General features: G+C 41.6%; 4 protein-coding genes across 6 annotated transcripts in view; 2 read left to right on the top strand and 2 right to left on the bottom strand.

Moving 5' to 3' along the window:
• Window positions 1–770, top strand: part of LOC124291718 (U4/U6 small nuclear ribonucleoprotein Prp31-like) — a 22,261-nt gene extending 21,491 nt beyond the window's left edge. For all 3 annotated transcript variants that reach the window (XM_046728789.1, XM_046728788.1, XM_046728787.1), the window contains exon 13: window positions 116–770. In XM_046728789.1, coding sequence (XP_046584745.1) covers window positions 116–226 — 111 coding nt within the window. In that variant the 3' untranslated portion in view covers window positions 227–770. The remainder of the gene's footprint in view (window positions 1–115) is intronic.
• Window positions 771–7,306: 6,536 nt separating this feature from the next.
• LOC124291742 lies at window positions 7,307–10,623 on the top strand. Its single transcript, XM_046728816.1, has 2 exons — window positions 7,307–7,442; window positions 8,343–10,623. The coding sequence occupies exons 1-2, from the start codon at window positions 7,440–7,442 to the stop codon at window positions 10,104–10,106; spliced, it is 1,767 nt and encodes a 588-aa protein (XP_046584772.1). The 5' UTR covers window positions 7,307–7,439; the 3' UTR covers window positions 10,107–10,623.
• A 1,250-nt stretch (window positions 10,624–11,873) lies between these two features.
• LOC124291758 (transmembrane protease serine 9-like) lies at window positions 11,874–47,872 on the bottom strand. The gene is made up of 20 exons (XM_046728831.1): window positions 47,813–47,872; window positions 47,566–47,660; window positions 46,405–46,697; window positions 45,360–45,514; window positions 44,137–44,191; window positions 43,491–43,591; window positions 35,744–35,882; window positions 34,532–34,641; window positions 34,003–34,091; window positions 32,837–33,108; window positions 31,634–31,782; window positions 31,089–31,143; window positions 30,150–30,271; window positions 20,781–20,919; window positions 19,164–19,273; window positions 18,086–18,174; window positions 16,733–17,004; window positions 14,302–14,450; window positions 13,738–13,792; window positions 11,874–12,006 (listed from the first exon to the last, which is right to left on the bottom strand). Exons 1-20 carry the CDS (start codon window positions 47,870–47,872, stop codon window positions 11,882–11,884), a joined length of 2,634 nt encoding a protein of 877 aa, XP_046584787.1. The 3' UTR covers window positions 11,874–11,881.
• An 11,626-nt stretch (window positions 47,873–59,498) lies between these two features.
• On the bottom strand, window positions 59,499–67,120 carry LOC124291760 (trypsin alpha-3-like). The gene is made up of 7 exons (XM_046728832.1): window positions 67,081–67,120; window positions 64,990–65,117; window positions 64,343–64,440; window positions 63,664–63,929; window positions 63,230–63,375; window positions 60,046–60,100; window positions 59,499–59,646 (listed from the first exon to the last, which is right to left on the bottom strand). Exons 1-7 carry the CDS (start codon window positions 67,118–67,120, stop codon window positions 59,543–59,545), a joined length of 837 nt encoding a protein of 278 aa, XP_046584788.1. The 3' UTR covers window positions 59,499–59,542.
• Window positions 67,121–72,089: the final 4,969 nt, after the last annotated feature.

Consider the following 72,089-nt stretch of genomic DNA (forward strand, 5'->3'; position numbering starts at 1 on the left):
CTGGAATATTGCTAAGTGGAGACGATGACTGTATTGACTTATTGTTTGTCTGCAAGGCTGAGAGACTGTTCACTCACAGGTTTAACTCTGTTAACGTTTTGCTTCTCTTCTGCAGGGCTTGGAGATTGTTAACCCACAGGCAGCGGAGAAGAAGGTCCAGGAGGCCAACCAGAAGTATTTCTCAACGACTGGATCATTCTTTAAAGTTAAAACTGAGGGGACATGATTCTGCTAGAAATCTTCAGCTCTGTACAAACCAGGGCACCGTAACAACAGGCATTTGTTGACTGTTGTAAACCTATGTTATCACTAGCATTAAACGCTACAGTCTGGAAAAGGTCTTCATCGGGAAGTTAGCTTCAACATGAAAGTGAAAGGACATATCATGTGACTCAAATCTGAAAAGAATAATGTAAGAAGATTATTCATATTTGAGGACTGAATCTTCAGTTTGTAAATATAAATCTTAGCAGCTTTAGAAACTTTTGTAGAGTTACCATTGTTACTGGTCAGTTTGATCCAAAGACAGACAATGTCAGGAAGTATTGAGGCAGTGATGTCTCATAGCTTAAATACGCCTTTGTTGATATATTTAGGGGCCATGATGACTCAGTAACGTGGTATTTTGTCTGGGAAGTATGGATATGTGCCAGTGGTTCACAGGCCATCAACATGACAAGGTTTTGTTGTTCTTGCTGTATCATGCCTTCTAAGGTGTACATACCTGACTTGTGTCACAGATGAACAGGAATAAATGTAGACTTGTCAAATGGTTTGTTTATTGTTTATTGAATTTACATTCAAAGGTTCCACGATGATGCTTTCTTTTAGGGTGGTGGAGCCAAGTAGTTCGAGTGTTTGATTGTCATTCCAAAGTCATGGGTTCAGTTCCCAAATTGGTTTAACGCCTGAATATGTGTGACGCCATACAACTGTTACAAAAAGTAGGGGATATACAATAAAAACCTGTCGCAACTATGGATATATCTGTAATGAGATAGTGGCTCATAGGGGTTGAGGATGGGAATGTGACCCCCTCTGCTTGTGACACTTTCTGCTGACGACCTTCAATGTCTTCTGGCAGCCTTGTTGACAGGACAGAAAGGTCTTGCAATTTGTGTTCCGAATTGCTAACGGCTGTTTTGGGTTGGAAGGATAACATCCTCATTGGCTTAATTCCTAGACCAGAAGTGCCAGCCGAGAAGACAACTTTATAAATTAATGGTATCCCACAATACAAATATCACCTTGCATTGAATCAAACACACAAACAGGAATGAAAGTGACGAAGTATTCTCTGTTGATGAAAACTGTCATCAAATATGCCCAACTAAAAGGACAAAGTCCAGTCACCATTCATACGGACAAGGTGTCAGTTCAAGAGAATGATGCTTTGTTTATCATGGCGTTCAAAAGGGGTGGAAGATCTTGAACTGCCACAACAAAGAAAGTATTGCATTTCAAGTATCCGGATATTGCTGTTCCTTTCTGTTGACTGCATTACGGCCAATCGGAACCAACTCGTTTTTCTCGGGACAAACCGAATAGCGATACTCTTAAAGCATTCGGCACCGTAACCTCCAAGGAGACTCGCCCCACTATCGATGACATTCGTGACAAACTCGTGTTATTCCGAGACAAGCCGAATAGCGACTCGTGCCCCTCTGGAAGGATTTCATATTGGCGCATGAACATCTGGACTACTTCAAACAAGAAGACGACTCTATTTTTGTTTTAATTCCAAAAGTATAAAATATTATTGGAGCTTTTAAGAGATGTTAACCTGTTTTAAACATAGATAATGCTAATGATGTATTGAAAATATTAATACCAGCTGTTCACCTTAAATATCCAAATGTATATTTCTAAATACCTTTTAAGAATCGCAGTTGGGAGTTTTTAGTCATAAATAGGAAATCTGAATATTATTTCAGCTATAAAAAGTCCCAAAATAGATGCACAAAAATGAAAGCATCTGAAGGTGAAGAATTGGTGCATGGAGAGTCCTATCATGATTTTGTGTATGGGCTGTCTACCAGTTGTAGAATGAACTTGCTTGTAACCTTGCTGATATCCCCCCTGTGGAATTTAAAAATCTCACTAATTTGTGAACATATTTCACTTTGCAATTAGTGTCATGACCTGAGATATGTTAACTAAATTGATGAATATGAAACTAATTTAATGAGAGAATTAGTATTATTTAATTGTTCAACTGGTGATTAGTTATCATATGATACTATATACAGAGTTGAATGATAACATGCTACATGACAAAATGGTAAATGCACAGGTTGACATCGAGTTCATTCCAAACAGCCGTGGTGGCAGAAGCCTTGTGTATCAGTGTTTCAAGTACAAAGTGAAGAGAACTAAAGGCACCAGCATACACTGGAAATGCTGTTTAGCTACTTGTCCAGCCACGATCAACACTGCCAACGACCTCATAACAACAGTCAACAACATCCACAGTCATGAACCTAACCCCACCAAGATTGCTATCGATACATAATGCATATAAATTGATATTTATGTGATTCAGTTTGATGTTGTAGATATTTGACTTCTATTGTTATGCCAATCATCAAGCTTGACTGCATTACACATTGCTGGTGGCAAAGTGAGGCGATCCCCTCGTGTTATTCCGGTACAAGCCGAATACCGAATCTCATTGGTTACGGAAAGGGCGTCCCGGAATGAGACGAGTGAGTCAACATGTGTCCCGTGTTACAGCAGGGAGACTATATGTTGTAGAGTATCCCTGGCTACAGCGAGAACCTGTGAACTGCTGCACTGTGTTGGCACAATTTCCGCGTGTTCACCAAGTGGCATCGTGTAGACCCTGATACGGTGAGACATATGTAGATGTATATATCACAAGAAATTGCGGGTACATACATGTATGTCACAATGCATATTCGGATTTCTAGTACTATTGATAACTTTCCGTTGCAGTGCAACTATGGAAGAAGCTTTTAGACCGACCGGGCGAATATTTAGAAAGATTTTGATTCGAACAACTACCTCGACCGTTACAGAGGATAAAGGTCATGTTAACAAACAATTCTTGTTGGGTATAAACACGGGCGAGGTGACAGAAAAGTGGGATTTTTTAATGACAAACCGAAAGTAGCAAAGGGACACAACTCGCGTTTGCTGTTCGCTGACGATTATAGGGCCTCAGACCACAATTATTTTCCTTCTTTGCTATCTACAGTGTGTGTGTTTTAAAAATATTAGTTTTCAAATTAGGGGAATGGGAAGGGTAGGGTGAGTGGGGTGGGGATGTTAATTGGTTTTGAAATGACATGCATACACACACACCTCCCTCCCAAGACTGACTGAGTTCGGGTTTTACGCCGCTTTTAGCAATATTCCAGCAACATCACGGCGGGGGACACCAGAAATGGGCTTCACACATTGTGCCCATGTGGGGATTCGAATCCGGGTCTTCGGCGTGACGAGCAAACGCTTTAACCATTAGGCTACCCCACCGCCCTCCCTCCCAAGATACACTGAGTGGCAAGGGAAAGTATGTCCTGTTAATGTTTAATGTAATTGAGGGTTTTCTCCCAATTGACAGTCACTGAACTAGAAGGTTAATTAGGGTAATACCTACGGGTATAATGGAACAGTCCACTGTCTAGTGAGTTGAGTAAGGTGAGCCTGAAACAGGTTCCTTAGTGTGGAGTTTGATTGTGTGTAAGTAGAACTTTGTTGTGATTAAATAAGAATCTGTTTTCTCTCATCAAAATTGTTTTTATTATCAACTACTATCGAATATAAAAATAGGTTTGTCACTGAGAGGTTGATTGTGTTTATTGATTGAAACATATTTTATTCATTCAAGAAAAGGCTTGGGCACAAGTTATCCAACTTAAAAAAGCCCTCATCTCACAACAATTTACACAGGTGACAAACATTGGCAAGGATATGTACAACAAAAGTGAACTGAAAAAACGTTTTGTTTGAGAGATATAGATATGTACATACATGTATTTGAAAACATTCTGATTTTCAGTAATTGAAAGACCTGCGTTGCCATGTAAGATAAGATAATGCCAATCAGTGTTCTATTTTTAACAATATTTTCTAAAGCTATTAACAGTTTATTTCTTTGAATAGGATACAATGGACATTCAAGGAAGTAATGAAAAACATTCTCACATCCATGGCCACATTGACATGATGCGTCATGTCTTACATTTATTCTAAATAAATCATACTTAGGTGTGCTCGTCATATATCTTATTCTTGTGTGCCAAACATTTAATTTCCTTATTCCATATGAATAATATTTACTTGTACATTTTTCTTTCACTTTTAAATGATGCAACAGAGTCACAATCTCTAATAGCTAAGGGAATATTACTCCACATTTTAACTGCTGATGGAACTAAAGATGATGTTGAGTACCTCAGTACTGTACATAGTTGGCTAAAATTATAGCCATAATATATAGCCATATATACTCATAACCTGTCCGGTTGCCTACTGCAGGAGAACTGAGAGAACTGCTGTTAAATCTCTGTCTCTCATTTAACCAAGGGATTTTGAAAAGTAACATGTGGCTGTGTAATTATGTTATAAAATACATTTTTGTTCAAGGAGTACTGGGGTAAGGAAAGCATATGCTTCTACATGACCCATGTAAATTTGTGCCAAGAAATGACGATTTATTGATTTTTTAATGTAAGATATTGCATCATTGAAGTATGCATGCATGCACGCACGCACGCACGCACACACACCCCAACAAAACAATGATTTTCTATTTTTTAGACTGGAAAGGTATGTTATCTCCTGATTACGCCTTTTTGGGTACAATAACTTGAAGTTTTTTTCAAATGAAAATAATACGCAATTCATCATAAAGGACTAGTTGCTTTTGCCCCTTAGTTTATATACTCAGCAGCAAAAAAACCCGTTAGTACGAATTCAAAATTAGATAGGCACTGTAAACAAATCATTACAGAAATGGACATAATAAGCGGATCAAAAACAGTTTTTTGTGTACAATATCTTGACACATCAATGAATAACTCCAAGACATTATGTAAATAATTCCAAGACATTATGTGAATAATTCCAAGACATTATGTGAATAATTCCAAGACATTATGTGAACGTTTGCAGTCCATTCAGACACTGATTTGTCTCCAGTGTGTTCCCACTGTCTGGCGTGCTGTTTCGGATGCCTGCATGAATGGATTCTGTTCATGCTGTCGCACAACATGGCGGTCTTGTTGTCTTGTGGTCACCCTCGGTCTGCCAGTACGGGGCGATCATTTGTGGTGTTGGTGGCCCAGAAACGTTGCTGCAGCCTGTAGATGGTCCGAACGTTGACCTGGAAGTGATTGACAACGGCCTGTGCAGTGTGGCCAGCTTCAAGTCTTCCTAGCGCCTGGTTCCTCTGAGCTGTCTCCTCTGAGCTGTCGTGAGAAGGGGCATCCTGCTGACGTTGTAATGTGAATGTTTCAACCAGGTTTGGGGGTGCATTTTATAGGGCTGGTCCTTGTGAACAGCATGTGCAGCATGAGTTGCATGAAAAACATGGAGAACACCGTACCATCTCCGAGATCAGGTTGCGTTTTTGAGACCATTTCCTGGGTTCCTTTCTGAGTTTGGGAAGGAATGTCTTTTCTCAGGTAAAGTTGGAGATATTGTCAAAAATATACAATCAAAACATTAAATGAGTTTACAGTTTCTGCGAAGGTAAATTCCAAACTGACGTTTATTTTGCTGCTTAGTATAGTATAAATAACATTGTTGAAGATTTGGTCATAGTTGATGTGTTTTCTTTTGATTACTATAAGTTGACATGAAGCTTATGTAGGTAGTGACAATAAACTATTATGTTTTTGTTTTACAGTTTTCCCAGACATTATTGGGAAATCTTTGCTTCCTAATACTGATAATTGAATATTAAAGTAGGTGTTACATATGTAATAAGGTACTCAATATGGGAGGCAACTCTTGTAGCCTTAAGAATGAACCTTAGTACATCAAGAGTTATCTCCCCTGGCAGCTTCCTTTGTTGCCATGACAGATTTGACAGCAGAAGAGAAAATATAGCTGGTTGTAGATGATTTTGAAAGAGGTGTGACTAATGCAAAAGAGGTAGCTGGTAGTGACACGGTTGTGTATATTCACTGGAAATTTGACGAAGGAACGACATGTTGACATCTTAAATGATCACTTCCTTCCAACGGCCAACACTGTATATGAAGATAACTGGATTTTCCAGCATGAAAACGACCCAAAACACACTGCGGGCTACACAAAACAGTGTTTGTCGGACGATAGTGTTTTAGACTGGCCCAGCTACAGCCCAGATCTTAACCCTGCTGAGAATGTGTGGGGACTAATGAAGGACAGAATAAACCAAAAAGGACTTAGAAATATTGAGGATATGAAGAAAGAAGTGGTCCAATATTGGTATATAAGCTGTCACACGATTTCCTACAATTTTAATCGGTAGTGTACCTTGGCGCATTCAGTCATGTATTGCAGGGCAAGGTGGTCTCACTAAGTACTGAAAAGACACTTAGACTGTATGAGAATCATATCTCAACATATTCATTTAAGTAAAACTTCTATATACATGTATTAGATATTTGCCGAAACAACTTTCTCAGTAATTTCTAGGAATACTATATGTTACGGAAAGCGCGTACCAAATCACTTATAATTGAGCTACGCCCGCCTCGGTGGTGTAGTGGTTAGAGCGTCTGCTTGGAGAGCAGAAGGTCGCGGGTTCGATCCCAGGCCGCTTCATACCAAAAGACATTGAAATATGGTACTTGTTGGTCACTGCCTGGCGCTCGGCATTAATAGGTACAATAAGGACTGGTCGGTTCGGAGTCAGTATAATGTGTTTGAGTGGTATTCCTGCTTAACTACGGCATGGTCCTTCGGTGGGCTAGCACTATAAAGCCAGCTTAAGTCTGGTCTAGTACAAGCAGCCACACATACATAAATCACATTTCACCTCACCTATAATTGAGATACCAGGAATGGTATCTGACGTCCGGAGCCGTGGTTCCCCATGCAGACTGCGTTTACTCCAAACAATCACACAATGCATGCTACAATTTGCCCCATCCCTCACCTTGTTATAGTGCTACAAACGTTTGTGCCTCCACAGACCATGGCTACAGCCGAGGACTTCCAGGAACAATTTCTTACCTGTGCCATCTGCTCCGACGTCTATACAGACCCGGCCACCTTAGCCTGCCAACATACCTTCTGTCGTGGGTGCCTGACTCAGTTCACGCAGACGAAGCCAGACGCCATTAGGGACAAGTCCATTCCATGTCCATTTTGTCGCCGCCATACCAAAGTTCCTCAGCCGAACAAGCCAGTGCAACAATGGGCAAAACAGATAGAGGCCGGATTTCTGGTGCAGAGCCTCATGGACACTTTCGGTCCTGGAGCTGATGGTTCGTCTTTTGTTCAAATTACATCTAATGGTGATCACACATGACTTTATGGCAGCTAAATTTTATACTGGATATATATCTTGTTTGCAGTTATACCGCCATAAACACAAAACATATTAGTCAGTTCTTATACGTTAATGGGCAGAGATATACTACCCATCTAAAGTTTACACTCACTTAAAGCACTCACTATATGCAGAGACCATATAATATTATGAAGATGAATTGCTGATAAGCATGTGCAAATATCGTGCATGTGAACAGCTGAGTTTTGGTGTAATTATTTTTTAAGAATTCGCCAATTTTCACTGAGTTTCATCATTTATTGAACTAATGACAATAATCTTTTCAACGTTACGAATTTGTTTTACAATACATCAGTTCATGTCTAAACAGTACCTTTCAACAGTATGGAATATATTGCAAAATCTAGTTTTAGAACAGTTCACTGAGGTAAGTGGCTACATTTACACGAGTGAGTCTAAACTTTTGATGGGTAGTATAGTTTGGCATTAGCATGAAGGAGATGGGATCCATTAGGATTGATTGTACAGTTGGTGTGAGAAATCTCATATATTGTTACTTTGTCATAAACTTATGAAGGACTCTTCGTGTTTTGCACACAGTATGATCGAAAATAATTTTCGCTGTAAAAATGAAATACATAAATGTTTAAAATAGATTTGTGTTCGATAAGCTTCATCATAAAGATTGAAGATACTAGTTTTGAAGTGCAACATTTGCAATCCAATGTTAAATACCTGTATTTTACTGGTTCGTGTTAGAGGACAAGTAAAGTAAATGTAGTTAATGGTCTCTTGATATGTTAGTGTAGTGAAGGGGATGTTATTCTTGAACCACTCGAAGCTCAGTTCCCATATTGATTTGATGCATTTACAGAAACCATTCTATGCGACGTGTGTAGGAAGAGGGGGGAAGGATGTACCAGCTAAATCCTGGTGTTCTGAATGTTCGGCCGCCTACTGTGACGACTGTGTGATATCCCATGACTTCATGCGTATGTCAGCCGATCATCACATAGAGACGATATCAAACAGATGTGACGTCATTCGTAAGAAGCAGAACATATTTTGCCAAAGTCACAAAGAGGTAGTGAAAATATTCTGCAAGGACTGTGACAGGGCCATTTGTAATACCTGCAACAGCATTGACCACAGAACGTGCAAGAACGTGGTCACGGTTCAGTCCATGACTGAGTGCATGAAGTCTGTGCTGAGGGAGACGAAGCGGAGAATACAGGAAAGAGTTGAGAAAGAGGAGGACAGATTGAGAATACCGCTTACTCAGATGGATGCCCTTTCCGGCAGTGCTGATGAAGCTAAAGAGGAAATCAAGAAGGCGTGTAAGAAAGCTGTAGACTTCATTCACCAGAAAGAAACAGAACTGCTTGAAGAGGTGGATGAAATTGCCTCGAAGTCTCTGGAGGAGCTGGCAGAGGAATCCAAATCAAATCAAATGTCAGTTAAGATATCAAATCAGAATCTTGTCTTCATTGATCAAGCTTTAAAGTCCGACTCTGACAGTCATCTGTATGAGATGTACCAATCTTGCAAGTCAGACCTTGCTGGTGACCCCTGTCCTGCCACAAGGAGTTCTAGAGGAAACGTAGTGAAGGTATCCCTAAAGAACAAAGTCGATGGAAACCATCTGCGTAATGCATTGTCCTCTATGCTCACTGTTAACGGAATATACAGTGGCCCGACAGACCACGTATCTGTGCCTTACTTGCTGCAAGGTATTGACATTGAAGACTCTGATCACGGCACACCAAATCCTACAGACATCGTGGTATTCCCGGCAGATAACGGATGTAAAACATTGGTGATTGCAGATAATAGCAACAAATGCCTATTAATGGTCAGCTCAGAGCTCGGTGGAATACGTAGCCGCTTGCATACGGGTGAAGCTCCGTGGAATCTGTGTAAGATGAATCTGCACCGAGTAGTTGCTACGATTCTGGAGAAGAAGAAGTTGATTGTGGCCAATGTTCAGTTTCCGAACCTTACCCTCCATTCGGAAGTACCAACACAAAAGGTTTATTCGGGCATTGCTTCATTGGACTCTGAATCGCTTGCGGTAGGAGCGTTGTCTCCTCCAAGTATTGATGTCATAGATTTGGAAGGGAACGTTCTTAAAACCATAGCAAACCAAACTATGATCCGGGCTCCACATTTCCTGTCGGTAACTCCAAATAGAGAAATCGTTGTATCAGACAGTGGATCAAAAGCAGTCGTATGTATAACAGAGGGTGGCGATATCGTATTCTGTTACCGCCCTGAAGGAAGATGTGCACTTCGGGCACCCCGGGGTATCGTCACAGACGCTGCCGGAGGGATCGTTTTCGTGGACAGAGATTCCAACAAGGTCACCCATTTGACTGCTAATGGGGAGTTTGTCAGACACATTCTGACATCGAAAGACTGCGTGACAAAGCCCTGTGGCGTGTGTATTGACGAACAGTCGTATCTTTTTTGTCACAGAGAGGGGAAAGGGAGTGAAGGAATACGGTTTCTGAAGAAACCACATGACAACTATATACAGATGTGGGTAGTTTATATTTTTATAATTTTAGAAAAATTGTTAGGGTGTATTATGTGTGTGAAAAATATGACATATCGCCGATCTGTTCTGATCCGCCATTGATGCCTGTGATGCTTGAGTGTTACAGTTCTAAAACTTCTTCCTTTCGTGTTGATCTTAGTATTTGACAAAACGGGAAAGGTGATAGTTTTGTGATAGTTTTAAACTTTCTGTATTTGAGGTGTGTGTGACAGTGTCAATTAACATTCTGCAGGAAGATATCTGAAGGCTAAATAACTAATGTAAAAAACGTCTCAAAGTAGATTTAATTTTTTTTTTGACAGCTGATGTTAACGCATGTGTTCTAGCGATAGTTTTGTGTGCTTTAAAATGTTTGGGGAGGGGTGGCCGGGGTGTATCATGTATTCTTTCATTCATTTACATATGTATTTCTTTCTCTTGTTTTTTTTCTTTATTTCTTTCATTCATTCACATATAATTATTGCTCTTAATTCTTGCTATAATTCATTCATTCATTCGTTCATTTATTTTAAAATTTGGAAGATGAGGGGGATCTACTTATAAGAAAACTTTGTGCTGAAGTATGCCTATATGAATAAAAACCTATTTATTCACTGAAGAGAGGTGTTTGACTCTTCGTTACACCAAGACTGGCAAGGTTTATTAGAAGTTCGTTTCCCGGCCGCCACAGTATCTCAACGTTTGTATTGCTTGAAATAAACACATACTGATGATATAGTCGAAATTTTACAGTGGGTTTGTTTAATTTTACGCCGCACTCAGCAATATTCCAGCTATATGACGGCGGTCTGTGTTTGGACCAGACAATCCAGTGATCAGCAGCATGAGCATCGATCGACGCAATTGGGATACGATGACATGTACCAAGTCATCGAGCCTGACCAGCCGAACCCGTTAGTCGCCTCTTAAGACAAATATAGGTTACTGAAGATCCATTCTAACCCGGATCTTCACGGGTGCGAAATTTTACAATCGACTTTGCTTATAGCAGCGATTTCTTATGGATGTGTGAAAGGTTTTGTAGTTTCTATTTGACTCAGGTTTAGAACCGCATTATTTATGTTACTAAATTTACTTTTGCGTGCTTTTTTGGAAGGCTTTGAGGATAAGTTCAGATTGTATAATGTAGAGCAGTACAAGCGCCTTTAAACTCATTATTCGACTCTGTCCAACTCGTTGTAGATGATATACGACGTGTGTGTAAGTGTGATGAGTTAAGCACCGCCAATATTTCATGTTACGTCACGACGTAAAGTGAACATCATGCATGACCGAAACCTTAAAAACTGAGTAACCGGATAGACCGACGGAATATTAGAAAACTACAGGTTAATGAATGCCATTTTGTGCAAACTGTTAACCTGTAAACACCTGAAAACTCCGAACGCTAATCAACAATCCACAAAAAGAATTTCTGAGGTGTATTTCTCAATACAGGACTGGGGTATTGTCGAAAACGGTATTGTCGAAAGCTACATTCAGTCACTCACAAACAGCTGTCCCAATCAGAACCATAACATTAGTTTCTTGTAAGCCCATGAGGAAAACCAATACAATTACCAACCTCCTGTCAGAAAACTGAAAACTGATAAAATACATTGGAAACGGAAACAGTCTCGACGAATGAGTGAGCTTTTACGGCGCCTTTAGAAATGGGCTTCACACATTGTATCCATGTGGGACGGCCTCGACGAAATGTATTAGGTAGACAAATGATCATCTATGTATGGAACTCATTGCTATGTACAGCGTGAGTAACGTAAATTGTGCGTGGAAGATTTGAAATCAGAAACCAGTAAGTATGTGTTATGGTTAAGTTTGCTTCATTATGTAATGAAAGAAAGATAATTTTTGACTTATAATTTTATTGGGTAGCCCAGCTCCGTAGCCTTGGCTTGTATCCAGTGTACATACTTGGACACCTCCGTGTAGAGCCCCGGCAAGTTTTGTTCTGCGCAGCCCCAGCCCCAGCTGGCTATACCTGCAACACCAAACGGGTGGTACTTCCGGTAGTCGAAGTACTGGTCTGATGGAGCAAGGCTAAACAGGGTGTGATACCTCCGGTAACCGTTATACTGGTCTGATGGTTGGTTGGTTGGTGTTTAACGCCGCACTCAGCAATATTCCAGCTGCATGGCGGCGGTCTGCAAATAATCGAGTCTGGACCAGACAATCCAGTGACCAACAGCATGAGCATCGACCTACGCAGTTGGGATACGATGACACGTGTCCGTGAAATCAGCGAGCCTGACCACCCGATCGCCTCTTACGACAAGCATTTTGAAACACCGGTATCCGTAACACTGGTGTCATGGAGCAGTACTAAACAGGAGGTGATGCTTCCGGTAGCCGAAATACTGATCTGATGGAGCAGCACTAAACTGGGACTGATACTTCCGGTAGCCGTAATACTGGTCTGATGGAACAACACTAAACATAGAGTGATACTTGCGGTAGCCGTAATACCGGCCTGATGGAACAACACTAAACGGAGGGTGATACTTCAGGTAGCCGAAATGCTGATCTGATGGAGCAGCACTTAACAGGGGGTGATACTTCCGGTAGCCGTAATACTGGCCTTTGGAGCAACACTAAGCAGGGGCTGATACCTCCGGTAGCCATAATTTTGGCCTTTGGGATAGCACTAAACAGAGGGTGATATACTTCCGGTAGCCGTAATACTGGCCTTTGGAGCAACACTAAACAGGGGCTGATACCTCCGGTAGCTATAATTTTGGCCTTTGGGGCAACACTAAACAGAGAGTGATACTTCCAGTCGCTGGTCTGATGGTGAGTGAGTAAATATTTATCGTCACAGCAATATTTCAGCCATATCGTGACGAGAACAATTAATTATCAGAAAAGATCAATAATATTTGAAGCTATAAAACTGTTTACGATGAACAGTAAAACTACAAGTGTATCACAGATAGAGATATGAAACTAGCATGTAACTAAAAACTTCTACTATAATGCAAGACAGTACAATATAAAACGGGATATAGATCACCAGCAACTGAAGGTAGCTCATCATACTAGATACCATGGGGACTTACAGTACTTTGGCTACCTGCATGGACCTTCGACGGATCTATATCAGCCCCTCAGCCGCTGGTGACTGTAGTTAGATTTAACCATAACTTAAAAACACACAAATACCTTGCTTTACAAATTCGGTACGTTTAATTTACCTTGAATGTTTTGGGACTTGCGTATCCCCACAGGAGGACAATACTTTTACAATACTTCAACCCCCTGCGGGGATACAGCCAGTCTCAGCTGTGAGGATACAGCCAATCTCAGCTGCTAATCAAACTCGTCTGATGGAACAACACAAAACAGGGGGTGATACTTCTGGCAGCCGAAATACTGGCGGGGAGGTGGGGTATCCTAGTGGTTAAAGAGTTTGCTCGTAACGCCGAATTCGACTCCCCACATGGGTACACTGTGTGAGTCCATTTGTGGTGTCCCCCGCCGTGATATTGCTGAAATGTTGCTAAAAGCGGCGTAAAACCATACTCATTCACTCACGTAATACTGGCCTTTGGATCAACACTAAACATGGGGTGATACACATTATTATTGGTTATTACGCCTCTTTCACAAGTGTTTACGATTGGTTTGAGGGTAGGAAAGCAAAACGGACTGCTTCAAGTGCTTGACTGGTCAAACCTGGAAAATTTGAACAAGAGGGAAAATAACAGCATCTTACCCTCGGCGTACCATGCATCCCCGTGCTTGCAGACCAGAGGTGAACCACTGTCTCCCTGTGAATGAATATTGTTTTGAATAAACAGTTGGATAGAGCAGTTTCCATTTTTTCTATAGATGACATGTAAATTTGTCCTCACACAAACAAACGGCAATTCAAAACATTTGAAACTCCGCATGTTTTCCATGTTATGTACTGACCACATCAGGGAAGAACTAAATACAATTCGGATGATTCATATTTACCTGGTACCGTCAGGTAACAACCTGAATGCAAATGATGTAATTCCTTCACCATGACATGTTCGATGTTTGGAAATAGTTTAATTACACCGTAGAAACATTCTATGGCGTCATCTAGTCGCTTCATCAAGAAGACCTGGGCGATTCTATGTAAAGATATTTTATCTGCTGTTATTGTTTACTCTCGCTTTGCATTATCTCGATATTACAACAGGAATTAAGGTAAAGGGCTACGACAGGTTCCAAACAACCTGAGTATTATTCAGAGCGGCGTACAATTCTGCTGACCAACTGTGTTGTTGGATGAGGATGAAATACTTACACTGCATGCATCCCTCCCTCCCGCCGCGTAACCGGCACACAGCATTGTACTGGGCGTGAACTCGGAACCGTACCAGTCAGGCCTGCTGCACACGTTGTCGCTGATCAGGGGAAGTAGCACCTGGTTCAGGACGTTGTCGTTGCCGGTCCCTAGGGCATAACAGGTTAGATATTCGTAATCAATACCTGTTGTGCTATATATGTGTTTATGATAAACATACATGTAATATACTCGGGTTACACTATGTTCCCGGCGGCCAGGGCAGCCCCGTTTCACCGAAAAGGGATGGACAACGTGGGGCACTGAATGAGCAAACGTGACAGTCCGTGATTGCCGTGCCAGATTTTTAAACTGTTCAAAAGTTTGCCACGGCAGTCACGGTACTAATGAGAAACCTCGTAGGCCGTAGTAAAACGGGGGGAACGCAAAAAAAACGTGACAGCACGTAATAGGCCAAAACAAAACTTGTAGACGGTCCGTAGTGGGACAGGAGACGTGTATTCCCCGGCATCTCACGGCCCTTTCAAGTTTTGTCACGTTCGGCCACGTTTGTTTGGCGTTTTGTCACGGTTGTTTCACCCTTGCTGTCCGTTTTGTCCCGGTTCTCACGGCAAGCCAGGCTGTATGGTGGCCGACTCGTCCCATTCTATCACGACGCATCCAGGTGTGTGACGGTTTACAGGGCCGGCGAGATACGGCAGATTGCGTTCTCTGGTATTCCCTCTCTGCATCTGATACTGGCCTTCTTGCTGACGCAAGGACTCAATGTATGCCCCCAACAAACATAAAAACACAAAATCTTCTTCATCTTGGGGATTCATGCTGCTCTTGTGTCTCAGGATACAATGGCTGCTATTGCTTGGGAGGCCTTAATTTTATACCGTGGGCACAAACGTGGTTCAAAGCTGGCCGGCGTCCACGTTTCATCCATAGAAAGCCTTCGCAGAACGCACAAAATGTGTCAAAACCTCGATCAAAACGTGAGAAACGTGAGGGAACCCATCATAACGCGACAGGCCGAGAGGAAACGTATTTGGCATCCGTAGTGGACTGCGGGTCGAACTTCCGGGACTCAGCAGCCCGTTTTCCCTACAGCCCATCACGGATACCGTGATAGACCGTGAGAAAACTTATCAGGACCTTACAAAATTTGACTTTGGAGGAAAAAAATGGCCAAAATACCAGGGCGCACTACGTTTTGGGGAAACGGGGCTGCCGAACATAGTGTAATCCTAGCATTACATTTTATTTCTCGTGGTACTCATCTTTCAAGGACAAAACCGGGGATAATATATCATAATGTATTGGAAACAATAAAAAAACGCGAACAAAAAAACCCCGATTTCTCAACAGGACAATATATTGGTGTCGATGAAACATAATTCATCAACACAGCGGCATCACATGTCCATTGTGAACGTCATCTCAGGATGAATGTAGCTGTCAAGACACATCTCAGAATCGTGTGCTTGATAGTTTGGACATCGATGTAAACGCCGTTTCCTTTCATCTGACATGGCAAAACTTGAATTTTTTTTGTTCTGTGTAGTCACGTACTGTTCGAGGGCGAGCGCTGTTCGCTAGTAAAGTGATGTGACGTCCGTAGGTCTGAAGTTGGACGTGCAGACGAATAGCATCGTCACAGTACTGAAACCGGCCAAACTGTAGTGGATGATCATCGATATACGATATTTCCTCATTATTACGTTCCCACTATCGAAGGTAGAAGAACATTTGCGTCCGTGCGACACCGACATTTCACAGCTGTGTAGAAGATGACCTCATTTTTTTAAGAGGACCAATCTCCGACCGGTAACCAAGTTGCCTTGACCTTGCCAGTTGGGGAGTACGTTGAGGTGACATCAAGACTGCTTGTATAGCTGGAAGTCGCAGTCGGATGTTATGCTCCGGTATCGATACCTCACAATACTTTCGCTTTTCGGATGCAGTCAGAAACCGATTTGTAAACTGAACGATTCATGATTGTCAAGAATGTGGTGTTCCAGTCAGTAGTTACAGACCTCAGCGTGACTGTAAGGTGTTACCGTGAAAGCCCAAACACCGTTTTGTGAAATTCCGATTCAATCATTCTAATCCCACGGATCCGCTCAGTTTCAGATAGGCAAGCATTGCCTTTGGTTTGGATGTCAACAAAATTGTTTTTCAGAGCCATATCACTTGAGTAATTGAACGGCAGGAAGGGAGTCATGCTGCATTTACGTTGCAGAAAGGAGCGCGATGCAGATCTGCATCAATTAACAAATAGTATATTGGGAGCAACACAGAAGTTCAGTTACCCATCTATACCTTAAGCCGTCTCTTTTTACAGTAAATGACGCTGAAGACCGGGATCTTCACGGTCATTCCCTCACATAGTTCGCATGTCGTGATATAACTACACCATTGTAAACTCACTTACACCTGTACCTACCTAGTGTGTCTCCCCATCCCGCTAAGTAGCAGTGCTGGCCAACGTAGAGACGCTCGGAGGAAGATGGCAGGCACACAGGCCGGATGTAGTCGGTGTAGTCGATCGTCTCATGAAGCACGAGAAGAGCTATGTCGTTTAGGACGGTGTGGCTGTCGTAATTTTCGTGAATCACGAGCTCTTTCAAGTGGTAAGTGCGTTGCGTGACGTCATACCGGTCAGCGTTGTGCTTGCCACCAACTACCTGCCACCGCGCAACGTTTTTACTTATGGCTCTGTAAAGATGTAGAACTAGTGTTAATAGTTTCATGATATACCTCCTATATCTCAGTTGAGAACATTCATCTTTCGCGAGCAGAACTACTAAATTATGCATGTCAAATTAGTAAAATTTCATTTCTTCAGTTATACTTCCCTGATACAAAGAATCTCCAAACAACCATCACATAACATGACATTGCCCTTGTTTTAAAAGTCCATTCTACTTCGAGGGTGGGGTACAATGTGTGAAGTCCATTTCTGGTGTCCCCGGCCGTGATATTGCTGAAATATTTCTAAAAGACCGCATAAAACCATATTCACTTACTACATCCGAAGGGATGCCGGGTTAGGATGGACCCTAAGCACATAGTAAGAAGCGACCAAATGGATCGAACAGGGTAGCTTTGTTGATAGCGTGACTACGGCGAACAGCATTCACTCGTTTTTCTGGTTTAGATTTGGTTATTGACAGCCCACCGTCTTTTAGCATATACTGCTGAGTGCAGCGTGAATAAACTCACATAATACTTTCAGTATATTTCTTAATCTCTGCACCGCCTCTCTCAGTCGGAAAAGGTCAATATACCTGATTATTGATTGGAAACCTAAACCGAACAGCATTTGAGCAAAGCGATCCTTTGCGACCAAGTCATTTAAGTACTAGACAAAATATTATGGATGTCAAGTCCTTCTTTATTTCATCCACAACGTTACTTGGCTGAAACGTTGTGTATAGAATAAAGAAGAACATGACATCCATAATATTTTGTCCTATACTTGAATACCAACTTCTATATGGCTCTCATGAACCTAACTCATTTACATCAACACACACATACTGTATTCGTGGCGTATGCCAGGAAAACGGAAGGTCGGTGGTTGAATTCCGGCTTCCTCATGACGTTATTATATTGAACTTGTTGTCACCCTGAATGGCGTTCGACTGCTCGAAGTCATCATGCTGTGTCTGAGAGGGGTGTCCATTTTAAACTGTGGCATGGTCTCGTTTCACCTCGTGGCGTTGACATTGACGGAAGGTGTTGGCCATACCTTGATACCTTCAGTGTAAACTGACACAGGAGCACAGATACTTACTCGTCAAAGCAGTGCGCTGCCGTCAGTATTAGACGGTTGTTCAAAATGGCGCCGCCACATACAGGTACTGTCATTTCCTGGAGTAGGACCTGGAAGTCAGGAATGTGAGTAACGTGACTATTGACACTCCTCTAGATTGCTTAGGTCATGCCATCTGTCTTGAAATAATATCTTTGAGCAACGTGTCCATAGATCGATCACATTTTGCATACATTCCCTGGATAGTGGACATGTTTACAAAACATACATGTAGTTTTGATATGAGAGTTTACTCTTTTGTAAAATATGAGTATCGAAATCATGAAAACAGCCTGTTGAGTTATATAAGTACCCTTGGCTGAGACCAGCCACATCTGTTTTGGTCAAATAGGTTTCCAGAAGTAATAGGATCTGCTCATTGTACAACTTGATAGGCGCTACTTGAGTCATCCAGATGGATTATTGCAACAGTCTGCTCGGAAATGTCTCCCAAGAACAGTTTGCCAGACTTCAGCGTGTGCAAAATACTGCTGCACGTATAGTCACCAGGACTAGGAAATCTTCACACATTACACCACCCATATCACTGCATTCAATTTGGCTTCCTGTACAAGCAAGAACTCAATTTAAACGTTTGACTCATGTCTAAAAATGTTATCATCAGTCAGCTCCTCCATATTTGAATGATCTCATTCACAATTTATGTACCACTGAGATCACTTCGATCTGCCGACCATCGTCTACTTGAAGTACCAAAGTACAATCTTAAAAAGTTTAGATATATTCCTTTGTCTACTGGACTGCCACTTTATGGAACCCGTTACCTCTTCAAATCAAGTAGGCAGAATTTAAGAGCGACCTCAAAACCTATCTCTTTCAGACTTTCTATAACTTGTTAGCACCCATGGAAAAACCCGCCTATGACTTTTTGCAGTGACTTCGTATTGTTTGTCGCGCCATGAGCAAGCACTCTGCGCCTGACGTTTGGCGCAGTATAAGTGCACTTATTATAGCTATACGATTTCAATAGTTTGCATGTGATAAATATATTATCAAGCGTATTAGGTAGTGAATATATACAGAAAAACTATCTTTATACCATCCATGGCCATGCCCCATGCCTGGCTTCCTGACCATTCACGACACGCGACGTTGCAGGAACCACCTTCGGAACACCGCAAGTGACGTTGGATTCCGCCGACGTTGTCACTGTTGAAAGAAGTGATAATAAGACTTTCAGTCAATACCATAACAATTATAAGACAAGTTGGAGTGAATCAGTACAGTTTTGTACCGCCCTTGGCAGTATTCAAGCAATATCTAGTGCGGGGGACACTCGAGAAAAGGGCTTTACACGTTTTGCCAATGTAGAGAATTGACCCCGGTTCTTCGTTGTGACAAGCGAACGCTTAAATCACTCAGCTACCCAACCGCCTGATTATTTGGAAGTATAGTAAGGTTACAATCTTTTACATACCTGAAGAATGAAATATTAAGTACTATTTACTCCAGATTTAACAATATTTGAGCATGACCTTTCCACACCAATGGCAATTCTGAAAATAAGGATTCTCTCTAAGGAATTTGTCTAACACATTATTTGAAACATTGGTTTATTCCCTGTCTTTGGCGTTTTGAATTTGCTTGCTAAAGGTATACACATCTGTGTAAGCGAAAGAATATAGTAGTCTTTCCAATGGTTGCCACGGATACAGAGACATGACACATCTCTGGTCTCTGTGAGAATAAATATTCAGTGTTTGGTATTGGTGTTTAATTATATTAATAAAAACAAATTAGTTTGGCATCTCATCGGCAGTGTGCCGTTCTACAAAACAACCTTAGCGCTTCGACTATCGTAAGTCTGTGTTAAGTATGATCTTCTTCGCACTAAATCAATGTGTACAACGGCACACATGTCTGTTGCGCTCTACCGGTTTCTAGGTATATGACGCCCGCTTATAGATATAGAAATCTTGTCGAGACTAGATAGTGATTGATATTATGAACACCGATGTTGCCACCAGGATACGATGATGTACAATCAGCCAATCACCGATTTGACCACCTCGCCCCGATTTCTCGAAACAAACTTAAGTCTGAGTTTTGACCTAAATTTGACTTTTCACTCAAATTTGAGAAACCACAGGAAATTGCATTTCCCAGAACGAACTGAAATCGATATCAAACTCAAACATGGTATACAATTTGAGTTTGGTGGATACATTACTTAAGTTGTTTGGGCTTTTATATTTTAAAAATGCAGTTGAGTTAAAACTTTAGCTGTTTCAAATTGTCACACTCCGTTTGAAATTTGAGTAAAAACTTAAGTTTATTTCGAGAGGCCTGAACATGTAGAATCCCCACTGGGTTGTGAATCTGACGAACTTAGAAACAATCTGCACCATATCTTAGACAATCTAAGGCAGTTAATAAAACCCCCTAAAAGTTACTTTAAGATGTCAGGGTCAGGGGTTAGTGTCAGGGTAAGGGTTAGTGTTAGTGTCGGGGTTAGTGTCAGGGTTAGGGGTTAGTGTCAGGGTTAGGGTTATTTCTTATCTGAAATGTTACCTCTGATGATAAATCAGAGGTACGTGATAGTAAACGTCAGAGGTGTCCTTTAACTTTTACATTTGATAAACAAATTCATATTAAGAAGCACCTCAGTATATCTGGATACTGCCAGGTGTCTGGTAATAAAGACACTTATACCTACCTAATGTTACCAAGGTAATGAGGAACGGGGCGCGCCACATCGTTCCTGTGTGTGAAAATCCACGTGATCTACGACTCACGTTCACATGGTAGCAAGGGCTTATTTCCTTCCATAGTGATACGGCGATTAACAATATTTTCTTTCAGTAGTGACGACACAACAGTGTGGTTCAGGATCTTCAGGACCTTTCGGTGTCAAGGATATCCAACTTGTTCACATTGCTCCAGACTTGAGGTATGTCAGAAACTAGGCATATGTGGATTGAGTTTATCAAAGTGTGTAGGTGGGATTGTGAAAGTTCGGCAATTGTTTCAACGGGTCATAGTTTAGTGTCAGGTTATCTTGATATAATGACGGACCACATCCGTAATAAAGGCGTTGTGTATGATAGGGAGAGCTTTGTGATAGATGAGCATGGTTATTGCATGTTTAGGAAGGCATAATTCGGTTTTATCTGGTACGATGAATTCGCAGGGAAGCAGTGAGCGAAATAGTTTCCTATTATTGCTAGCCATCGGGCTAGCTATGCATGAAAGTAAGTAGCCCACAAAATAATTCACTAGCCCGAAATTTGAATGTAGAATCTAAGCAAAAGATTGCAAAAATAGATGAGAATAAGATACTGTCGGCATGACACGGGTTTCATCATTTAGCTGCTAATATTATGAACATTTCCATCAGGCCATAATCTTGCTTGATTTAAAAGTGTGTTATAACTAAACAAGTCGAAGAGAGTGATATATTTACTAAATGACCCCATGAAAATTCACCAGCCAGTCGGGCCAGTGACTGTGGAGATTTACTGGCCCGACTGGATTTTATTAGCCACGGGCTAGCGGGCCAGTGGCTATTTCGCACACTGCAGGGAAGAGTGATATCTACTGAGAGCTGTCAACTTGAATTGGTTAATCTTGCTCATTTGTTGATAAGTGGGTTTATTCACGAAAGGCTCAGTCGTCTGAAGTGCACAAATTTGCTATGCAGATTTGCCTCCCTTAGGCATACCAGGAACCCATAACTGTAGGTTCGAATCACAGATTTGCCATGAATACGCCGTCAGCAGCACGCCTCGTGCCGTGTTGCTAGCTTTTACGTGACAAAAATATGTAGGTCCAAAGATTTTTAACAAAATATTTCGTTATCAGTTGTAACTGATAAAAATAGCTATTCTTCATAACAAATACCAGGTAACGATTAAGTGTGTGGCCTCAGATTACAGGACATGTCTATGGAAGATTGGGTCAGATGAACTTTTAAGTTAGCCAATCATCATCTTGGCGTGTACATTCTCGGTGCGAGTGATAGACACATTCATATATTCTGTTTTCTGTACCTTGGGAACGAATATGATCAGGGATTTAACATGTGTTATATTTTGGATTACACTTTCTTAGTAAAGTACAAATTCTAGTACTTTTTGAGTTGAGCCCCAGCCGGGATTCGAACTCACACCCTCAGAGTCAGGCACCCAATCGCCAGCACACAAAGTCAGCCGCCTAACCCACTCAGCTGCCGCGACTTCCACAAAAATGGAAGTCGGACAACTGGTAGTCTAGACTGCGGGCTTTGTGGAAGTCGCGGCAGCTGAGTGGGTTAAGCAGCTGACTTTGTGTGCTGGCGATTGGGTGCCTGACTCTGAGGGTGTGAGTTCGAATCCCGGATGGAGCTCAACTCAAAAAGTACTAGAATTTGTATTTTACTAAGAAAGTGTAATCCCAAATATAACACATGTTACATTTGACCACTTTCTAAATGGCATTGTGTAATCATGATCAGGGATTGTTGAATGGAAATTAAAAAACCCCAATTGTTCCATGGTATATAACCGAAGTATATATATTCAGTTTTCCTGAGCTCAGATAAAAAATATCAGAATTGAGATGGTAAATCTTCAACCCCAGCCCAAATCGGTCTCGATTATCCGCTAAAACAGAACAAAATAATATGTATGGATTATTGAAAACAACAGATTGCATCTGGTGTTTTGGAAAGTGAATCGATACGAATGTTAGAAAGCTGGCATCTCATTGGCGAGGGAACCCAAGAATCTTTCATTTAGATTGGTCAAAATATGCACATGGCTCATCTGTTTTGCATTTTTTGTATTTCTGAAGAGGTGAGGTGAAATTGGGTTTAACGTTGTGCTTGAGAATATTTCGCTCATATGACGACGTGCATGCGTGTGTATGTGTATGTGCGAACCTGCTTAATCTAGCCCAGATTTAAGCTGGTTTTATAGTGCTAGCCCACTGAGGTACCATGCCGCAGTGAAGCATGAATACCCCACTCAGACACATTATACTCCGAGCCGACCAATCCTTGTTGTACCCATTAATGCCGAGCGCCAGACAGGGACCAACAAGTACCATATTTTAACGTCTTTTGGTATGACGCGGTCGGGATCGAACCCGCGACCTTCCGCTCTCCGGGCGGACGCTCTAACCACTACACCACGGAGGCGGTCGTATTTCTGAAGAGAGGGAATATAGATACGTGTGCACACTCACATAAATGCTACACTTGTCAACAATTATATGTTGAAGCTAAAAGGATCAAACAAGTAAACATTACGACAATAAAAATCTAGAAAACTTTGACGCGAAAGCGTCTCTTAGTTCATCAGATCAGCAATATTTTCATTGAACATATTTGATCAACATAGGCATGTTTGAAGCAACATGGCTTCAGTTCTTTTCCCAGTTTATATCTTATGCCATTATTTTGATTTTTGAGCAGTCACCTCCCTAATGTCTTTCCACCGCAAACGAGCTCAGTAGTGTAACTGGACGGAAGTAGGTAAAGTCGTACTCCGCTTGTGATGAACTGGCACGTTTGTACTGTTTCCCTTACATTAAAGTGTTAAAGTACTTCGTATGAATATGCATTTCAGGGTTTAAATATAACAAAACCCGAACATCTTGCAACGTATTTTAATTCTTGTTTAAAACAGAAATGCTTTACTTTCCAATCAATTTCCATAGACCTCAGAAAGTGCCCACTTTTTATCAACTTTCAAACAAACGTCATTCATTTCAGGGTTAAGTTTACCTGAAACTGAACAACTAACTATTGGGAATTACCTGAACGTGTCGGTCAAATATGACATGTTATACGTAATCGTTTTGACAAAAACAGAAATGCATTTTCAATTCAGTTACATGTTCGTCCCATACACGTTTCTGATTTACCCGCAAGTCCAATAGATTTTTCAGATTTACCTGTAAGTCCCACAGACTTTTCAGATTTACCCTCAAGTCCCATACACTTTTCACAAACTAGTTTTCATTCCCTTTGTCTAATCTCAGTACAAATAAGAACACCCTTATGTATAGTGAACGGAAAATAAATCCACGGTTAAATTACTTTTGAAATCGGCTATGTATTTCCCGATGGTTTCTAGTTTGCGATCCGCGAGGATTCGGTTTACAATCATTGCTCTTCAGCACCAGCTTGTCGAAAGAGGCGAATATCGAGATCAGGGTCCCGATCCACAAAGCGTTCGTAACGTTACAACCTATGGTAACTCTGTACTCTATCACAGGCTTACAAATGGCATAGTGCTGCGAACGTTTTGTGAATAGGGTCCCAGTAGGTCAGGTTGCTGTGGTAAAGGCGACAAGCTACAAAGTGACAATATCCTCCCTGGGTTTCCATAACACACAGATATATCCTGGTGACACGTGTTTTCGCTCGGATAGGACATAAATGCATATAAAATTAAAACAACAAAGCCCATTACAAAAATATTATGCCTGCCTGTTTAGATAATCATTTCTTTTAATTAGCAGTCGCAATCAGCAAGTTCACGCTCCCAAAGTTTTTATCGTTCGCCTCGGAATTCCACTGTCGGCCATACTGCTTTAGGGTGACGTCATATGTTTCCGCTCGCCTCATTGGTTGACTATTTTTGTCGCCTCTTATATGGAGCTCTCTTGCTCTCACTGACACAAAGGGGAAACCCGTTTCACAAGGCAGTAATAATGAAAGTCAATGATGATCAAATATTGGAAAATTGAATAAACGTAAAATGTCTAGAAATTCACAACATATTATATACATTTGATATTTGAACATGACGTCTACTCCTCCGGTTCGTCATGGCAAGGACACGAAAACTCTGAATGCCTCCGCTTAGATCTTACATGTCTGCAATACTTTAAGTGGGTCTGACATGTCGGGTGTGTACACTGCGCCCAGGTTACAAACACCAAAGATACACAATGCTTGACTTCTTCTGGTTGCCACTTCTTGCATTTACAGCAGAGGTCACTGGGGTCATCGAATTGTGATTCTTCACTGCTCATGGAGTCATGATCTGAAACTCTGTTATTTGTCACGATGCCAGAGGTGCAAAGAATTGGGGACTGTGAAATGGTTTTCCGTCGAGTGGTTGAAGTCGATTTATTCTTTGGTGTGACTTTTCTGGGCCTGTATTCGTCTGCTGCATTCCTTGATGTTCGACGATCTTTGCCATAACCTTATCTTCAGTGATAGCTTTCCCCTACTACAGAGCTTAGAACTTTCCGTTTCTTGGTTGCTGTAGCATTCCTTGTCAAAACTTGTTCCGCATTTCGGAAGAAATCGACACTTCTACTGCTGCTGTCGTCAATATTATCGTCAGAGATAACTGGAGAAGGACTAACTGATGATGATTCAACATCCAGCATGGAGCTGAAAACAGTTGATCGAAGAAATACGCTGCGCTTTACTGCGTTCCTGTCAAAGGGATATATTCCACTTTTCCTGAATGACGACTGTAAATTCGCCGGTGTAAGTGCTGCACAATAAGCCTTACGTGCAATCTCACAAACAGAATATCGGTTGATCCCAGATGTGGAATGTTCACGCAAGAACTTGTGTCGCATGCCGTTGTAAATTTTCTCAAACGGACCAAAACATCCAATGTCTATAGGTTGCAAGACATGTGATGTGTGAGCAGGCAATACAAAAATAATTATGTGTCTCTCCCGTGCCCACTTGATCAATGACAGTGATACATGAGACTTGTGACCATCGTACAAAACTAGGACTGGATTGTCCGGCGTTGGTGGTAGAGCATATTTGATGAAATGAGCTTCAAGGTTCTTCTGGAAAATTTCTGTGTTCGACCATCCAGATTCACTAACACTTCCTTCAGTACCGACAGAACTGCCAGTCAGCAATCCTTCACGCATTCTCTGTCCTTTAAAGACAAAACAGGGCGGTAATACCATGCCGAGGGCGTTTCCACTGCCTATAACAGTAGTTGTATTTGATCTGGGTGTTGTCACAGCCACGGGGATATCGGTGCGTGATGAAACTACATGAGGTGGAGGTTCTGTACAATGCCCTTTTCATCAATGTTGTAGATAGACTGAGGCCGATTTTTCAAGTTGTACTTGTCCAATATAGTGTCAAGCTCATCAAAATATTTGCTGATGGTCTCCTCTGATGTTGCTTAATTGGCTGGCATAGTTTACAGAGAACGTGGTTTCTGAACCTTAGGTTCCGGCCATCGCTTCAACAAGCTGTGAAACCATTGGAACGAGAGGGGTTTTTCATCCTTGGTTTTCTTTCAAAGGCGAACTGCAAGATCCGTAGCCAAAGCTGTAACCTCCGTACGTGTGTAGCCGTATCATAAGGAAGACATCATCTCAATATGAGTGGCCAGCATCTGCTCTTCTTCCTGAGATAATAAGGCATCGGGTCCCGATCGTACACATTCCAAGTCAACTTTGCCCCGAATCCGATCACGCAATGTAGAATACGGCACTGAAAATGTTCTAGATGCACTTTTGATAACCCCCCTCTCTCTCTCTGTTTAGTGGTGGTTCAGGGAATTTGACAGCATTTCGGTACATGAACGAAGTCCCTGCATGTAAAATGCTTCCAATTATGGACCAACGGAAGGCGTCTTTCCAGCATGACAACGCTACTTCACATACAGCACGCGTCACGATCCGCCACCTTGCTGATTCTTACGTGAATATCTTGCCATGGCCATCCCTATCACCTGATATAAACCCGCTAGAACACCTATGAGATGAACTCGATCGACGTGTACGTCAACATCAAAACACACTTCAGACACTTCTTCAACTGGCCATCGCATGTCAGGAAGCATGGGGATGAATTGTTGCCAATGGTGACCATACAAAGTACTGATTTTGACGCAATCTTGTGGACTCAAGTAAACTGAAACACAACAATAAAGGCTGCTGTTGTGTTGGCGAACTCTTTGTCTATAGGCGTTGGAATTTTCACCTTTTTACCATTGAAATTACACTAAATAATTGCTCTTAAACTAACGCAATATATTCTTCTAAAATGGCTTTTGCGGTTTTTTAGAGTGTATATAGATGTAAAAAAATGTAAATATGATATATACTGATTTTGTCTACGTCAAAAGAGGCCATACAGTAAACACCATGCTTGTTTTCCTGTGTTTGTCCATCACGGGCTGGTCAGGCACGGATTGTATGGCAGATAATGTCGCCAAGGTAGGTGGCATACTTACACGACTTGACAGCAAGGAGTTATATTTACTTGTGTTCTTATCAACCTGTCTATGTACTGTGATCTGTTTTAAACAGTGTTTAGTTAGAACACGCACACTTGTTTATCAGAGATTAGAAGAGTGAAGCTTGGGGAAATATGGCGTAGGGAATGTGCGTGTGCGTTTGTGTGATTTTCCTAAAAAATAGAATCTATATTGGAGGATATGTCAGATCCATCTTTGACCGCCAATCAAAACAAAGATTGCCTCTGGTTTTATCTAACTCTCCGGCTTCAATGTCAGACTGGAGGCTTTGGGTGGCTATGGCATGGTGTGGAATATCGACGTTATTATCTTCCACTTAGAACTGTTCATTCACAGGGGCTTTTAGCGCCAAAACACCAAGGTAGCACTGAATGAAAGTAAAGGATTGTAATAAGGTGAACACACCAAGTACGTTGTAGGACGAATTCAACAACGCTCACTGTATACACCCCTAGATAATTACATACGCGTTTCCATTTACATACAAAATGACACAAAGATGACAAAAGTCAGAGCCGTACATAAGTAGATGGCGTCTTCTGTAGCCCTAAATATCATTACTTTGCGATTCAGAGCCAAAATCCCTGCTCAGAATTTGTACCGTTAACTGGCCGAATTCCTTGTTTCGCTGATTCGCTGGCATTTGTCCGTGGGCTCACTGAAATTTTTTTCCGAGACGCAAAAACGTAGCAGCTATAATGAGTTTACCTACATTCATCTCAGTCAAGTATGTGCCGTATTTGCCTTTGACGACCTTTGCCTTGGCCCGCACTATAAATAGACAGCGATCTGCTTGGCATTTATATTATTTATATCTTGGCATATATATACTGAGGCAAAAAAATAAGGGATCACATGAAAGCACAAGTGTTCCCTTATTTGTTCCAGGTTTCCTCACAAGCTATGCGATACAAAGCCTTGTTTTACCTTATTTTCTTCCCTCAGTATATATTATTTATATCTAAATCATTTTGTTGAATTTGTCCTGCAACGAACTGACCTCGTGTGTTGGCCTCGTTGCATCCCTTGTATACTGCTAAGACCGCGTCAGTGACAAGCGTCCGTGGTAAAGGCGACAAGCTACACAGCGACAATGTCCTCCCTGGGTTTCCATCACACACAGATATATATATATTTCGTCAGTAAAACATATCATGCTACAAGGTCGATACATGCAGCGACAAACCCAAGAGAGGGTTCAACATACAGTGGTTTATTAAAGCAAGGCGTTGTTTGGCCACATGTTAAACACTAATACATACACATGTATATATCAAGGTATCTAGAAACAGAAGAGTATTCAGTTACAGTAATAACCAGCGCTTTGTGTACCCCGACTGTCACAGCCGTATTGGTGCAATATATGATGTTGATATCCTGATTGGATCTTAACCACTCATCCTCTGATCGTTGACAGTGACGCGCTGTGTTTATGGGCAAAATCTAGCAAATTGTTTACATCGTTTTTTGAGGGGGTTAAGACTGTTGGGCCATGTTGATAATTGTTGTGTTGTCGGAAACATTGAGACGCCATGAGCATGCAGTATTTCAACCGTCACTACTCTAGATGTGAGGGGCATGATGCCGTACAGAGTGTCAGCTGTTCTTCATCTAGGTGTGTAGGCCTAGGTGTCGGTTAGGTGTCCTGGTGTCGGCTAACACCTCGTGTCGATTGACAAGGTTTATTAGAAGTTCGTGTCCCGGCCGCCACAGTATCTCATGTTTGTATTGCATGAAAGAAATACATACAGTGAGTGAATTTATTTTTACCTCCGGTAGCCGTAATACTGATATGATGGTGGGTTGGTTGGTTGGTGTTTAATGCCGCACTCAGCAGTATTCCAGCTATATGTAAATAATCGAGTCCAGACATTGAACCAGACAATCCAGTGATCAGCAGCTTGAACATCGATATACGCAAATGGGATACGATGACATGTGTCAACCAAGTCAGCCTGACCACCCGATCCCTCTTACGACAAGCATGGGTTTCTAAAGATCAATTCTAACCCGGTGCAAAATGTTACAATCGACTCTGCTTTTAGCAGTGATTTCTTATGGACGTGGGAAAGGTTTTGTCGCTTCGATTTGACTCAAGATTAGAACCGCATTACTCATGTTACTTCAGCGTGCTGGTTGGAAGGCGTTGTTGATAAATTCAGTTTGTATAATGTTGAGTTCAGTACAAGCACCCTTAAAGTCAATGTTCTACTCTGTCCAAAACATTATAGAATGATATACGCCATGTATGTAAGTGTTGCGGGTTAAGCACCGCCTATATTCCACGTTACGTTACGTTACGTAAAGTAAACATCATGCACGCACCCAAACCTTAAAAACTGTGTAACCGGATAGACTGACTGAATATTATGACATAAACTTTACAGTTTATTAAATGCCATTTTGTGCCACTTGTTAACCTGTAAATATCTGAAAACTCCGAACGTTAATCAACAATCGACAAAAAATGTGACTGGGATATTGTCGAAAATACAACTACATTCAGTCACTCACAAACAGCTGTAGTCCTGATTAGAACCGTTGGTTTCAGAACATTACTTGTACGCACATGGAGAAGAAAACCGATACAATATCCAACCTCTTGTCAGAAAACTGAAAACTGATAAAAGACACTGGAAAAGGCTAAAAAAGCCTTGACGAAATTTATTAGGTAGACAAATGATCAACAATGCATGGTGCTATATACACTTGAAAAAGACATTTCAATAGGGTGTGTAAAGTAAATTGTACATGGAAGATTTGAAATCAGTGATTTGTGAAGCCAGTAAGTATGTGTTATGTTCAAGTTCGCTTCATTAAGTAATGAAAGAAAGATGATTTTTTACTTATAATTGTATTGGGTAGCCCAGTTCTGTAGCCTTGGCTTGTATCCAGTGTACATACTTGGACACCTCCGTGTAGAGCCCCGGCCACTTGGGTTCTGCGCAGCCGTAACCCCAGCTTGCTATACCTGCAACACCAAACGGGGTGATATATCCGGTAGCCGTAATACTGGTCTGATGGAGCAACACTAAACTGGGGGTGATACTTCCGGCAGCCGTAATTCTGGCCTGGAGCAGCACTAAACAGGGACTGATACTTCCTGTAACCGTAATACTGGTCTGATGGAGCAACACTAAACAGAGGGTGATACTTCCGGTAGCCGTAATACTGGTCTGATGGAGCAACCCTAAACTGGGGGTGATACTTCTGGTAGCCGTAATACTGGTCTGATGGAGCAACACTAAACTGGGGGTGATACTTCTGGTAACCGTAATACTGGTCTGATGGAGCAACACTAAACAGGAACTAACACTTCCGGTAGCCGTAATACTGGCCTTTGGAGCAACACTAAACTGGGGGTGATACTTCCGGTAGCCGTAATACTGGTCTGATGGTGCAACACTAAACAGAGGGTAAAAGTTCTGGTAGCCTCAATACTGACCTTTGGGGCAGCTCTAAACAGGGGTTAATACTTCTGGTAGCCGTAATACTGGCCTTTGGAGCAACACTAAACAAGGGCTGAAGGAGCAGCACTAAACAGGAGGTGATACTTCCGGTATCCCAAATACTAGTCTGATGGAGCAACACTAAACAGAGGTTTATACTTCCGATAGCCGTAATACTGGCCTTTGGAGCTACGCCAAACAGAGGCTCATGCACATTATTATTGGTTGTTATGACTCAAGTGTTTACGGTTGGTTTGAGGGTAGAAAACTAAAACGGGGTGCTTCAATGGCTTGACAGGTCAAAATCTGGAAAATTTAAACCAGAGGGAAGCTTCTTACCCTGAGCGTACCATATGTCCCCGTGTTTGCAGACCAGAGGCGAACCACTGTCTCCCTGCGAATGAATTTTGTTTTGAATAAACAGCTTGATAGAGCAGTCTCCAAGTTTTCTATAAATGACATGTATATTTGTCCTCAAACAAACAAACAAACAAACAAACAAACAAACAAACAAACGGACAAACAGCAATTCAAAACATTATAATTCATATTTACCTGGGACCGTCAGGTAACAAACCGAATGCATATGATGTAAGTCCTTCACCATGACATGTTCGATGTTTCGAAATAGTTTAATTACACTGAAGAAATATTGGCGACACCTAGTCGTTTCACCAATTAGACCTTGGCAATTCTATGTAAAGATATTTTATCCACTGTTATTGTATATTCTCAATACTGCATCAGGGGTTAAGTTTAAGGGCTATGACAGGTTCCAAACAGCCTGAGTATTGTTCAGAGCGGCGTACAATTCTGCTGACCAACTGTGTTGTTGGATAAGGATGAGTATGAGGATGAGATGGGGATGAGGATGAAATACTTACACTGCATGCATCCTTCTTCCCCACCGAGTAGCCGGCACACAGCATTGTACCGGGCGTGAACTCGGAACCGTACCAATCAGGCCTGCTGCACACGTTGTCGCTGATCACGGGGAGAAGCGCTTGGTTCAGGACGTTGTCGTTGCCGGTCCCTAGGACAGATCAGGTTACTATTTATACCTCCGTAATTAATACCTACGTGATTAATTGTGTCGTATATGTGTATATGATAAGCACACCTATGCACATTTTAATTCTTGTGGTACCCATTTTCCTAGAATGAGTGAGTGAGTAAATATTGCTTAACGCAAGACCGGCATATCTAATTTGCAACTGTTTATAATGATAAACAATAAATAAACGCAAACAGGAACGATTACGGAACAGGACAATATATTGACGTCGAGGTAACAAATTCAGCAACATTGTGTCATCACATGTGCTCTGTAAACGTCATCTCGGGCTGAAGGTAGTGTTGGACGTTTGGATGTCGATGTAAACGCCACTTCACCGTTTAGTTTGGACGGTAGTGTAAATACCACTTCCATGGTTAGTTTGGACGTCAGTGTAAATACCACTTCCATGGTTAGTTTGGACGTCGATGTAAATACCATCTCACAGGTTAGTTTGGACGTCGATGTAAACGCCAGTTCACCTGTCATTTTGGACGTCGATTTTAAACGCCGTTTCACTGGTTAGTTTGCACGTCGACGTAACTACCACCTCACCGGTTAGTTTGGACGTCGATTATAAACGCCACTTCACCGGTCAGTTTGGACGTCCACGTTATCGCCGTTTCTTTTCATCCGACAACCACATCGCCATGACTTTGTAAGATGTGCAGGAGTGAGTGAGTTTTGTTTTACGTCGCACTCAGCAATATTCCAGCTATATGGCGGCGGTCTGTAGATAATCGAATCTGGACCAGACAATCCAGTGATCAACAGCATGAGCATCGATCTATGCAATTGGGATACGATGACATGTGTCAACCAAGACAGCGAGCCTGACCACTCGATCCCGTTAGTCGCCTCTTACGACAAGCATGGGCTACTGAAGATCAATTCCAACCCGGATCTTTACAGGTCATATCTGCATCAACTTCCAAATAGTATGGAATAGTAAGAGCCGCCTCTTACAACATGCAGATGATCCTGAAGACCGGGATCGGCACGGGCATTCCCTCACATAGGTCGCATGTCCTACCTAGAGTGTCTCCCCATCCCGCTAAGTAGCAGTGCTGGCCAACGTAGAGACGCTCGGAGGAAGATGGTAGGCACACAGGCCGGATGTAGTCGGTGTAGTCGATCGTCTCATGAAGCAGGAGAAGGGCTATGTCGTTTAGGACGGTGTGGCTGTCGTAATTTTCGTGAATCACGAGCTTTTTCAAGTGGTACGTGCGTTGCGTGACATCATACCTGTCAGCGTTGTGCTTGCCACCTGTCGCCCTCCATCGCGCAACGTTTCGGCTTCTGGCTCTGGAAAGATGATATATCTCATTAGTTTGATAACATTCTAAGAACAGAATGATTCATTCGCGAGCAGACCTACTTTAATATTCATGCCTCAGTAAACATTCATTTGCTAGCGTTATATTTTACTGATACAAAAGAATTCCGAATTAACCAGCACATAACATGACCTTGCCCTTGTTTATAAAGCTCCTTATACTCGCCCTGTCGGGGTTTGGATGGTTCCCCAGCATTGTAAGCACATAGTAAGAAACGACCAAATGGATCGGATTTGGTAACGTTGTTGAACGCGTATCGAACCCAATAGCGAATAGCAGTCACTCGTTTGTCGGGTTTAAATTGACAGTCCACCGTCTTGTAGCATGTATTGCTGAGTGCGGGGTTAATCTCTGCTCTGGCTCCTTCACCCTGAAAAGGTCAAGATACCTGATTGTTGATTGGAAACTTAAACCGAACAGCACTTGTGCAAAGCGACCCTTGCGTTACGTCCCATTTGCATTGACATGCGATCTACTGTGTTCAAAGTGTTGAAGACAGAGAGACTGCTCGGAGAGCGGAAGGTCGGTGGTTGGATTCCGGCTTCGTCATGACGTTATAATATTGAACTTGTTGTCACCCTGAATGGCGTTCGGTATTTTGTGGGATAAAACAAGGACTGCTCTAAGTCATCATGATCATACTGTGTCTGAGTTGGGTATCCATGTTACACTGTGGCGTGGTATCTCAGTGGGCTGACATTGTATAACCAGAATTATAGCAGACGAGCGCTAGCAGAATGATACACAGTGCTTGTATGACGTTAAACGCCATTTCACGTCGTAGCCTTGACATTGACGACAGGAGTTGGCCAAGCTTTGGGATTATTTCAGTGTGAACTGACACAGGAGCATAGGTACTTACTCGTCAAAACAGTGCGCTGCCGTCAGTATGAGACGGTTGTTCAAAATGGCGCCGCCACATACAGGCACGGTCATTTCCTGGAGTAGGACCTGGAAGTCAAGAATGTGGGTAACGTGACTATTGACACTCCTCCGTATCCCTTAGGTCATGCCATCTGTCTCAAAACGCACTGTCCGTGTGCAACCTTGTTCATAGCTCGATCATGTTTTGCACACACTCAGTTGACAATCATTACAATCAATGGCCAATTATTTTAGGCTAAAATTAAGTATCAGTATAGAAATTATTAGTTTCCTTTTATTGACTAGTATGTACTCATGAAGACAACCTGTTAAATTATGTAACTACCTTGGCCGAGACCAGCCACAGCACGTACATGTTCTGGTCAAATTGGTTTCCAGCTTAATAGGATGTGTTTATTATACGATTTGATAGAAACTACACGAGTTCAACGGTTTGGCATGTGATAAATATAGTATAAGTATACTGTATCAGGTAGTGAAGATATACAGAAAAACGATCTTTATACCATCCATGGCCATGCCCCATGCCTGGCTTCCTGACCGTTCACGACACGCGACGTTGCAGGAACCACCTTCGGAACACCGCAAGTGACGTTGGATTCCGCCGACGTTGTCACTGTTGAAAGAAGTGATGATACGACGTTCAGTCAATGCCATAACAGTTAAAAGACAAGTTGGAGTGAATCAGTATAGTTTTACACCGCCAGGGGACACCAGAAAAGGACACACTGTACCACTATAGAAAATCGACCCCGGTTCTTCGTTGTGACAAGCGAACTCTTAAATCACTAATCTACCCAACTGCCAGATAAGTTGATGGCGGAAATACCGGTATATTTAACAATATTTCAGCATATTCTCGCTGTACCAAATAGCGACTGCTTACAATGGAGATATGTCGGGTCAAATCGAACCCAGGCCTCTCGGGTGCGATGAGCAATCACTGATCGGATAATATTAAAAATGGTAAACCTGAAAGATTTTAGGAACTTGTCGTTATACATTAGTTGAAACGCTGCTTCATGCTCTGGCATTGACGTTATGAATTTGCTTTATAAAGGTATCAACATATACGTAAACGCCGAACGAATACAAGAATACTTTCCAATGGTCGCCACGGATACACAGACATGGTACATCTATCTCTGGTCATCTATGTGAATAATTATTCAGTTTTTAAAGCGTTCAGTGGTAATTTCAAAACAAATCAGTTAGACTCGCATCACGAAAAAAAACCTTAGCGCTTTAAGTCTTTGTTAAGTATGGGATTTATGATCTTCTTCGCACTGAGGTCGCTATGTATAACGGCGCACAGGTCTGTTACACTTGACCACATTCTAGATGCACAACGCCAGTGATTCATATCATATCATGAACAACGATGTTGCCACAAGAATACGATGATGAACAACCAGCTAATCACCGATTCTGACACCTAAGCATGATGGTCTTTAGACCAGGATCGGTTGCCAGGAAGGGTGTAGCTCTGACGAACCTAGAAACAATCTACACCCTAATAATCTGCACCCAATAAGCTAAAGTCACTTGATTTAGGCTGGTTGAAATGTTACCTCTGATGATAAAATCCAAGGTACGTGAGGGTAAAAGTCAGAATGTTCAGAAAGACCTTTATATGTAGTAAACAAATTCATATAAAGAAGCACCTCAGTATATCTGGATACTGCCAGGTGTCTGGTAATAAAGACACTTATACCTACCTAATGTTACCAAGGTAATGAGGAACGGGGCGCTCCACATCGTTCCTGTGTGTGAAAATCCACGTGATCTACGACTCACGTTCACATGGTAGCAAGTGCTTATTTCCTTCCATAGTGATATGGCGATTAACAATATTTTCTTTCAGTAGTGACGACACAACAGCGTGGTTCAGGATCTTCTTGACTTTTCGGTGTCAAGGATATCCAACTTGGTCAGATTGCTCCAGACTTGAGGTATGTCAGAAACTAGGCATATGTGGATTGAGTTTATCAAAGTGTGTAGGTGGGATTGTGAAAGCGCGGCAATTGTTTCAACGGGTCATAGTTTCGGGTTATCTTGATTTAATGACTGACCACACCCGTAATATTTTCTTGTGTAGGGCCTGTGGTAGGGGTAGCTTTGTGATAGATGAGCATGGTTGTTGCATGGTTAGGAAGGCATTCAGTTTTATCCAGTACGGTGAATTCGCAGGGAAGGGTGATATCTACTGAGAGCTGTCAGCTTGAATTGGCTCATCTTGTTGATAAGAAGTGTGCTCATTCGCAATATGTCTAATTAAATTTAACTCGTAATAATCTTCGATTTAATATTACTTTGATTGACCAAATAGTGACATTTCTGTTATTTTAGAAATTATGAATGGCTCAGTCGTCTGAAGCGCTCAAATTTGCTATGCAGATTTGCCTCCCTTAGGCATACCAGGTACCCATAACTGTAGGTTCGAATCACAGAGTTGCCATGAATACGCCGTCAGCAGCACGCTCCGTGCCGTGTTGCTAGCTTTTACGTGACAAAAATATGTAGGTCCAAAGATTTTTAACAAAATATTTCGTTTATCAGTTGTAACGGATAAAAATAGCTATGCTTCATAACAAATACCAGGTAACGATTGAGTGTGTGGCCTCAGATTACAGGACATGTCTATGGAAGGTCAGGTCAGATGAACTTTCACGTCAGCCAATCATCATCTTGGCGTGTACATTCTCGGTGCGAGTGATAGACAACTTCAGACATGCTATTTTCTGTACCTTGAGAAGGTATATGATCGGGGATTGTTAATGTCAATAAAGAAATTGTCCCACTGTGTATACATTCAGATGAAGTATATATGTGTGCTTTGGCGGTTATCATGAACTCAGATAAAAACTCAAAGAACTTTCAGACCCGGGTTCGATTCTCCACATGGTTACAATGTGTGATATTGCTGGAATATTGCTAAAAGCGGCGTAAAACCATACTCACTCACTCATTTCTCGACTATCCGACTGAAACAATATGTATGGATAATTGAAAACCACGGATTACATCAGGTGTTTTGGGAGCCAATACGAATGGTAGTAAGCTGGCATCTGAGTGGCTAAGGAACCCAAGAATCTTTCAATTAGATTGGTCAAAGTTTGCACAGAGCACATTTGATTTGCATTTTTTCTGGTCCTTAAGAGAGGGAATCTAGATATGTGTACGATATTACGTATTATTATTTCATTGCTATCCACACTTGTCAACAATTATATGTTGAAGCTAAAAGGATTAAACAAGTAACCATTACGACAGTAGAAAGCAAGAAAACTTTCATTAGATTAGATGTGCAATATTTTCCTTGAAAATGTTTGATGAACACATGCATGTTTGAAACAAAATGGCTTCAGTTCTGTCCTCTTACGCCATTGTTTTGACTATTGAGCAATCATCTCCCTGATGTCTTTTCACAGTACATTAACGCAGTAGCCTACTTCACGGAAGTAGGTCAAGCCGATGAACAAGCACGTAGGCACTGTTTCCTTTACATTAAAGTGTTAAAGTACTTCCCATATTTAGCGTTTCAGGGTTTAAATAAAACAAAAACCGAAACATATCGTAACACTTGCTCAACACAGAAATGCTTTATAAAAACTAGTTTTCATTCAATTTCGAGAGAAACGTTTTTTATAAATGTCATGCATTTCAGGGTTAAGTTAAACTTAGACTAAACAACTAACAATATACTGGGAATAACCAGAACCTGGTTGGCCAAATGTGACATGTTATACGTAATCGTTTTGAAAAAATACAAATGCGTATATTTTCAATTCAGTTACCCGTAGGTCCCACGGGCTTTTCAGATTTTACCCGTAAGTCCGATAAACATTTCAGGAAACTATCACTAAATGATCCTCTGTGATATCACTTTTGAAATCGGCTATGTATTTCGTGATATTTTCTTGTTTGCTAAGATCCGGTTTACAATGATTGCTCTTCAGCACCCCCTGATGTTGAAAGAGGCGAACAATGACATCAGGGTCCCGATCCACAAAGCGGTCGTAACGTTACGACCTATCGTAACTCAATACTCAACTACAGGCTTACGGGGGCGGTTGGGTAGCCTAGTGGTTAAATCGTTCGCTCGTCACGCCGAAGACGCGGGTTCGATCCCCCACATGGCTACAATGTGTGAAGCCCATATCTGGTGACCCCCACCCTGATATTGCTGGAATATTGCTAAAAGCGGCGTAAAACCATGCTCACTCACTCACAATCTTTCGAATGACATAGTGCTGCGAACATTTTGTGAATAGGGTCTCAGTAGGTCAGGCTGCTGTTTTGGTTTGTGCATATGCCAGTTACGTAGATCGATGTTCATAATGCCAGTCACTGGATTGTCTGGTGCGGACACGAGTATTTACAGACCGATGTCATAAAGCTGGAATAATGTTGCTTGTGGCGTTAAACAAACTAAACAATCTCGTCTTGAGCATATCCTCCGGTTAACGTGTGCAAGTAAGTTGATTGAAAACACATATTGCTGACAATTATATAGATTTAAAAACAAACGTAATTGGATATATTCTGATTGCGTCTAAGAAGAGGCCATACAGTAAACACCATGCTTGTTTTCCTGTGTTTGTCCATCACGGGCTGGTCAGGCACAGAATGTATGGCAGATAATGGCGTTATCATGTCGCAATGTAGGTGGCATAGTTACAAAACTTGACAGCAAGGAGTTATATTTACTCGTGCTCTCTTCAACCTATTTATGTACTGTAATCTGTTTTTAAACAGTGTTTTGTTAGAACACGCACACTTGTTTATCAGAGATTAGAAGAGTGAAACTTGGGGAAATATGACGTAGGGAATTTGCGTGTGCGTGTGTTTGTATGAGATCGTTTTTTCCTTTACAAGTAGAATCTATATTGGGGGATATGGCATGTCCATTTTGACCGCCAATCAAAACAAAGATTGCCTCTGGCTTTATCTAACTCTCCAGCTTCAACGTCAGACTGGAGGCTTTGGGTGGCTGTGGCATGGTGTGGAATCGACGTTAGTATCTCCCACTTAGAACTGCTCATTCACAGGGGCTTTTAGCGCCAGTACACCAAGGTAGCACTGTATGAAAGTAAAGGATTGTAACAAGGTGAACACACCAAGTACGTTGTAGGACGAATTCAACAACGCTCACTGTATACACCCCTATACAACTACACACCCCTATACAACTACACACCCCTATACAACTACACACGCATTTCAAGCCAATAGACTTGATGACAAAATGAGATAAAGATGACACAAATCAAAGCCGCACTTTGGGAGCAAGCCTCTTCGGAAATTTCTAAATGTCATTACTTTGCGATTCAGAACCAAAATCCCTGCTCAGAATTTGTACCGTTAACTGGCTGAATTCCTAGTTTCGCTGATTCGGTGGCATTTGTCAGTGGGCTCACTGTAATTTCTTGAAAGACACAAAAACCTAGCAGCCACAATGAGTTTACTGACAATGATGTCAGTCAAGTATGTACCGTACCCATTTGCCTTTGACGATCTTGGCCTTGGCCCGCACTGAAAAGGTGCAAAGGTGCTTGGTGCTAGTGTTTTGGCGTTACAAGCGTCTGTGGTAAGGGCGACAAGCTACAAAGCGACAATGTACTCCCTGGGTTTCCATCACACACAGATATATATCGTCAGCAAAACATATCATGCTACAAGGTCAATACATGCAGCGACAAACCCAAGAGAGGGTTCAACATACAGTGGTTTATTAAAGCAAGGCGTTGTTTGGCAACTTGTTAAACACTAATACATGCACATGTATATATAAAGGTATCTAGAAACAGAAGAGTATTCAGTTACAGTAATAACCGGCGATTTGTGCACCCCGACTGTCACAGCCGTATTGGTGCATTATATGATGTTGATATACTGATTGGATATTAACTACTCATCCTCTGATTCATGACGCGCTGTGTTTATGGGCAAAATCTACAAAAAAAATTCAGGGGTTAAGGGGTTCAGGTGTCAGGTAGAATCCAGGTGTCGTCTATAAGTATGGGTTCAGGTGTCGTCTAGAAGTAGGGGTTCAGGTGTCGTCTATAAGTATGGGTTCAGGTGTCGCCTAGAAGTAGGGGTTCAGGTGTCGCCTAGAAGTAGGGGTTCAGGTGTCGTCTATAAATAGGGGTCCAGGTGTCGCCTAGAAGTACGGGTTCAGGTGTCGTCTATAAGTATGGGTCCAGGTGTCGTCTAGAAGTAGGGCTTCAGATGTCGTCTAGAAGTAGGGGTTCAGGTGTCAGGTAGAAGTAGGGGTCCAGGTGTCAAGTGGAAGTAGGGGTTCAGGTTTCGTCTAGAAGTATGGGTTCAGGTGTCGCCTAGAAGTAGGGGTTCAGGTGTCAGGTAGAAGTAGGGGTTCAGGTGTCGTCAAGAAATAGGGCTTCAGATGTCGTCTAGAAGTAGGGCTTCAGATGTCGTCTAGAAGTAGGGATTCAGGTGTCGTCTAGAAGTAGGGGTTCAGGTGTCAGGTAGAAGTAGGGGTTCAGGTGTCAGGTAGAAGTAGGGGTTCAGGTGTCAGGTAGAAGTAGGGATTCAGGTTTCAGGTAGAAGTAGGGGTCCACGTGTCAGCTAGAATCCAGGTGTCATGTAGAAGTAGGGGTCTAGGTGTCAGGTAGAATCCAGGTGTCAAGTAGAAGTAGGGGTCCAGGTGTCGTCTAGAAGAAGGGGTCCAGGAACATGTGCCAGTATATCCAGTCTGTGTATCTCAGGACGTTGGTGTAGATACCGGGTTTCTCGGGTTCGGCACAGGTTTTATTGATACCATGGCTAGTGATACCTGTGGACGGAGACACAAGACTATAGTGAAGGAAACTATGATCGAGGGCAAAGCATGAATGTCATAACACAGTGAAGCATCATAGGGGACCACTACCAACATGAACAGAGAATTCATTCTTAATCTCGAACCTCTGATTTCAGACAGACAGACAGACAGTTTTATTCAGTAAAAGGCCACTGGCCCATAATACAGTCAAATGCGTGATCACACATCACATGAATGGTACACAATGATTTATAAAAATGTTCTGCTCTTAATTCTAATTTGTACATTATATAAGAATAAAGAAACATTCTTAATCACATCGACATTAGCAGATTGCATAATATGGATAAAGTTGTTTATCGTCGGCGGCTTACTTAAATATTTCCCAATATATTTCCCTCGAATATCAGAGAACATTCACAAATATACAAAATATGCCACTCATCTTCAACAACATTAATACCTTTGGATTTACAAAATAAACAAAATCTTTCATTCGAAGCAATATTTTCATATCTCCCAGTCTCTATTGCTTGATTAAAGTTTCCGCATCTAAATTTTGAAAGGGCAGATCTCAAATTTAAATAAATATTACAATTTAAGTTTTTTTCTACATCTAACAGAGTCTTATACTGACAATAATAAACAGTATTATGTGAATTTTCAATGGAAGAATACCAGGATTGCTTTAAATTATCGGTCAGTCTTTGTTTAAAAAGAAACATAAAATACTTGACATTACCAATATCCTGACTGACCCATTCATAGCCAAAACCATAAGTAAAAAAATATGTTAAACATTAGTTACCCAAGTTACACGTCCAACATCATCTAATGATTTCAGCATTTTGTAACAGTGTTTTGGGAGTCTGTTTGGGGGTAAGTACAATAAATGACACCAATATTTGATAACCTTAGTCATATATACAATTTGTAAAGGGAGTCTACCACATTCTCCAAGTACCACATTATTACAAGTTGATTTACCAACTTTTAAGAAATACTTACAAAATTTAATTTGTACAGACTCTATGAGTTTACAATAACTGGTGCCCCAAACTTCAGCTCCATAACATAATATAGGTGAGATCATACAATCAAATATTTTAAACAAATCTTTACAATTGACACTACCCACTTTTCTTTGGAAGTTATTTACAGAAAATAATGCCTTATTGGCCTGAGAAACAAGACATGTCTGTGCTTTACTCCAGACAAGTTTTGGTGTAAATACAAGTCCTAAATATTTATAAAAGGATACACATTCAATTTGTTTACCATTGTAATATCATTTTGCATTATCTCTTAGAGGGCCACCATTTCTAAAAACAAGAATCTTAGTCTTTTTAAGATTTACTGACATACCAGTGAGTTTACAAAATTTCTCAAGAACATTAATCTTTTTCTGTAATTGGTTGCATGTATCAGACAGTGCCGAGACATCATCAGCAAACATAAGTGAACATACATTATTAAAATCTGATGAAACAGTTACACCTGAACCACCCTCCAATTCCATTAAAGTACATAACTTGTTAATGAAGATAATAAATAGTTGAGGGCTTAAAACACATCCCTGACGGGTACCAATATTGCAAGAAAAATATTTAGACAAACCGTTTGCTGTTCTAACACAAGCTGATAAATTCTGATACATTGTTTTTACAACATTAAAGATTTTACCACATATACCAACTTCAGAGAGGGACTGAAGTAAAACATCATGCTTAATGGTGTCAAAGGCTTTGGAAAAATCAATAAAAAGACAATAAAACCTACCCTACTTTTTACAAGAATATTTCTGAATTAAAGCCTGGAGGGAAAATATATGATCAGTTGTAGAATAATTAGCTCTAAAGCCTGCTTGGGACTCACTAATAATTTCATTAATATCACACCATTTCTGAAGGCGTTTATTCAAAATAGAAGTAAATATTTTACAAACAGAGTCAGTGAGGGATATGCCTGATAATGAGGGATAATGAGGGATTATTAGGGTCATCTTTACGGCCAGATTTAAATAAAGGACATATTATACTCTTACTCCGGCTTTTAGGGAAATTGCCACTGTCAAATATTTCATTAAAAATGGAAGTAAGAAAGGGTACAATATAAGTACTAGAAGCTTTAAGAAATTCTCCAGCTACACCATCTGGTCCTGGTGACTTATTAGTAGAAATATTCATAACATGAAACAAAACTTCTTGTTGAGTGATTGCTGCATTAAGTAATGGCCTATCACAATTGGAATGAGACTCAACATCATTTAGAACATCTGTTTTATTGACACAAAGTAAGGATAAAAAGTGATTTAGCCACTGTTGACAAGAAATAGAGGCAGATATATTACTAGACATTTTAAACTGTTTGAGTAATTCCCTAAACTGCTTAGGATCATTGCTGGCTTCAACAAGTTTCTGTCTCTGTGTATACATGTAATTATCTCTCTTGATACTGAATGTCTTCTTGAACAGATTACGAAGTTGTCTAAATATATCCAGATCTTGATTATTATCTCTATGAGCTCTAAGTGCAGAATATTTATCATGTTTTAATTGTTCCAACTCTTCATCCCACCATGGAGGTTGAGATTTATCACTAGAACTCATGTTATGTCTGTTGTGATACACAGTCCTGGTATGCGCTGCTGCTTCCTGGAATACACTGGTAAATAAATTTACTGCTTCATTGATGTCTGTATATGCGAGATCCTCTGGAACCTCTGATTTCATGTTGACATCGATGCATTGTGGGACACCATTTCGTAGAACTGCATTGTCATCTTGATGGAAGATAACAAAATGAGATTTAAATCTCTATTAACACACTATCTACATGGTCCAGCTGATGGTCCACCGTCTGCCCGGACGGTAGTTTGATACCAAAAGAAGTTAAAAAATGGCTCTCTCTGTCACTCTGCCCGACGGTCGGCATTAAATCGATAACACAAAGACGACAAAGTGGTCGGCTCGGAGTCAGTATAGTGTGTCTGAACATCCATGTAACACTGCGGGGTGGTATCTCAGTGTTTCAGCACTGTGAAACCCACAAAAGCACGGGGCTATCTAATACGCTCCGTGACACCCCATTTATCCATGCTGATGTCTCAAGTCGGAAAAGTGGGGTAACGCGTTCGCTCGTCACATCGAACCCCCATTCTCGACATGGATACAGTGAAACCCATTTCTATTAGCCCCACCGTACGTTTGCTAGATTATTGCTGAAAGCTGGATAAAAGCGTACTCGATTAGCGTTGTTCTACTGTATTATTAGGTATGAGTATTTTATCATCACTATATTTCGTCGCTATATTCCTCCACTGTTTACCTGCTAGGTACCAGTTATATCCCACCTGGCACTGAAGGGGGCCGCCGCTGTCACCCTGAAAACACAAACATATTTACAGTAAACCACTGAACGTACGACAGTTTTGTTCTCTACACAATGGTAACGATGGGACCAATGTATCTTAGATCTGCATCATTTCAGGAATGATGAAATCTTTCGGAACTTTTCTGAACGTTATCAAATGTTTTCATGTGGATGGTTGATTGTTTGTTGTTTAACCCATTTATGTTCTTCAGACATAAGGAGCGCGATGCATATCTGCATCAGTGAGTGAGTGTTGTTTCACGCCTTACTCCCGCTATATGGCGGCGGTCTGTAAATACTCGAGTCTGGACCAGGCAATCCAGTGATCAACAACATGAACATCGATCTGCGCAATTGGGATACGATCACATGTGTCAACCAAGTCAGCGAGCCTGACCACCCGATCCCGTTAGTCGCCTCTTACGAGAAGCATTGGTTACTGAAGACCAGTTCAACTTCACCCAGAAGCTATTTCTAAAAATAACAGGCCTTTTTTCGTAAATTGCGTCAGAACACTTGCGCATGTTATTTAAAATAAGTATTATTGAACAGGAACATGTCTTTAACCAATAATATTGTGAAAACTGTGTGAAAATCTTTGGACGCGAATACATTTGTATTTATAATTCTCTTAATTTTTAAAGTATCAGCCATTTCACTTGTTTCACATATTTATTTATTTATATACTTGGGAACATGACGATGTCAATATTTTGTCGCTTCTGTTTACTCATCATAGGAAGGGAATTCCCTGTTTCTAGTAAATGTTGACTTATTTAACAGTAACCACGGACTCGTGCCGCTCTTATGGAGACTCAAGGGTCGCCCCTGCATTGACATCTCCCAGAAGCAAGGGAGCTAACCGACTGAGGAAGTTCAGTTTGCACTCTTGCTGAACACTAGCGGGATTTCCGAGTTACACTGTGGCTGGATAAACGAGTTTATGAGTGGCTCTTTCAAAATCGCATGACAAAATCGACATTATGATTTCAGTCGATGGAAGCGTTTGTGCCGTCAAATGGAAGTCAACAGATATTTTTCCATTTTGTTGCATATAGGTAATCAAGGTAATCACGTGATCCCTTTTGTGAAATAAGAACCAGTTTATTACAATATAGATCTATATCTTAATTATCAAACATGAATGCAGGAAAATGTGAAGTAAGAATTGGACTCACAAAGCACGTGTCAACACCTCCTTCAGTGTAGCCTGCACACATCATATCACGAGTGACGGAACGAGCGAACCCGGGGAAATTTCGGCAGTCTCGTGCAGAGATGAGTGGTACCAGACCTTGCTGCAGTACGTGGGGCACGTTCTCACCGGGTGGTCCTGCACAGATGCACACAATCACACTATTATGGACACCTAATAGAGGTTATCACGCGAATCACTGAATGTGTTTTAATATGACAGTAAATATCCTTTATCAGAAATAAACCGTCGACAGAACTCGTTAAATCCACAGATATTATTCCTGATTGAGGATATTTACTGTCCCAAAACTTACACGCTCCCTAAAGTCTATATCATAAATTACATTCTTAAATTCCGTCGTCGAAAACACCGGGGCCGTGTTAATAAAACGTCTCAGAATTTTCGTAAGAATACTATTTGCGAGGACGCTGAGAGTAGTCTTAAAACTAATCAGGCTTTATAATTAGGTCTTAAGAAAATGGTAACACACATTTATCAATATTTTCTACTCTAATGTTTAACCTTAAATTCTGAGAAAGTTTAGAACTACGGCCCCTATTCTCATTTCCCCCAAACATTAACTAAACATTGGATGTTTAGGGATCCACGCATTGATATAATATGTTACGTTGGGAGATCAGTGCTATGTTAGTAGGAAAGTGACAAGAGTCAAAACTGTTCGAGTGGCCTAACTCAATATGGACAAACGACAAATTGCTGACACATGTTACAGAAAACTATTTATATAGCGCTAGTTGAGACTTGGAGAGGAGTCTCTAAAGACATTGTTCAACTACGGTAGGCAGCATGAAACTGCAATCTGACGAATGGTTCTAGGGAGACACCGTTTTCTTTGGACCCATTGGTGGTCAGTCTTGCTGACTGTTGATGAATAACTATAATATTACGGCTGCTGCTGCTCCCCCTCCTCCTCCTACTACTATACGTTGCTGCTGCCACTACTGCTAGTACCACTGCGACTACGACTACGACTACTGCAACAACACCACTGTTGCTGCATCTACCTTCTTTGCTTGTGACTCCCCATCCTGTGACAAGGCACTCCGTCCCAGACTTGATCTCAACGTCGGCATCCACGTTGGCATCTGGCAGACAAAGAGGACTGATGACGTCATTGAAGTCCACAGCTGCGTCCAGTTTTATAAGGGCGATGTCGTTGTTGAGGGACTCTTCTCCGAATCTTGGGTGCTTGTAAAGTCTCCCGATCCGCCTCTCTACCCCCGTCATCTCCTCAGTTTTGGGGGTAGTGTTGTACCGCCCTAGCTGGACCGTCCACTCCTCGGGGTCGGAGAACGGCCTGTACACATACAAGCGTGTAAGTATAGGAGTGTAACACGGCTGTCAGTTTGGCTTGTTAATGTGCATGTTAAGCCTTATGTGATACAGCTCATTGAGTGCCAACTCATTGTTCTTCAAAAACACGATGGTGCTGTTGAAGCAAGGGTATAATCGGGGATGCGAGCTCACGTTCATTGGATCATGTCTCGTCTAAGGGAGGTAATTCTACACAGCCAAATACGACGCCATCCTCACCATCTCAGGTATCAGGGATGGTTATACAGATAAAAAAACGACTTCCATTCAGTCGTTTTGAAATGTTTGACTTTGAAACTCGTGTTCCTCAGCATTTATTTCTTGTAAAGTATACTAGGAATATTGTTGTCAGAATTGGTGTTCTAAACATACGCAACATGACGGACAATACTACTCTGAAATGTTAAGTTAGAAAAACAATCTCTTAGGGCCCCGCATCAAAATATTGAGAGACATGTTATATAACATTGTGGCTGGGCAGGGGTTGAATAAGGGGAGGGTCACACGCACGTACAATTGTTGTTTGGGCATGACAGTTGCTTAGTGGGACGGTGGGGTAACCCAGTTGTTAAAACGCCCAAGACCCGGGTTCGATTCCCCACATGGGTACAACGTAGCAAGCCCATTTTTGGTGTCCATAGCCTAATTTTAAGCTGTAAGTTTAAGCTCCAGTTCACTATGACATCCGATTAATATATATCACCATCGAAAAAAACATTTATTGTTGATTTCACTTTTACCTAGTATTAAAACAGATACAAAAATACCATTACATCAGTTTGCTTTACATAAGAATTTAGAATCGTCATGTACACTTGTGTTTCATTCACAACGACAGTCGGACGGCATACCCTGTAAAACAATGAGCAGCTGTGACCGCCCAGTGTCTGTCAATCAGGCTGGCCCCACACCAAATCTGTCCAAGCTTGTTTTGCTTCAGGGATATCTGGAATAAGAAGTGAGTTCAGATATTTATTGCATCGACATTTCGACTTCTTATATGATAGCACGTGTAATCGAGTATGGCATGTCTGGAGAATACGTTGAATGCTCACTCACCCACCCACCCACCCACTCACTCACTCTGGTGGTACATACCATCCACGGCCAACTGCCTGGCCTCGCGTCAAGGCCACCAACGACCCTGAAGAGAGGCATGTAAGGTTTGATAGCTTGCCGACCGCACTCTTCATGTCTTGAACGCCAGTCCTTCAAAAACGCCGCGAACGCCCTCCGAACTGGAGGAAATCTTGCCACTCGGGGGTAGTCCTCAATCGACTGTAGGCGGTGAAACAAGCCCGGGGGAAAAGTAAACGTGTGTCCTGTAAAATAAGCAACAGAGATAGCCAGACAGCCAACCAACCAACCAGCCAGACGGACATACATACGTACATACATACATACATACATACATACATACATACATACATACATACATACATACATACATACATACATACATACACATACATACATACATACATACATACATACATACATACATACATACATACAGACAGACAGACAGACAGACGGGAGACAGACAGACAGACACGAGTACTAATTCATAACAGTGAGGTAGCGAGTACTGTCTGATACTGCTTTTAACAATAATCATGTCATGACGATGGAGGCCAGAAACTGGTTTCTTGGGATTCGAATCTAAGTCTTGGATGACGAGGGAAGACTTTGCCAATCGCTCACCACGGCCCCTCATTGTAAGAAGCTAAATACTCCAACCCAAGTACAATCATTCATGAATAAGGATCACTGGCTATTGTAAGCGCAAGTAACGCCCATAACCCCTGATAGTCAAAGTTCCCTGGGAAGAATGATTGAGTGAGTTTAGTTTTACGCCGCTTTTATCAATATTCCTGAAAAATCACGACGGTTGACACCAGAAATGGGCCTCACACATTGTACCTATCGGGGGAAATGAAACACCTGGGCTTCGGCGTGAAGAGCGAACGCTTTAACCACTAGGCTACCCCACTGTCCCTCCCAGGGAAGAACTGTTATGAACACACAATGCGGCCCAGGACAGGGGCTGAGTGAGTTAGATTACTGATTGCCGCGATGCCTTAGTGTGGGTTCGAATCTCACCCCTTCCAAAGTACTTTATTCAGAAAGTTTAATATATCGAATACAACATGTTACAAGAACTGTTATTCTGAACACTTTTCTCGCTGACTTTTGTTCACATATCTTCTAAGAGGTCAAGAGGCGATTTGCTGGTTAGGTTTGCGCCCTATAATGTTATGTTTGGTCTCACAGGACGTGCATATGAGAATGCTTTCTGGAGTCAATTCTCTGTATAACTTCACAGAACAAAATAAGAACACTTACCCGCACTGACATAACACAGAGCGCATAACATAATCACAGTCACAGGCTGCATGGTGGCGGATATTGTGGAACTAACCCAACGATGCCAAGAGTTCTGTGGTAACGTAGTCGCTCAATAACCGGATTATGCGATAAATGCTTCGGGTTAGCGCTGAACCATGTACTGAAAAAGCTGGAGCGGTTTCTGACGAATTCCGCCCGCATGAGTTGTATTACTTTCAGACATGTCTGATAACGCCACGAAGGTTTGCCAGGCGACACTGATGGCCATTAATTCCCGTATCACTGATACCGCGTGTTATTACGTTCTTCGTGGAACATTAATAAACAGTGGGGACACCTTGTATAGGTGGTTCATGGGGACTTACAGTAGCTGCGTGTAACGTGTGGTGTTATCTTGACGTTGATTAAGGCATTACTCTCTGATAGCCGTTGTATATCTGTTAACATTGACAAAAAACATTCCACCAAGACTTTGAATGATTGTCTCACCAAGTTGCTGATGCAATACCGCATACTTATAAATACCTGTACTTGTTAATATAACGTATACCTAGTATGTAAATTGGTAGAGGGGTATTTAAATGAGAAAATAGTCACCAATATTTAAGGATTGTATACCTGTGTAGCATTCAAGGCATGTTTCGGATATCTGGTATGATAAAAATACTATGGACTTTTTATATAAATCGGGTATTTACAACATTATCTACATACCTACATACCTAGCATTTGAGTGGGCATCCTTGAGACCTCGTCAGTCTAATCACTGTACACAGCCGGCATATGTAAATTTGGATTGAACTTCTATAGTATGCACAGAAGCTTACGGCTAAATATTTTATTGATTTGGCACCCGTTGCAAGACAAATATTTTTATGAAAATCAACTATATATTGGCATCCAAAAATCATTTCACATACTGAACTGTGGCTTTCGGGACGGAAAAGTGGGTTGGTAGTATAGCGCCTAGTTCCCATCAAAGATGCTCAACGGCGCTGATACATCGTTAAAACACAGTAAGAGTAAAAAGAGTGAACTGTTCTTTTCAAATGCCATCTTGAAGACTTAGGTTTTCAGCAAGTTCTTGAAAGATGACTGGGACTAAGTTCGTCTAAGGGTGACTGGACGGTTGTTCCATAGAGCTGGTGCTGCTACAGAAAAGATTCTATAGCCCATTGAGGTTTTAGAGCTTGGCTGTGTCAGCCTGAGTGTGTCCATTCATTTTAGCTCCACCTCCCTATTCCGTACTTTCGGAATCCCATGAGATGTGCGCTTGCGCAATTGCTTCGTACGCTCGCGCTTTTGTTTTAGTTCAGAAGAATTTACGTCGCTCTCTTATATTATCTCTCAGCACTTGAGATAAAAGAGGGGCGGTGGGGTAGCCTAATGGTTAAAGCGTTGGTTCGTCACGCCGAAGACCCGGGTTCGAATTCCCACATGGGTACAATGTGTGAAGCCCATTTCTGGTGTCCTCCGCCGTGATGTTGCTGGAATATTGCTAAAAGCGGCGTAAAACCAAACTCAGTCAGTCAGTCAGTGAGATAAAAGAGGTTTTTGGAAGAAGAAATTGTGGGAACTACGAGTGTAGTCCCAGTGGGGATTAATCTCGAGTCTTTTGAGGTAGACACGCAGTGTCCGTGGTGAAATTGACGAGACGCCCCTGGTCGTGGTCATCCCTGTCATGGCGGCTCCCCGGGGGTCGGACAAGGGACCAAGCCTTGACTTGGAAAATACTTCTCGACAGAGTTTTTTTTTGACATTGTGGACAATATGAGAGGAACTTTGATCAGTCCAACCACACCTGATCCAGGTATGTCAAACTGTGAACCATTTTTCAGTCCCTCGGGCACTGGACAACCACAGGGGTCGAAGGTCAGTGACAGGGTTGAAGCCACAGGTGCCGTGGACCATCAAACTGATAGACAGCCGTCTTTCTCATGGGAACAATGTATGAATTTCATGATGGCCATTCAAAGAGCACAGTGTGCTTCTATGGAGAAAATTATTGGATCGGCAATTTCTAACTTTGGGAAAGTTATTTCTCAACAAGGGGTCTCGGTTGGTACCGAGCAGACCCGAAGTTCACCGATCGTGGCTTCAACTTCGGGGAGTGGAGATGGCACCGGAGATTCCCCGAAGTGGGCCAATGCAACTTCCGGGGATAACCAAGATGGCGGCGCCCGTGTTGTAAACAGTGACGATGAAGGCTTGTTGGAGACGATTCGAGTCGGATTGCTTTGAATCCCTTCAATTAAACCTGTACGAAACCAAAGAGAACCCCGATGAGGACAATATCAAAACTCTTATGGCGGATTTTCATGAGTTCTTTGGAGAAGACGACGATACTTCGGAATCGTTGAGAGAGGACCTGGCCAAATCAGTGAATGAGGGAATGACGTAGAGCCCGCACCTGGGAAAATTGAAAGAGGTAATGGGGAGGTACAAGAGACCCAAGAATTGCGATGCAATGGGGGTCCCAAAGACCAATGAAGAAATTTGGCAACAGGCCAAACCTGCTACTAGGTCTAGAGACTTGAGGGACCAACAGACCCAGGACTTAATGGTGAAAGCACATGATATTTCCTTAGTCCAAGTGACAGATTCACTCATGAGTGTCATTGTCAATAAAACAGAAGTGGACATTAAAGACTCCCTCATGAAAGCTACTGATTCAATAAGACTCCTTGCAGGGGCTCATGGCGACCGTGACGGGTTTAAACCTGATCTCAAAGGCCCCTACAAAAAACTGTGTTTTGCTATGCCAGCGAAGAATTAAGGAACATATCTGTTCGGGGATGAACTTGGAAAACGCATCAAAGACATTACTGATGCCAGTCAACTTGGGTGCAAACTTGCCAAAGGAACGTCATGGTAACCCAGTCGCCACAGATATAGGGGAAATCAGAGGTTTGACGCCTACAACAGGCAACAGACACAACCCATTAGGACAGAGGAAACCAAAATGGTGTTTTTTTAAACCGACGTCCCAGGGAGGACAACTTCAGGAAATAGCTGAAGAACTAGACAGTGACAATAGTGCAGAGGTGAGAGACTTATTAGGCAGTCTATCTAATGTGCCACAGAATTTCTCTGCAGGCAAAACTAATCAGTTTGTGCATCATTGGTACAGTGTGACATCTGATAACTGGGTTTTATCTAGTGTGGCAGAGTTCCCTGGTGGGTACATGCAGATGTACGAGCTGGCGAAGGTAGTGACAGGACTGGTCATCGTAGAGGCAGTTATGCGTCTGTAGCAGAATCTTGAAGTAAATCCTGTACTTCACAGGAAGCCAGTGAGGAGATTTCAGCACTGGTGATAAATGATCATGGCGATGGGTTCGAGAGACCACGCGTGCTGCTGCGTTTTAGATTTTCTGCAATTTAGAAAGTATTGAAGATAATGTTTTGCAAAAGAGCGACTTGCAATAGTCAAGCTTTGAGATTACAAGTGTTTGCAAGAGGAGCTTTGTTATTTCGGTATCTAGGAAGCTGCGGATCTTGCCGATGTTGTAGATGTGAAAGAAACATGACTTGCAGGACTTGACATATTTATCTGGGACATGTTCGACTGGAAGATGATTCCCAAATTTCAGTTCCTATCTTGAATGTAATCAAAGTAGCATCTTCTGCAACAGTTACCGTGATCCTATGGCAAGGAACTCAGTCTTACTGTCGTTCAAAGTCAGATAGTTGATTTCCATCAATTACCGAATATCCATGATGCAGCGTTCGATCTTGTGAACTTCTTGTGAAACTTCTGTTGGTTTGGTGGAAATATGCAACTGATTATCATCAGAAGGGGGCCCGGAACAGACCCCTGTGCCACTTTATCCAATACTGGTCCCTAACCGCCTGAAGAGGATACAGTGATCGATCGTATTGAAGGCTGCTGATAACTTCAGTAGGATCAGAAGAGTAAATTGTTGATGGTTCATTGTAGTCATAATATCATTGTGAATGTACACAAGAGCTGTCTGTACTGTGTTTGGATTGGTATGCTGACTGATAGATTGCCAAGAGATTGTTAGCATGAAGATGATCAAGATCTCCTCGTCGCTTATGAATACGAAAGAATAATTTCCCTTTTGCGTGGTTGCGATTCCTACACGTAACGATTTTATGAGCGATTCTATATTGGCTCATCTTACGAAAGCGTGAATATAATCGTCATTGAGTGAGTTAACATTTAACGTCACCTCGGCAATATTTCAGCCATATAGTGACGAGAAATGTTTTACATTCACAAAAAATACAAGTACTTTAATAACCAGTCATCGACGGACTGTAAAATAACTAGAGTATCGCAAAAAGAGTGAGAACTAGCTGGCATGTATTTTTAAAAGTAGAAAACTATTTTAGACAATATAATGTAAAAATGAGATATTGAACAGCTGAAGGTAGATCACAATACTAGGGTCCATGGGAACTTACAGTGCCTTTGCTACCTGCATGGACCCTACCTGGATTTACACCATCCCTTCAACTGCTGGCGATTGTAGGCAAATTTAGCCACAATTAAACTGACAATACTACTACAAGTGAAAAACTGTCATTGACGGACGGCAGGTGGGGGTTGTGCCATATCTCCATTTACAGCCATGTTGGGGGCAGACCGCGCTGCACGGTATTGTACAGCATTGATGCAAGACATGTTGTAAGTGACCAAGAAACACGTGCCACATTCTAAACTATACCACACCATAGTGTCGTACAAACCTGTAAACGTACGATATTCCATGTCAGCTAAAGGTTACAATATTTCGATCAACTACCCAAGTGCTTTACTGGCTAAACTAGCGGTCGCATTTGACATTCGAGTGTGGTAAAGATGTTCCGTGAATAACAAACCTAGGGTGTAGAAGGAACCCAGTTTCTAAAATAATATGGCCTCACGTTACTTCGCCACTAAGGTGATAAAGTTCATAAACCCACCTATCCTTGCCTGGTTCTTCCAGGGCATTTAGTTGACAAGAACATTCCCTCTGTGCACTTGTCTGTTAAATGAATTGCGTTCATCCAAGTCTTTTATGTGTTTCAGCCCGGCTTTGAGTGACCCGTGACATACATACCATTTCAGAGTTGAGACAGGTCAATAGTCCACCATCTCTTCTACTTCGTATTTCTCGATTAGGGAGAACAGTTCTTGTTGGCAAAAGCTACTTTTCAATCATTACACTGTCCCCAAAATGCAAAAAAGGGCATGATCTTCATCCTCCTGACACTGCTGATCTCCATACGCTTGGATGACAACACTGTCAGAATATGCTCACGTTTTAACATCGACTGGGGGTTTATAACCATCAAACAACCTGCCCTGCCCTGTTCTAACTGGTTTCAATAGGAGTTATTGAAATTATCACACACATGTCATGTCAGTCCAGGACTGGAATATTTAACTAACTGCAATATAACATGTTCGTAAAAATTAAAGTTGCCCCGTTGAATTTTCAAGCGTAAGTAGCATACATATATTGCAATAGAATGACTTGATCCTACTCACAAGTTACACCTACAAAATATCTTCATATGTACAATCTGGTAAAAATACATAAATTATGTAATTTAAATTTTATTTAAAACACCAACCCTCCCGGGCCACCGTTAACGTTGAAGTGTCTATGTTTTCTATTTCGTCCACACCATATATAACCATGCATGTTCAAATTATCGTCACCATTTACATACGTCTCGGCAACACCAGTAATGTCTAAGTTTGACGACTTCATGCAATCTGAGCATAAAATATAATTGTCCGAAAACAGGTCTCGAGAGAAACCGCCCAAACTCCAAACCCTGAAGAGTAGAAAAGTTGCGCTTATTGCACACTGGTAGGGAACTTGGTTACAGTGAGAGTGAAGTCTTTGTGATTTTTCTCGACGGAAACTTTGAGATGTGTCACAGAGTCTTTGCACTGAGATGAGTTTTGACAAGATGAAATGGTAATTATAGTTTTACTTTCTGGTATTTTAGATTATAATTTTCCATACCACCGCATAATGTTATCTTACACAATTGTAATTCATTGGGGCAAGTCAAGATGTTGCATAGATAATGACAATGAAGGAATTTTCCGTTACATCAATTTTGTAATCACAAAGTTTCTGTGATATTAAACTAATTCATGGAAATTAATATCTTCGGTTTTTTTCGCTGATAAAAATCACAAAGACTCCACTCTCACTGTAACCAAGTTCCCTACCAGTGTATTGTATCTTCAAGTTATTCGTCACCAGTCGCCCCTTCCCGTAACACGCAACGAGGTCGCTATTCGGCTTATTAACACGAGTTGGTCACGATTGTCTGCGAGTGTGACCTCTGTTGTACGAGACATTGGCACTTCGTTGACTACCGTCGGCCACGTGGTTCTTGTTTGTCAACACAGAAACAGAGGCAAGTGGATTTCCATTGGCGTGGTGACCTGTGGAACGAGACCTACTGTCGTCTCTCTCCCCGACATCCAGGTGACCATTCCCATGCTGATATGTGCCTTGTCTACACGGCCTGCTGCTGCCTGCCAGTGTAAGCTGACCGTCACCAACAGCATCAACACGCAGCTTCATATTACTCTATGTTCACAATTTTCAATTATGTCAAGTTGTGCATTTGAAACGTTATTTAAAGTAGGCAGAAATTCCAGAGGGTCACGCTGGAATGTGTTTCAAACGCTAATAGCATATATGTCCGAAGGAAGGAAAACAGGCGTTTGACTTATACATGGCTCCGTGAAATATTTCGCATAAAGCTAACATTTTTTGTCAGTGATGTTTCTCTAATATAGTCTTCACAGTTTGGGGTCAGGTGGTGCTACAGCCGGTGAACCCGACGGACTGCTTCCGACATGGACTTTGGAAGAGCGAAAATGCAAAAGATTGGTTCATTAAAGACAGTGTTAAAGATCGGCTGAGTGTCCCCAAGTCACTGGGTTTATAGTGACTGCCTTCATGTACATCAAGAATCCCTTTCTTTGTTACTTGAGTAAATGCCTCGGCGTGGTTTGTGAGGGAATTGAAATTTCATTTGAACAGAGTGAATTAGAATGAAATTGATTTCTCTTTGCAGTAAAGCCAGAAATAAGGTAGACTATTTTTGGTAGAGTGAGCTACAAGACGAGGTACATAACTGGCTTGTAAAGGCGGGCAGTTCTATCTCTCTTGTGGTGTCACGGAAACAGCTTAGTCTGGTTTTCGTATGTTTTATCATCAGTATGCATTATATCCATGGTCCTTCTCAGTTGCCAGGTGTGGCAGTCTTGCTGCAAGGCGGAATGCTTTTCAGTTTGTCACGTAGTTCCGAACTATGAGAACCACTGTTAAGCGATAAGTAACGCGACTGAATGTGTAAATATACGTATGAATCTTTACCACCCCCTAAAATACTATTCACATTTATGCAGCTATCGATGATGATATATCAATGATGCCACTGTTTAGTAGCACATTTTAGGTCATGAAAACCAAAGTTTTAGTTTGCCCAAACCCAGCGTACATGCATGTGATATCATGAAAAAGTAGTATCTCTGCCTGGCCATTCAAGGTACAGAACCTGTGAATTTGCTATCATCCATACACGTTAACATGGCGAGGAGAAGAATAGTAATAATAGTCCGCTTATAGTGCGCTCATATCCAAGCACATTGCCTGCTCACGGCGCTACGTACATTACTATCACCGGTCATAGAACACTATCGTACTTACCGATACTTTTTCAACTCCATGGGGATCATACAGTCATGCTGCGCAATGAACTAAACACAAACACTCACATTGCCAGCACATCCTGACGGGTACCCATTTTACAGCTTGGTGAACTGAGACAATGTGGATCTAAGTATCTTGTCCAAGAATCCTACGCAAATATGCCCACCTCGGGACCCGAACCTAGGTGTCTCCACCGGGGATCGAGCCCGGGCCTTCAGCGTGATAGACAGACGCCTTACCACTGCACTACTGGACTACACTCTGTCATCAGAAGACAATACAAACAAACATGCGCTGTCAAGGATCAACCAAAGCCAGGGCAACTCAATAAAACTCCTCCAGCAGAAGATCTCAATCTTTGCCAAGAGCCCTTCGCCAAGACTGACTGACTGAGTTGGGTTTTACGCCGCTTTTAGCAATATTCCAGCAACATCACGGCGGGGGACACCAGAAATGGGCTTCACACAATGTCCTTCGCCAAGAGCACTCGTTTGAAGCTAATCTGGGGCCCAATAGACGTTTGTTAACCAAGATCGTGCGTAATCGCCTCTAGGGTCTTTTGCTGTCCTGATGCGTCATCAGGCATCCAACTCAAAGGCAACATCTGCAGTGGTGTTTTGTTCGAATCTTCGGACCTGGAACCACTGGTCAGACGAAAGCAGGTTCCTGTTACATGTTACGGGTGGCCGTCTGAGATTTCGGAGGGGCGGTCGGGTAGCCTAGTGGTTAAAGCGTTCGCTGGTCACACCGAAGATCCGGGTTCGATTACGGAAATGGGTTCAACGTGTGAATCCCATTTATGGTGTCCCCGCCGTAATATTGCTGGAATATTGCTAAAAGCTAAAAACTAAACACCCACCCTCAGTGAAAGTCAACACTGCTTATGTGCCGAGGAACATCCATCCTACTGTTACCTTTAGTGGCGGCTCGATTATGGTGTGGGGATGCATCTCTAATGACTGTAATTATATAAGTTGACATTGGTGACTGTACGGGGCATTCGTACTGACCAGAGCTACACCAAGGACATTCTTGGTCAGGGCTACGTTCCTCATTTTGATAACCGTCCCATTGGCTACTCATCCCATATTCATGGACCAAAAGATTGGCAACATCGTTCCCGTGCTGTAGGAGAGTGAGTGAGTGAGTGAGTGAGTTAAGAATTAACGTCACATCGGCAATATTTCAGCCATATCGTGACGAGAATATATTTGACATTGAAATGGAACATGTGTATATTATATAAACCTGTCGTCAAAGGACAGTAAAACAACTAAAATATCACAATTAGAATTAAAACTAGCGTGGAGAGTGGAGAGTTAAACTAATGTGCTGTAGGAGAACTGCTACTGCTGTGGAATAATGCTATTGAGACTGTACTTTGGCCTCCTGTAACAAATGTTGGTGAATTGGAGGCACCATTGCATGAGGAGTGGCGGCAGTTGGCTCGGAACGTCTCCGCAGGCTCACTGTGGCACCGAGGAGAAGGGTGGAGGCTGTCATTCAAGCATGTGGCGGAAACACGAGATACTGATGTTATAGACCTCGGTAGATTTCAAGGGGCCTATACAGATCCGGCACTATCCAAGCATGTGTTGAGCTAGGACAATACTTATTCAATGAAATGTTTTTCCACGACAGTGTTGGCATTTCTCAGGGCATACAAATGAACATATCGCCTACATTAACATATTGCCTACATAAACATATTGCCTACATTAACATATTGCCTACAATCGTTGTTTTTTAGTCAGTTGTTCACTCTTTCACCAGACAAGCTGAAATTACTGCCCGTCTAGAAGTATGAAAGAACTGACACCTTTCTGTTCCGTTCACTGTTCTATATAGGAGGTGTTTAGTTCCATTTGTATATATTGGTGAGTATATGTCTCAGCGAGTGTCGCAGGTGAAGCCACAACATGTGTTTGTTTTATATCTGGATTGGGTGTTTAAGAGAGTAGTAAAGGTTGTGTATTTGCATCGTAGGTAAACTAAACTGATAATTCTATATACAGTTTACGCAGATTTCAAGAGTGTCGTACGACTCTTGCTAAAATTCTTCCATCAAGGCCAAGTAAAGCGTGCACCTTTTTATCTTTATCTTTTATCTTTCACATTTGGCACACCAGGAACAATAATCCGATGCATTTCCCTACTTTGACTTAACCATATGTCCCCATGTTTCGGCAGGTGAATAATTGACTTGCGTGTGTATGTGTTTGTGATGGTTGTCACCCATGGGACACCAATTAGTGCGCTCACAATTTGCGAAAACCTGTTAACACCAATCACTACTTGATAGTGATTTCCTGAAAACATGCTTACGATACAGTCGGAATCGTACACGCAGTTTTTAGCAGTTATCTCTTGTGGTTATGGAAAGGTTTTGTCGCTTTCATTCTTTATTATAATGATCTAACATTGTTGACGCGGTGTAAATCATATTCATCTTATTTTTTTTATGGCGATTATATATTTTATTCATGTAGGGATACAGTACGATTCACTGAATGTGCAAGAGAATCATAACAGCCCTTTATATCATCAACGTTCCTGCCATATCATGGAGGCAAACCAGTGAGTAAAAGGATGAGCACGCCCCCACACCATTGTGGTCCTATACTGCCCATATTCACTTCTAATATTCAATATCCAGTACGGACATACGGCGACAAATACCCTGGGCCCTGTATATGTATAACGCCCGGGGACGTACAACAATCAAGAACAACTACTGGTTAACGGAAGTTGATATTTTATGATCTTTGACAATAGTGGGGTTCTAGTTGTTGATGATGCCGTTCACCCAGGACTTTGACTTGACAGAGTTGGAATACACACCTGGACGCTCGGGTCTGGCGCAACCGTAGCCCCAGCTTACGACACCTGGAGGAGAGATGTGGACATTTTTCAGGGCCAGATAGCAGTGTTATATTGTACGGTCAACAGTTCCACTCAAAACAATAAATTTCGATTTGGTAAATAGTGACATTTGGTTAAGGTATTTGGATGCAATTCTGGTGGGCGGGGCGGGGCGGGGCGGGTGGGGATGTCTACTAGGGCTGGCTACTAGGGTCATAGTTTTAATTAAATAATTATGTTCTCAAACAAAATCCCGAGGTGCCCCATTCCCATCTTCTCCCACACTTACCATTTCTGCTTACCAAATCACTCTTGTGACTAGACTTCTAAATATTCCTGAACGGCTGTACTGGGGTCAGTTGCATAGAAATAGATTTCAAAATCAACAAAGGTCGATGGACGGTCAACTCTTTCTTCACTCACCAACGATCTCGACTCTACCTCCACGGATCGCCATCAAAGGACCGCCGCTGTCTCCCTGTCCAACAAAAACAAGCTGTGTGTATACATGTATACATTTACAAAATACGCATCCAAACTTATGACGACTATAGAGACCGTTAAAGATTTTGGTGCTAAGACGATAGTAACTCAACTGACACTGATTCACATACACTGTTGTTGTTTAGGAACTAGAATGCATATACCCAGTAACTGTTCAAGAACTGGTATTCACATACTCGGCTATTGTTCAAGAACTGGTCTACACATACTCGGCTATTGTTCAAGAACTGGTCTACATATACTCGGCTATTGTTCAAGAACTGGTAAAGACATACACTGCTATTGTTCAAGAACTGGTGTACACATACTCGGCTATTGTTCAAGAACTGGTCTACACATACACTGCTATTGTTCAAGAACTGGTCTACACATACTCGGCTATTGTTCAAGAACTGGTAAACACATACTCGGCTATTGTTCAAGAACTGGTCTACACATACTCGGCTATTGTTCAAGAACTGGTCTACATATACTCGGCTATTGTTCAAGAACTGGTAAAGACATACACTGCTATTGTTCAAGAACTGGTATTCACATACACTGTTATTGTTCAAGAACTGGTCTACACATACACTGTTATTGTTCAAGAACTGGTCTACACATACACTGTTATTGTTCAAGAACTGGTCTACACATACACTGTTATTGTTCAAGAACTGGTCTACACATACACTGTTATTGTTCAAGAACTGCTCTGCACATACACTGTTATTGTTCAAGAACTAATCTGCACATACACTGGTGTTGTTCAAGAACTGGTCTACACATACTCGGCTGTTGTTCAAGAACTGGTAAACACATACTCGGCTATTGTTCAAGAACTGGTCTACACATACTCGGCTATTGTTCAAGAACTGGTCTACACATACTCGGCTATTGTTCAAGAACTGGTAAACACATACTCGGCTATTGTTCAAGAACTGGTCTACATATACTCGGCTATTGTTCAAGAACTGGTAAAGACATACTCGGCTATTGTTCAAGAACTGGTATTCACATACTCGGCTATTGTTCAAGAACTGGTCTACACATACAGTGCTATTGTTCAAGAACCGGTATACACATACTCGGCTATTGTTCAAGAACTGGTCTACATATACTCGGCTATTGTTCAAGAACTGGTAAACACATACTCGGCTATTGTTCAAGAACTGGTAAACACATACTCGGCTATTGTTCAAGAACTGGTAAAGACATACACTGCTATTGTTCAAGAACTGGTAAACACATACTCGGCTATTGTTCAAGAACTGGTCTACACATACACTGTTGTTGTTCAAGAACTGGTCTACACATACACTGTTATTGTTCAAGAACTGGTCTACACATACACTGTTGTTGTTCAAGAACTGGTCCACACACACTGCTATTGTTCAAGAACTGGTCTACACATACACTGTTGTTGTTCAAGAACTGGTCTACACATACACTTTTATTGTTCAAGAACTGGTCTACACATACACTGTTACTGTTCAAGAACTGGTCTACACATACACTGCTATTGTTCAAGAACTGGTCTACACATACATTGCTATTGTTCAAGAACTGGTCTGCACATACACTGGTGTTGTTCAAGAACTGGTCTACACATACAGTGTTATTGTTCAAGAACTGGTCTACACATACTCGGCTATTGTTCAAGAACTGGTCTACACATACTCGGCTATTGTTCAAGAACTGGTAAACACATATTCGGCTATTGTTTAAGAACTGGTAAACACATACTCGGCTATTGTTCAAGAACTGGTAAACACATACTCGGCTATTGTTCAAGAACTGGTAAAGACATACACTGTTATTGTTCAAGAACTGGTCTACACATACACTGCTATTGTTCAAGAACTGGTGTACACATACACTGCTATTGTTCAAGAACTGGTCTGCACATACACTGGTGTTGTTCAAGAACTGGTCTACACATACACTGCTATTGTTCAAGAACTGGTCTACACATACACTGTTATTGTTCAAGAACTGGTCTACACATACACGGCTATTGTTCAAGAACTGGTCTACACATACACTGTTATTGTTCAAGAACTGGTCTACACATACACTGTTATTGTTCAAGAACTGGTCTACACATACACTGCTATTGTTCAAGAACTGTTATTGTTCAAGAACTACACATACACTGTTATTGTTCAAGAACTGGTCTACACATACACTGTTATTGTTCAAGAATTGTTCAAGAACTGGTCTACACATGTTATTGTTATTGTTCTACACATACACTATTGTTCAAGAACTGGTCTACACATACACTGCTATTGTTCAAGAACTGGTCTACACATACACTGTTATTGTTCAAGAACTGGTCTACACATACACTGTTATTGTTCAAGAACTGGTCTACACTACACTGTTACATACACATACACTGTTATTGTTCAAGAACTGGTCTACACATACACTGTTATTGTTCAAGAACTGGTCTACACATACACTGTTATTGTTCAAGAACTGGTCTACACATACACTGTTATTGTTCAAGAACTGGTCTACACATACACTGTTATTGTTCAAGAACTGGTCTACACATACACTGTTATTGTTCAAGAACTGGTCTACACATACACTGTTATTGTTCAAGAACTGGTCTACACATACACTGTTATTGTTACAAGACACTGTTATTGTTCAAGAACTGGTCTACACATACACTGTTATTGTTCAAGAACTGGTCTACACATACACTGTTATTGTTCAAGAACTGGTCTACACATACACTGTTATTGTTCAAGAACTGGTCTACACATACACTGGTGTTGTTCAAGAACTGGTCTACACATACACTGTTATTGTTCAAGAACTAAGAACTGGAACTCTACACATACACTGTTATTGTTCAAGAACTGGTCTACACATACACTGCTATTGTTCAAGAACTGATCTGCACATACACTGGTGTTGTTCAAGAACAGGTCTACACATACAGTGTTATTGTTCAAGAACTGGTCTACACATACGCTGGAGTTGTTCAAGAACTGGTCTACACACACACTGGTGTTGTTCAAGAACTGGTCTACACATACACTGTTATTGTTCAAGAACTGGTCTACACATACACTGTTGTTGTTCAAGAAGTGGTACACAGTGTTACCTGACAGGCATCAGAGCCGCCAGCATCAAAACCGGCACACAGCATGTTGCTCTCGTAGTAGCTGTTGGATCCAAGTTGGTCCCTGCAGGTCTGATGGGCGAGGATAGGCTTACTTACAACCTGAAGCCTGCTTGGTGAGGAACCGCCTGAACAAACACATAAGCTGTGTTAGTGAACTGTCTGTATATAAAGTATGAACCTGGTTAGTGAACTGCATGTACATAAGGTATATGTTTGGACATTGAACGTTTGTTAATGAACAGCTTGCAGACTCTCTGATTGTGAACAGGTATACACTTTCATACTGAACAAAATTCATCTATCTCTATCAGTCAATCGCCTGATAGTGGATAGCTTCGCATCTGTAAACTTAAGAGATTAAGTAGCGACATTCAGAACAAATATTTGTCATATATATGGAGTCGATAACCTACCCTCTGAGAGGGCGCCCCAGCCGCTGACGAAGGAATTCTCCCCAGAACTAATGTCACCAATCGGGAAACACCCAGGCCTCACGTATGCTGTGTCAGTCGGGTTGCTGGACAATCTCAACAGGGAAATATCCCAGTTATAGGTGCTGGAGCTGTAGGAAGGGTTATTGATGACCTGGTCTACGTTGATGTGCTGCCTTGTGTTGGACTCAGTGGCGGCAAGGTTATGGCGACCAAGACGCATTTCCCACTGATTGGCGTTGGTATTCCTGCAGGAATATTAAAACAAATATAATGTTTTCTTAGTGACGATTAGCTCATCTGGTCCTACCTTTCCGAAACAGCCTGATCAATGCAGATGGGAATTCTCATGGGTGATCTGCCTTGTATCACAACATTCTTTCTCGACTTCAGGAAAAGTCTCCCTTAGTTCCAACGGCAACAATACTAACACAGCAATAGTTGGTACTTGATTGCCAATATACAACGTATCGGATCACATTTTCTCCCTTGCATACCTATGCACATTTCCCAGGCATCTGACATGTAACAAGTTCATACAACTACTAGTACTACCACTTCACCTGTAACTCTCTCGAAATGTGCAACACAAGTGGCGTTGTATGAACATTTAGGATTAATATTTAATCATTCCCTCGCAAGTTCCGCCACGGCTCCTTACACTGTGCAGTGAGCTGCTGTGAGGATGTAACTCATTCCGTTGTTTCCCCTGATGAGGGAACCGCCACATCGGAAGGATCCGCGATAGTACATAGCAGCCTGCAAGATAACCACAACGTTGATTAACAAATTTCCTTTTCACCTCTCTATCGGCAGCAGTCTTTGGCTCTTTCTCTGATCAGAGTTAAGCCCCCTTTACGTGCCTGGATCTGATGAAGCTGATCACTTTGATATCAGCCGACGATCATCTGATATTTGTGTACTCTAAGACATTTACACATACTTATCAGGTATATTATAAGCCACATTTGGCTGTGCATAACTTGTATCTTTCAACATTGTGTTTTTAGAAACATAGTTGCTGCTATGAATGCAAGTCTCCATTCCAGATTCGTCCTCAGTTTGTTTTGGTTTCACTACAGTGGTAAATATGTACCATTTCGGGTTTTTTTCCCCCATAAACAAGCTGTTTATAACTGTATATCCAGACCTACATTTAACTTGCCCTTGCCAATATGTTGATGCTTGTGAATGTAATCATAACTTTGTGAACGAACGGAGTCTGATTTGAGACACGCAAGAAGAAGAAGAAGTAGTGAATGGTAGTAACGAACTTCCAGTTTAATGTTTGTCGATTCCAACACTCACCATCCATGGGTAAGCGTTAGGCGTAGCCTCTTCGCCCCCTACAATGAATTTGTCGGGGTACTTGTAACCGACGAGGTTTCCGCCGCAACCGGAGGCGTTAATGTCCAATGTGGAGGGTGCGGCAGATGCTGTAAAGGTAACATGGAAGTATTAGTTCAGCGAGTTTCATATCCTGGTTGTAATGCATGCACTTATGGTGACATTATATTTCACCGGTAATGTCCAGAGACGACAAGAAAGACGTTATGGGAATTAAGACGCAAATGTGAACACATACAAATGCAGACTTACATAAACGGGTTTTTTTGTATAGCCGTCATGACAAGAAAAGAGAACTATACACATATTTGTGGGAAAGTGTGTTCAAAGAAAGTCATCCAGCTAAATAGTTTCAAGAGTGGAGAGCGTGTTAAAATCTTACATCACATCGGCATTATTATGGTCAAGGTATTCACCACTCAATGTTTTCTTAGAATAACCACTTAACATTGTGCAACTGTTGAAATAGGTAAGGACATTGCGTGAAGACATGAACAAAAGACCACACATTGGCAACATACAGTATGCAACTAATAATTACTCAGATCGCCCGTCTGTATCTGACCCCTGAAAATTAAAAGCACCACGACAGCCATTCATTGTGAAAAACAACTCGGGAACCACATTGTACGATCACACCCTGCCATTGTCGTCTTACGGTCGCAACAAATGTCTGGACGGTTACCACGAAAGATAGTTCCACTCTTCAGTAGGAGCAGTGTCGAGTTACCGTGGAGTTGCCGGAAGAACAGGGCGTGGTGAGAGGGAGATCTGCAGCTCTTTCAGTATGTGTTCTATACGGCAGGTCAGGAAACCGAGCTGACCACTCCGTGCGGACAATAGCCGAGCACAAGCAGATCTGATCCCCCAGCTCTACTGATTCCACTCAAATCATGACTGAGCCTCTTTTATAGGGGTCATACTCCGCTTCATTGTAATCCATAAACCTTCTCTTGCCACATTGGGCCTTGATTATCAGGGCCGTCCAGACAGCATCTAGAATCATCAGTGAAAAGTACGGGATGCCATTCGAGTTCTGTCCGGTTAAAGTGATCTTCAGCCAAACCAATGCCTGCCTGCCTGTGACGTTGGTCACTGTGGATGCGAACACATGCCCATCGTGACCGGTCCAGCCTTAAGGAGACGATGTGTGAAGCCCATTTCTGGTGTCCGCCGTCGTGATATTGCTGAAATATTGCTAAAAGCGGCGTAAAACTCAACTCACTCACTTAAGGAGACGATTTTGGTTTCAGAGATCCATCTTAGCGATGGCTCATAATACAATCGGCATCATACAAGCCATTTTTCGATATGGATAGGGTTTTGTCGCATGATTTAGCACTACCCGGATTAATCCAAGACTGCATGATAAGTTTGTATCTACATATATTATATGTCTATAGAGTTTTCATCTATGCATCTGAATACGAAATAAGATATCCGTTTGTCTGGAGCCTTGAAACTCGTGTGACAACAACTGAAAGGCCATATTGCGACATGCGAAAGCGTATGTCACCTGAACGAATCAAGTTCCAACATGGGGATGACGCTACCCTCAAATGTTGAAATAGGTAAGACACTAACTATAATGCGATTGTCTGGTCTAGGCTCGATTCTCAGACCACCTTTTTAGTTAGGACACGAAAAAACCACTTTCTGACCATTCTTAAAGGAAGATATCGAGTCTTTATTTAGATTTACAAGCTTATCCTCAACAGATTTGGCAATAAAAACAGAAAAAGTCACAAGAACCTAAGAATGTTCTGACATGAGATCCAAATATGTGCAATTATTATATAAAGATACAAGAGATACTAAAGTGGCGTTCGTTTAAATTTAATCCAATATTTAACTACGTTCATCTGGGTTCAAGTAAATATAGTATAGCGCCGTCTCATTAGTATTAGTATATTCAAATCACTCTTTCTAGCAGCAAGAAATGCATTAAAATATGACTTATGAAACTTTCCATTTTTGTCAAAATTTGCCTTATTCAAGACAGTTGTTCCTAAAAGTGAACATTACGTGAACAGTTGTGAAGATTGAACTCACCCGCCGCAACAAGGAATGCGAGGAGACAGAACGTGGCCATGTCTACAGGTTAATCCTGGTTCCTGGACAAAATCGAATTGATAATGGCTTTTATAACGGTTCCTAGTTTTTCATTGGTCGACAGATGTATAAGATAAGTACTGTTCAATGTGGGAAGGTTTTACATTATCTTATTTTGCTTGCTTGCTTGAATGTTTTGTCGCTTTACCGATATTTACCATACCATTAGAAAAAACAACAAAACCCTTCATTACACACAAAAAATCGTAGCTGAAAGCGGAGTCGGTTGTACATTTACGACTATATCTTCATCAGGTGTTTTTGAATCACTTTCAAATATTGATGGTACCAGGTTAACAAAAGGTGAGCCATTGCTGCCCCGTGTGTCCCGTCACAAACACATACCGTTATACTTGTGGTGTATTACGGTGCAATGTTGTACTTGTAATACACTGTTTCTGTGTTTCAACAATAACCAGTTGTCATGGCTATAGCAGTGGTGAAGACATTGCATGATGTTGATGTTGTTAGAGTTAAATGCCTCGGGATTCTTCAAGATCAGCTTGTGTGAGGATCATATTTCACCCCGAATGTCAAGCCAACTCCCATTTTAGAATCTTGTCCACTGTTGATGCTGTGTGAGTATTAATACCACTGACTTAACTGCTATTACCACTGCTATTCTATTTTATACTGCATTTGTAAGTAGACTGCAATTGAATTTTGCACTGAATCTTGTTCCGCCACTGTAATTCCTTTACATTAAATGCTATTGATTTGTAAACCTATTTTTTTTTTAAAACCATTGTTAATCGTATAACTTTTCTTCTTTGCTTGTTGGTTTCACAATGGATTGTGTTGCCCATAGATTTCTTTTTTAACGATTTTGTTCCCATATTGACAATGGGAAAGTTGAAGTCATCCCTCTTGTTATACACAGATGAGTGAGTGAGTGAGTAAATATTTATCGTCACATCGGCAATATTTCAGCCATATCGTGACGAGAACAATTAATGATTATATCATGCATCAATAAACTTAGAAATTAAAACCCGTTGACGAAGAACAGTAAAACTACTAGTGTATCACAGATATCCATTTAAAACTAGTAATTAAATCTAAAACATTTTAACTAGAAATGACAAGACAATGTAAACACAGGCTATAGATTGCCAACAACTGAAGGTAGATCACCATACTAGGGGCCACGGGGACTTACAGTACATTTGCTCCCTGCATGGACCCTAGCTGGATTTACACCATCCCTTCAGCCGTTAGCAGTTTAGACACATTTAGCCCTACATTAAATAGACACATACTCTACGATTAAAAGGGTGGGATAGATTTAAATTGACTTTGAATGTTTTGGGACTTACGTACCCTCTCAGGAGGACAATAATTTTACAATACTATCCACAGATGAGGTGAGAGTCTGTATGATAACAATCTCACAGACAAAACCCATATCTGTTAACAGTAGCGACATGAGAGCGACATGCCCCAAAAATGTCCTATCAAAGAAAAGCTTGGGCCAGAAAACAAACTATTGAATATGCACATTAACACCCTACATATTTTCAATAGAACCAAACGCAGTCAATCACTCGGGATCAGGTATTTGTTTTGTTGATGGAGCAGATCATGGTATAAGCAGCAACTATTCTAACACTACAGTATCGGATGTGACAGCCTAAAGGGGAGGCAGATACAGGCATATTGACCACACCAGATAATTCAAAACATCCATAGGGGTCTTGTATCTATTGTCAACTAATTGGCCCAACTGAACTCTGGAGAAATAGGTGGCCGTAGCTGTATGTGGAATATGTCGCGATTATTTTGTCACGTGGGGCTGGTTTGAGGTCGTTAGAAGACCTCGTGATCATCATTGTACCTGGCAGGCAATAGCGCCGCCACCGGCATCAAATATGTAGTACGAACGTCAAATGAGAGTCAAAGATAAGTCCCAAGAACTTGGCCTTCTTTACAGCTTTGATGGGAGTGCCATTTAAAGATAGTTCAGGGTCCTTATGCAGCTTATATTTTCTACAGAAATGTATACCATTAGTTTTTGAAAATTTAAGCCGTTTTCAGGTGACCATTTTTTAATGAAATTGAGATAGAGTTGTAACTGCCTCTCGATTGTATGTACGTTTTTACCATCGCAAGAAACGTTAAAATAATCCACACAAAAAGATCCATCGACTGAATCAGTTAAAAGCTTTGAAAGACTATTTATTTTAATCGTAAATAATGCGACAGATAAAATACTACCTTGTGGGACACCCTGATCCTGATTGTAATAATCAAACAGACTTGAACCAACTCGGACTCGAAATTGCCTGTCTGTTAAAAACTGTGAGATAAAATGAGGTAAACGTACCAAAGTCATGTAAATCCTTTACAATGCCATGCTTCCAGGTGGTATCGTATGCTTTCTCGAGATTAAAGAATATCAATACCGTATGTTGTTTAGTTACTATAGCATTTTCAACAAAGGATTCTAATCGTACCAAACGATCAGTGGTACTTCGAATTCTCCTGAAACCACATTGAATATTTGTTATAAGGTTATTGTTTCAAGATACCAAGTTAATCCTTCCATGGTTTTACAGACACAACTCGTTAAAGATATTGGTCTGTAAGTAGATGGATCAGTATGATCGGACCACAATGGCATTATGCCACGAAGGTGGGAAATTCCCTGAATTCCATATCTTATCAAAAATATCTAAAAGTGTTTCCAGACATCATTCAGGTAAATGCTTCAAGAGCTGATAGTAAATATTATCATCCCCTGTTGCTGTATCATGAGCTTGCCCAAGGGCGGTATGTAGCTCATGTAATGAAAATAATTCATCACAGTCTTCTCCATTGTCTGAGTTAAAATTAATTATTTTCTTCTCCTGCTGTTTCTGATATTTCTGAAACTCAGAGACACAACTAGATGAAGACGTATGCTTGGTGAGAGTTTCATCAAGTTTATTGGCAATGCCGGCTTTAACAGCTAATAAATTATTTCCATCCTTCAGATGGTGAACAGTGTATTTTGAACCTTTGCCCTTTATTCTTTGTACCATGTTCCACACCTTTGAAACTGGTGTTCTGGAATTGATTTTGGAAACATATACTCTCCCAAAAAAGAAACGCATCATGAAAATAGCAATTTCATGTAGCAATGAATGAAAACGTGATTCAAAGGTTTTGCTCTGTTTATGAGTCCTATGGTGTTTATGTTTTGAAACATCACAAAAAAACGCACCATCCGTAAAATACCCGTATTTAACAGCATGATTTTCAATTTCGGCGTGTAGTGTCACAGAATACACAATTCACATGCAATGCACGTGAAAGTTGGGGATCAGATAGTCTCAATGATGGGTATAAAAGGTTGATCGCTGTCTGTCGATTATTCACTGTATTTGGAATATTGTGGACGAACGCAAAATGCCACGTCTAAGTGAAGCCAACCATCATATCGCCATTGGTTTGCTTGAAGCTGGCTAGTCTCAACGTGCAGTTGCCCGACGCATGAATGTTCACCAAAGCATCATTTCACGGCTCTGGGAGAGATATCGCCGGCAGAATGCGGTAGCAGATGCCCCTCGTAGTGGGCGACCTCGAGCGACCACTGCGGCGCAGGATCGCTACATCCGGGTACATCACCTGCGTCATCGAACAGCTACGGCGACCAGTACCGCTCGACAAATAGGAGGCTTTCTGCACAGACCGTCAGGAACAGGTTGAGCAGACCTTATTTTGGCCCTGTGCTTCGACAACAACATCGTCGACATCGAGTTCAATGCTGCACCAACGTTCAGGCCTGGAACCTACCGAATTGGCGTAGAATCTGGTTCAGTGATGAATCACGATTTCTGTTGGAACGACGCGATGGAAGAATGCGGGTGTACAGACGTCGACGTGAACGTTTCGCCGACGCTTGCGTTCCCCAGGTGTTCAGATTCGGCCGGGGCAGTGTTATGATGTGGGGAGGGATCACCTGGCGTAGGAGAAGTGATTTGGTGAAGATCCATGGCAACCTGACAGCTCAACGGTACTGTGACGAAATCCTACGCCCACGCCTCCTTCCAATCATTGATCGTCAGAGGGAGTTGTTTCAACAGGACAATGCCAGGCCCCACACAGCACGCCACACTAGAGACTTCCTCCAGAACCACAACATCAATGTGCTCCCCTGGCCCTCAAGATCACCGGACTTAAACCCGATCGAACATCTGTGGGATGCCCTGGACAGTCGGGTGCGACGCCGTAACCCTCAGCCCCAGACACTTCAGCAACTCGCACATGCACTACAGGCAGAGTGGGCTGCCATTGGGCAACACGAGATTCTGAGACTTATTCGTTCGATGCCGAGGCGATGCCGTGCAGGTCTGGATGCCCACGGTGGTCACACGAGGTATTGACTTCAGCGCCACCACACGTCTCCATGTGACACTCAAACTGACTTTACCGAGTTGGTGCCAAAGACGGATAAGTCTGCATTCCCAGTGTGCAATTTCGCTGTATTTCATTGACTCATAAAGCCTGTTTCAAATTAAACATAAAAATACAGTTGAAATTCCTATATGCGTTTCTGTTTTGGGAGAGTATAGTTTCTCCAAGACCGACGCTTATTTTGTTTAAATGCGCGTCGAGCATTGGCATTTAAAATTTTAACTTTATCTAAATTATATACTACATGATGTCTGCGAAAATACTTTTCGGCTTTCCTCCTACACTCTCTGACCTGTTTACATTCATTATTAAAGTGTGGTTTACGAATGTGTGGAGTTACAGAGGACTGTGGAATTAGTCTGTCAGCAATGTCATCAAGTATATCAGAAAACGAGGGAATATGATCTTCAGTGTTCCTAAAAAGGTAATTGTTACGGTTTTGAAATTACTGAGATAAAAGGCTTGTGAGTCCGGTTTAAACCAGCAAAATAGAACGCAGACAAGTCTATGATATTCAATAATATATTGAATAAACAATAAACAAGATTACAATA

The sequence above is a fragment of the Haliotis rubra genome, unplaced genomic scaffold (assembly GCF_003918875.1).
Source record: "Haliotis rubra isolate DU_JTF1 unplaced genomic scaffold, ASM391887v1 Scf5, whole genome shotgun sequence".
Classification (NCBI taxonomy): domain Eukaryota; kingdom Metazoa; phylum Mollusca; class Gastropoda; order Lepetellida; family Haliotidae; genus Haliotis; species Haliotis rubra.

What these genes read in the sequence shown, in the direction of transcription:
- LOC124291758 (XM_046728831.1), bottom strand. Translation starts at nt 47,872, where the DNA reads ATGCCTCTCTTCAGGGTCGTTGGTGGCCTTGACGCGAGGCCAGGCAGT. An exon ending in ATACAGACATCAATGAAGCA is followed by an intron (nt 35,883 to 43,490) that starts GTAAATTTATTT and finishes CACTACTGAAAG; the next exon opens with AAAATATTGTTAATCGCCAT. An exon ending in GGACATATGGTACGCTCAGG is followed by an intron (nt 30,272 to 31,088) that starts GTAAGAAGCTTC and finishes TTGGTGTTGCAG; the next exon opens with GTATAGCAAGCTGGGGTTAC.
- LOC124291760 (XM_046728832.1), bottom strand. Translation starts at nt 67,120, where the DNA reads ATGGCCACGTTCTGTCTCCTCGCATTCCTTGTTGCGGCGG. An exon ending in CGCATTCCTTGTTGCGGCGG is followed by an intron (nt 65,118 to 67,080) that starts GTGAGTTCAATC and finishes TTACCTTTACAG; the next exon opens with CATCTGCCGCACCCTCCACA. An exon ending in AGGTAGAGTCGAGATCGTTG is followed by an intron (nt 59,647 to 60,045) that starts GTGAGTGAAGAA and finishes TCTCTCCTCCAG; the next exon opens with GTGTCGTAAGCTGGGGCTAC.